This window comes from Lissotriton vulgaris, chromosome 3_1, assembly GCF_964263255.1.
Source record: "Lissotriton vulgaris chromosome 3_1, aLisVul1.2, whole genome shotgun sequence".
Classification (NCBI taxonomy): Eukaryota; Metazoa; Chordata; class Amphibia; order Caudata; family Salamandridae; genus Lissotriton; species Lissotriton vulgaris.
In genome coordinates this window covers 1290989526-1291061614 of record NC_141689.1, presented here as the reverse complement: position 1 = coordinate 1291061614, position 72089 = coordinate 1290989526, and positions in this window count along the sequence as shown.

Here is a 72089-nt window from a genome sequence, read left to right as displayed (position 1 = left end):
AATCCCATAAACGATCCCGCAAAACTAAATCAAAAGCTGCCCTAAGATCAACAAAAGCTACATAAATATGTCCTTTTAACAAAAAGACATATTTCCAACAAATACAACAAAACCTAAAGACCTGATCTATCGTAATAATGTTCCGTCTAAAGCCTGCTTGAAACTTGGTAAGGATCTTATTCTCATCAATCCATGTTTCGTTCCGATTAAAAAGATGTCTAGAAATTTTTTTTTGTAGGATGTCCAAAAGACAAATGGGATGATAGTTGCAGGGATCATGTCGGTCCCCCTTTTTAAAAACTAATATGATTTCTGCTCCCCGCCAACTGTGTGGTAAATTCTCACCGGCAACTATTATATTAAAAAGTTTATTTATATATGCCGCCCAAATACTGGTCTCATGTTTACATAAGTCCCCAGGTATTTTATCTAAACCTGGGGCTTTGCCGTTTTTCACAGCTATTAGTGCTAGCTCAGTTTCCTCAAGACTAAACTCTATAATGTTATTAGATGACTCTAACCATGGGCTATTACCAACAACTGATTTATCACTATCAGGGGCTTTATACAAGTGGGTGAAATGATCAACCCAAGTTTGTTCATTGATAAACACATCATCTGGTGACCTTCCTCCAATATTCTCATTGGCCACTAATTGCCAGAAACTCACATTATCCTTGGCTTTAACAGCTATAAGCATCTTCTCCCAACATTTCTCATCCCAATCAATTCTAGCTATTCGCTGCACTCTCCTGTATTCTTGTCTTAGGGTCCTGATTACATGTGGTGTATTACTCTTTATGGCCTCTAGGAGTTTACTCTTGCAATTACGACATTCTTTATTGTACCATTGTTTAGTACCAGTGGAGCTAATTTTGTGCAACCTTTTTTTATGCGGCATTTTCGTCACTAGTGGTACCAAGGCACTAAAATATTCATTATGCAGGTTGATAAAAACCCCACCCTCTACTGGTTGAAGTAGATGCTTGTCAAAGGTATCCGCAAAAACTGAATAAATATTGGACAATGCCTCCTTATTACTTAATAAACTAGCCCATTTAAGGGATCTCCTGTTGTTACTTATTAAAGGGGAGGTGGTAGTTGGATTATCCATAGTGTTTTGTTCCATCGGGATCCTAGAACTAGGGACTAAACTATAGTCCATTGACAAAAGCAGTGGGTGATGGTCTCTTTCATATCTAGGATCAATTACAAAGGTCTAATAAAAAATGCCAGATATCAAAAGAGGCCAAGATATAATCAATCCGACTTTGATGATTATTTTTAACAAAGGTTGGTGCTTTCGGGGAGTCAGATGGAAAACGACCATTACATGCCCTCAAACCGTGTACTGATGCCAGTCTCATAATCTGGGTAGCTAGAGTCGTACAGCTCACACCCTCTATATATGATAAAGGGGGGATATTATTAGCTCTGTCCTCATCTGAAAAGACATCTCCAAACTCTATAATCGGTTCAAAGTTACAATTGAAATCACCACATACTAGTATACCAGTGGGCACCTCTGTAAGATCAGTAAGGATTTTATCCAATTTATCGAAGATTACTGATTCCTTGGATAACCCACAAGGGCGATTATAAACATTGAACAGTACAATTTAAACTTCATTCAACTTCACTAATAGACCCAGTATATCAGCAGAGTCTATGGTTAGTTGTGTAATTTCTACCTCCAAAGACACACTAATCCAAATCGTAAGCCCCCCCGATGGTCTACCCTTAACTGATGGGATTGCCGCAATGTTATATGTCCTGTATCCCATCCTATGTGGCGTTACAAGGGACCAAGTTTCTTGGAGCAAACAAAGGTCACAAGAGTCTATGTACGTGGACCAATCCGGATCAGAAAGGTTTTTGGTGAGACCAGCTATATTCCATGATATTAAAGTTATTTTTTGTGTTGTGGTTGAACTTATCCCTCCTGATACTGTTTTTTCCCCTACTGGTGGTGCCCTCACAATTGAAACCACACTGTTACAAGCCCCTTCCATAGTCCTACCACAGAAAAAACTGGATCACCAGTCACCTGCCCTGATTTCAAAGACCCTCCAACTTCATTAACATTCCCCCCTTGTTTGAATCTAGATGGTGATAAGGCTTGGACCACTTGCTCTACATCAAGAATAGGCTTCAATATTATGTCATAAACATCATTATGTGTAACAGTTACTAGGAGGTTAGGACAAGTTGCAACTGGGCTCTTCAGCACTGGATGTAATGTTTTTTGCCTTGATGTACAACCACCCACAATTTCCTCTATATGTGTTAAATTGGTATAACCAACTATCCGTTGGTCATTCTGTGGTCTTCAATCGCAATTGTCCAACCCAGAGAAGACATGGTACCTGTTTGCTGTCTCCAAGGGTGTAAAAGGTCTCAGATGTTCCATCCTCCTATTAGAGTTTCTAAAAGACCTAGGAGGTACCTTGTTCCACCCAAGGGGGTCAGCAAGAGGATGATAGTGTGGAGGTTCTAACGAAAACCCAGAGTTAAGGGACAATAGAGGAGCAATCTGGTTGGGTAACTGAACACCAATGTGGTTGGGAGGAAAAACCAAGGATCTGGGATAAAAGTAAGTCAACGGGCGCGCTATAATAGAATTACTACCTCCACCCAGGGGCCAGTTCAAAATATAGGTAACAGCTCGAGGGTCTCGAAAATTAATAACAACTAGATCACCATCTATATCCTTAACCCTACTGCACAGCCAGGGGAGTCTTCTGACATGCACAATATCACCATCGATATCATGTGATAGTGGTCTATATTGGGCTTACCAGTGCATGATCTCATTTTTAAGTTGGAAATACCCCTCCCTCTTATTTGTTGGTAGGCTAGGGACCCCCATCAAAACAACCACATACGGGGCGGCTTCTGGTGGTAATTCTACTTGTGGGATTCTACGAGGTGGTGGCCTAATATCTCTGGTTGAACCCCTTGTCGGTTGCTGGGAAACCCCCATTATAGGTTTTGCAGGTCCTTTCGCCGCTACGCTTACAGGTGTAGAAACTAAACTAGTGGTTTGTTTCGGCGGTGGAGCCATTTGTTGTTTAGAGATGGTTGAACTGGTCGATTGGTCAATACCTTTTGAAACACCAAGGGATATTGTGGGCACCATAACTGATGGTTCCAAAACCCCGCTCCCCACAAGCTTAGGTGGACTCTGATGATTAATAACTGCCGCCTCAATTTCTTCAAGTTTTTTCTCCACCCTCCTCAGTCTTTCAATAAGAGGTAGGATGAAGGACCTGATTAAATGTTCCATATTATCGAGTGAAGCAGCGGTAGAAATATCCATTTGAAGAGTATCAACCAGTATATCTGGTGGAACAATAATATTCCCTGGTTGAGCAACTGTTGGAGAAGGTGGCAAGGTGATCGGGGTTGCCCTGATAGATTGTTCAACAATGGGGTTTTTGGCAATATTATTAGTGACTTTGGTAGATTTTCCAAAATCTGAATGACTGACCTTTGGCTTTAGAGAAACCCCCACCTTCCGTCTTTTTTTTCGCAGGCGGTGGACCATGGCTCTTAGCCTGCACACATTTCCTCTGCCTGCTTGAAACTTGCTTTGGCCGTGTCAGTGGTCGAGTGAGCATGTTAACATCAGGCAATACCGATCTAGGGGGTGAAATATGTGTTGCAGTTTGGACAGTATGATCCAGGGGTGTAGGAGTAGAATCACGCAACAGTAATGGAAAGCTTTCCAAACATAAAAGATCTTCAGTGGAAGAGATACCCCCCGGTGTAATCATAAGTTCTTTGGGTGGGGAGACGACAGGAGCTTTGTTCTTAATACTTTCAATAGAGCAACAACGCTATGCTCTTCGAATTGCCAATGTTTTCTCCTTATCTCGGTCAACAGGAGCCTTTGTGAAGTAATTGTCCAAAGGGCTGTTGACGCAACACCCAACCTTCTCAATCAACAACTTCCCAGGACTTTGAGCCATCACAATACAGAGTATATACACAACAATATATCAAAATAAGTGGGCCCTGCCCGGCCTCACTCGGTCTCTGAGGGCCTCAGAGGGCCCGCCCTTTGCCCGGGCTTAGCCCCGCGCGCGTTCCGCTGCGCGGAATGGGTAGCCTGCTCTTAACACTCCCAGGCAGGTGGGCGTAGCCGCTGCGGGAAGAGGCTGCAGGTGTGTTAGGAACTGCCTTGCAGTCCCGCAGCGGTGTGGGCGTGTCCGTCAGCGCAGCACTGCCGAGGAGCGGGGTGCCGCAAACAGGAACAGCAAGCCAAGCAATCCAGCGATTGGCCTTACAGCCCGATAAAAGTGCCCCGTTAGCTGATGTCGGTGAGTAGCACCCGCAGAGCGGGTGCTACGAACAGTTATAGTTTTTCCTGGCAGGGGGGCGTAGCCGCTGCGGGAAGAGGCTGCAGGTGTGTTAGGAACTGCCTCGCAGTCACGCAGCGGTGTGGGCGGTGAGGGGGTGTCCGTCAGCGCAGCACTGCCGAGGAGCGGGGTGCTGCAAACAGGAACAGCAAGCCAAGCAATCCAGCGTTTGGCCTTACAGCCCGATAAAAGTGCCCCGTTAGCTGATGTTGGTGAGTAGCACCCGCGGAGCGGGTGCTACGAACAGTTATAGTTTTTCCTGGCAGGGGGGCGTAGCTGCTGCGGGAAGAGGCTGCAGGTGTGTTAGGAACTGCCTCGCAGTCCCGCAGCGGTGTGGGCATGTCCGTCAGCGCAGCACTGCCGAGGAGTGGGGTGCCGCAAACAGGAACAGCAAGCCAAGCAATCCAGCGTTTGGCCTTACAGCCCGATAAAAGTGCCCTGTTAGCTGATGTCGGTGAGTAGCCTCAGACTTTATACAATCCCTGACGTGGTCAGGTTGCCTGTAGATTTTATTCTTCACAGGCAGACTGTCACCAGTGTCCACCTCATGGGTGCACCAGTTAGTTTGACTGAGTGTGAGAGAAAACATATGTCTATGGGCCTGCAACACCTGTCTGCAGTCCATCTGTTGCTGGTCAGTGAGGCTGCCTGCCAAGGCTACTCCATCAACTGAGCCATCTTCAGGGTTCTGGGACAACAAGTATGGGAGAGGGTCACTCCCTTCCTCCTGTTCCCCACCTGTGGCCATGAGCAGGCTCACGTCCTCCCTGTCAACAAATGCTTTCAATCTGTTCACATGGAGCACCCTGTGGGGGCTCCTAGGGGTTCCAAGGTCAACCAAATAGGTGACCTCTCCCTTCTTTTCAATGATGGTGTGGGGTCCAGACCATTTGTCCTGGAGAGCTGCTGGGGCCCCTGGCTACAACACCCACACCTTCTGCCCTGGTTGGAACTCAGCCAGAACAGCCTTTTGGTCATGCCAAGCTTTCTGTAATTCTTGACTGGCCTCCAGGTTTTTGGATGCTCTTTCCATGTACTCAGCAATCCTGGAGCGGAGACCAAGTACATAGTCTACAACATCTAGCTTAGGCTTTTTGAGAGGTAACTCCCATCCTTCCTTCACCAGACAAAATGGACCCCTCACAGGGTGGCCAAACAAAAGTTCAAAAGGGCTGTAGCCAACCCCCTTTTGTGGGACCTCTCTGTAAGCAAAGAGCAAGCAGGGTAAAATGATGTCTCATTGTCACCTAAGCTTCTCAGGTAACCCTTTTACCATTCCCTTTAGGGTCTTGTTGAAGCTTTCAACAAGCCCATTGCACTGAGGATGATAGGGTGTGGTAAACTTATAGTTTACTCCACACTCTTTCCACATTGCATTCAAGTATCCAGACATGAAGTTGGTACATCTGTCTGAAAGAACCTCCTTTGGAAAGCCCACTCTTGAGAAAACTGCAAGAAGGGCCCTTGCCACAACAGGAGCTGTTGTGGTCCTCAGGGGAATTGCCTCTGGGTACCTGGTGGGATGATCCACTACCACCAGTATAAATCTGTGCCCAGATGCTGTTTGAGGATCCATGGGACCCACAATATCTATTCCAACTCTTTCAAAGGGTACCCCCACCTCATGTAGTGGTATCAGGGGGGCCTTTGTTGTGCCACCTGACATACCACTGGCTTGGCAAGTGACACAGGAGTGACACAACTCCTTGACATTTTCTGACATGTGAGGCCAGTGAAAGTGAGGGACAAGCCTGCCCCAAGTTTTGTTCTGGCCTAAGTGTCCCACAAGGGGAATATCATGGGCCAAGGTAAGAAGGAAGCCTCTAAATTGCAAAGGTATGACCAACCTCCTGGTGGCACCAGGCTTGGGGTCTCTAGCCTCTGAATAAAGGAGCCCATCATCCCAATACACTCTATGGGTACCTTGAGCATTCCCAGCAGCCTCAGCAGCAGCTTGCTATCTGAGGGGTTCAAGGGAAGGGCAATCTAATTGGGCCTGCCCCAGGTCTGCCCTTGAGGGTCCCCCTGTCCCCAGAAACTCAACCTGATCAGGTTCAAGTTCTTCAGAGACAGTCTCCTCTTGGATCTCAGAATCAGTCTCCTGTGAGAGCTGATCCTCAACCTGGGGCAAGTGGGAAGGCACAGCCTTAACCCTCTTGCTCCCTCTCTAGGATTTTGGTTGGTCTATAGTTACAAGATCCACCACAGGTTCAGGTAGGCACTTCTTTGCCTGAGTTCTGGTTACAGCAAGGACATGTGCTGATATCCCTAGCATTTCTGCATGAGTACTGTACTCCACCTCTGACCAAACTGAGTTCTCTAGATCATTGCCCAACAGACAGTCTACTGGCAGGTCTGCACTCACAACAACTTTCTTGAGGGCAGTTACCCCTCCCCAGGAGAAGTTAACAACAGCCACACTATGTGTAGTAGTGGCATTGCTTGCATTGGTCACTAGGTAGTTCTCACCTAGTACAATTTGTCCAGGGTCCACAAAGTTAGGTGTCACCATAGTGACACTGGCACATGTGTCCCTGTAGGCCTAAGCCAGTTTCTCATTAATTAAAGGCGTCTGTCTATACTTGCCCAAGTTAGTGGGACTCACAGTTGTGGGCATGGCCATGTCCACATCATAGAGCAGAACTGCTTGAGTAGGGATTCTGACTAGGCCAGACTGCCACCGCACCCTAGTCCAACCCCTCAGCAACACCGGCATCCAAGAGAAGGCACTGAAGTGGATCATCTCGTTCCTCGCCGGAAGAACGCAGATTGTCCACCTCCCCCCGTTTCGATCCGAGGCCACCGAAGTCATCTGCGGCATCCCGCAAGGATCGTCACTCAGCCCCACCCTCTTCAACGTCTACATGAGACCTCTCGCTACCATTGCAAGCCAACACAACCTCAACATCATCTCCTACGCCGACGACACCCAGCTGATGCTCTCCCTCACGAGAGACCCCGACACCGCTAAAACCAGCCTCCACGAAGGGATGAAAGACGTCGCCGAGTGGATGAAGAACAGCCGCCTGAAACTGAACTCAGACAAGACAGAAGTCCTCATCCTGGGACCATCACCCTCCGCCTGGGATGACTCCTGGTGGCCCCCAGCCCTGGGCACCGCCCCCAGGCCAACAGACTACGCACGCAACCTGGGCTTCATCCTGGACTTCTCCCTCTCGTTGACCAGACAAGTCAACACCGTCTCCTCGTCATGCTTTCACACCATTCGCATGCTTCGCAAGATCTTCCGATGGATCCCGACCGAAACCAGGAAGACGGTCACCCAGGCCCTCGTCACCAGCCGACTGGACTACGGAAACACCCTTTACGCCGGAACCACAGCCAAGCTACTGAAAAGACTCCAACGCATCCAGAGCGCCTCCGCCTGACTCATCCTGGACATCCCCCGATGCAGCCACATCTCCGGCCACCTGAGGGACCTGCATTGGCTCCCCGTCAACAAGAGGATCACGTTCAGGCTCCTCACCCACGCACACAAGTCTCTCCACGACCTGGGCCCCAAGTACTTCAATGACCGCCTGACCTTCTACACGCCTACCCGCCAGCTACGGTCTACCAGCCTCACCCTCGCCAGCGTACCACGCATCTGAAGAGCCACCGCCGGAGGCAGATCCTTCTCCTACCTGGCAGCCAAGACATGGAACTCCCTCCCCATCCACCTTCGGCTGACCCAGGACCACCTCGCCTTCAGGAGACAACTCAAGTCCTGGCTGTTCGAGCAGTAGCGGACCCTTTCCCCCAAGCGCCTTGAGACCCTTCCGGGTGAGTAGCGCGCTCTACAAGTGTTATGATTGATTGATTGATTGAGTACCCAAGGTCAACCCTACTATACCCTTAGGTTGCGTACCACCTCTGCTGACTGTACTAGGGGGTGCAGGTGCTTTAGGAGCTGCAGTGGCTGGAACTGGATTTTTCTTGGTGCATTCACTCCCCCAGTGGGAAGTGGATTTACAAGTATTACACCAAGGTTTCTTTGGGCCATCATTCTTCTTCTTCTTGTTACCATTCTGGGAATCACTATCCTTATTAGAATTTTGTGGGCCTGAAGAAGACTTCTGGTCTTTTTCTTTATCTCTCTTATCCACACCCTTCTGGTCTGTTTTCTTTTGGTCACCACCATGGTTCTGGGGTCTCTGCTTAATCCTTGTTCTGACCCATTTGTCCGCCTTCTTTCCCAATTCTTGGGGAGAGGTCAGATCAGAGTCAATAAGGTATTAATGCAACAGCTGGTTCTGACAGTTATTAAGGATCTGCTCTCTCATTATAAGATTATACAATCCTGTATAGTCTGAGACTTTACTTCCCTGCAGCCAACCCTCCAGAGCCTTAGTGGCACAATCAACAAAATCAGTCTAGTCCTGAGTCTGAGCTTTTTCTGTATCTCTGAACAACAACCTGTATTGCTCAGTGGTTAGGCCAAACCCTTCAATAAGAGCACTCTTCAGGACAGAGAATTTTATGGCATCCTCAGGTCTCACTGTGAGGAGCCTATCCCTCCCTTTCTCAGAAAAGGAGTACCATACAATTGCAACCCACTGATCTTGAGGAACCTGCTGTACCATGCAGGCTCTCTCCAGAGCAGTCATCCCCTTCCTTGTAGGGGGGCACAATTTTTGTCAGGTTTCTATTATCATAGGACCTGTCTTTCTCTCTAGGAATTATGCTGCCACCAGTGGAATCTAATCCACTCAACTTTTGTTCTCTTGCTAAAGCAAGTTTAGCTTGAGCCAGGGCAATCTCTTCCCTCTCTATCTGGAGTTAGACAGCCCTCATTCTGGCCCTATGCTCTTTTCTCTGGGGGGAGTCATTCCCCTTTGAGATTCCCTTGAGGCACTAGAAATATGAGAATCCCTTGAGGAGGATCTCAGCCTTCTATTACCTGAGGGAACTATGTTATAGGATCTGGGGAGGTGCTCGCCCTCTCCATTCCTATGTAGGTCCAATTTGGTTTGGTTAAGCCTCCCCACTAGTACCTGGTTTGTCCTCTGATCTTGATCTGAATCTTCATTTGTATCTGATTCAGGTTCCTCCTCTATCTCTGGGGAGTTCTCAATCTCAGGGGGTTCGCTCCATCTCCTGCATCTAAGGGAACTGCACTCACCCTATCTAAGTCATCCTTCTCCAGGATGGGTATCAGGATGGGAATGGTAGGGTTGTGACCCTTTCTCAGCCCCCTTGAAGTGCACAAGGCACTCAGGTCCTTATGGCTGAGGGTGTCATAGCTGGAAGGTGCCTTGGTAAGGTCAACCAACACAGGTGAAGAACACGAAGTTCCCTCTGTGCCAGCCATGACTGCTAGTGAGGTGTAAGTGGTGCACTTACCTACACTAAGTGTTTTCTAAGGGTGGCCGGGCGGCTACGCTCCATGCACAGAGTGTGCGTAGTGCCGGCTTCTATGCATTTTGCGTAGCAGGCGTAGAATCCGGCACTACGCACGCTCCGCAGACGGAGCGTAGCTGGCCGCCACCCGCCTCCCTCCCGCCCTCCCTAAATACTTTAAATTTAAAGGTTAAAAGAATTAAAAGGCACTTACCTTGCCCGCCGCTGCCCGCCGCATCCCCGGGGCTCGCTATCTTCATTCTGCCGTCTTGTGTACTAATGCGCATGCACAGGCGGCCGCGCATGCGCATTTCTCACGAAAAAATGCGCATGCGCGGCCGCCCGCGCATGCGCATTAATACACAAGACGGCAGCAATGAAGATAGCGAGCCCCGGGGAAGCGGCGGGCAGCGGCGGGCAAGGTAAGTGCCTTTTAATTCTTTTACACTTTTAATTTAAAGTATTTAGGGAGGGCGGGAGGGAGGCCTGCGGTGCGTAGTGGGGCTACGGGGAGTGCGGAGGTGGGTGTAGTTTCTCGCCCACTTCACGTAGCTCCGCGAAGCCCCACTAAGCCCACTACGCCCAGGGTTAGTGTTTTCCTACTGAACCTTGCTATTGAGTTGTAGGCAGGGTGTGCTAAGCCCTTTGATCTACAACTACTAAGTTCAGTAGAACTTAAATATGCTAAGCTTTGTTTATATGTACCTAAGGTACTTGATGTGATCTTTCGATTTGATAAAAGATTGCAATGGTAAAACAACAGCAAGCTCAAATCTGCACCGCTGCTCACCAATGTGAGAAGTTGGCCTGATATATGATGTCTCCAATTCTGGGGGCACCTTGTATCAGTCCAAACAATCTCTTATGGTGATGGTTGTAAGTCAACCTTATAGACAAGCTATCCTAAGGGTAGCATGGACTAAGAAGCCTTAAAGGCTTAACTCAGGAGGTCATGTTAAGCAAGCTGTTTTACGAATCACAATCCTGTAATATCAAATGAAAGGACACCCCACAAGTTATATATTATAAAAATATATGTATTTATTACTAGAATAATCTTCTGTACTCTTTATGAGTGCAGAGGCACAAGCGTTTAAACAAAAGCACAGTTAAACATATAAAAGTTGCACAATTATGGATGAGGCCGGGGGGCCACGCAAAACATATATTAAAAAGTGGTATAAGAGATACCAATCAAACAGTGGTTAGGCCTAGGGCCTAGGGAATCGCTGGGAGCAGTCGGGACTAGCAATGCTGAAGTCGGGAAAAGCCCGTGGGATTCGGGTGCAGCGCTTAAAGCACACACGTGCACCAATGCAATGTCAATGATGCGTAAAAGTTATAAAGTTACTGTTAAAGTAGACTTCCGCTTAACCTAGAAGGACAAAACTTTAGACACATACACTAGAGGTGTGTACCAGTGTAGGAACACCGGCGTTGCTGAGTTACCTCACCCACAGGAAGCGGGTGCACAGGTGCAAAGTAGTGTCGGGTTTCGTCACGCAGGTCAGTGGTGCCTGAAGATGAAGATGCTGCAGGCGTCGAGAAGAGAAGTGTCCGGTGTGAACCAAGGATGGATCGAAGATAAAGATGATCTGAAAGCAGAGGGGACAGAGTCTGGATCACTCGGCAGTGACCAGGGTGGAACCAGGCAATGTCGGGCGCTTTCAGGTCAATGTCGCGAAGCTTCTCTCCGCTACCAAGTGGACTCTGGGGCACTGAGGATGTCCAGGAGTGGATCACGAGCTGTCCCACGAAGGCTCTCGCTGTTGGCGGTGCCGGCTTCCAGATTGGAGCAAACAACCCTTGGCAAGCGCAACCCACGCAGGATTCGAAGATGGCTTAATACTCGGACCAGGAGGGACAGAGCGGGTGCTCCTTTTTAGGGGAGCAAAAGCAAGTCTGGAGCAACCAGACTCACGAGTTTGATTTCAAGGTTCGTAGGTACTGGGGCCACTAGCCAACGGGCAAGCACCGGACCAACGCGTTGAGCCAAAAGATGCAGAAGGGCCCCACGCAACACTCGGTGAGTATAGAGGAGTGAGCTTCAGTGCAAGTGAGGCTCAGGGCTGGGGCTTCTCAAACCCCAATGCACAGCTTTGAGGGGGCCTCGGATGCTGCACGGTGAGCGCCTCGCGGTCTTTCCAAGATGGCAGGCCCCACGCTTCAGGTCGCCTCCACGGGTCTCAGCTTTGCAGGGACTGAGGATCGGGCTGTTAGAAGGCAGGCACGCTGGGTCTTGTTGAACTCTGTTACTCGAAGTCCAGCGGGAACTGCAACAAAGCAAACTTCGAGGTGCTGGATGGTGCCTGTTTGCAAAGGGTGGTCACTCCTTGACCACAAGGGAGATTCTTCAGTCTTCTACGTCGAGTAGGATGTCGAAGGGTCCAGAGTTTTGTTTCATAAGTTTCAGTCAGGATAATCTGAGTGCATTGGCACTGTTCCCATTCTTATACCAATCTAGTCAATCAATCAATCAGGAGTTTATTAAAGCGCAACTACTCATCTGTAAGGGTCTCAAGGTTCTAGGGGTGGGGGGGTGCAGGTTCCATTCCATCAAGGAGGGGGTCTGTCAAAGAGCCAGGTTTTGAGGTTTCTTGCGAAGATGGGGAGCGATGTTGTCTGTCTGAGGTGGAGTGGTAGGGAGTTCCATGCTTTGGCCGTGAGGAAGGAGAAGGAGCGGCCTCCCGATCTGGTCTTTCTGGTGCGGGGGACCTCGGCGTTGGAGAGCTGGGCTGATCGTAGGGTCCTTTGGGGTGCGTGGAATTTGAGCCGGCTGTTCAGGTATGCTGGTCCGGTGCAGTGGAGGGCCTTGTGTGCGTGGGTGAGCATCTTAAAGGTGATTCTCACCTCAACAGGGAGCCAGTTGAGTGTGCGCAGGTGCTGGGAGATGTGGCAGTGTTTTAGCAGGTTGAGGAACAGTCTTGCAGGGGTGTTCTGGATGTTCTGTAGCTTGCGGATGAGGTATTTGTTTATTCCGGCGTAGAGTGCGTTGCCGTAGTCGAGTCTGCTGGTGACCAGGGCATGAGTGACTGTCTTTTGGTGTTCGAGGGGGATCCATTTGAAGGTCTTACAAAGGAGGCAGAGGGTGTGGAAGCAGGAAGATGAGACAGAGTTGATCTGGAGGTCCATTTTTAGCTTGGAGTCCAGGATGATTCCCAGGTTGCGTGCATGGTCTGTGGGGGTTGGCGGGTTTTCGAGGGCGGTGGGCCACCAGGTGTCGCTCCAGGCATCGGGGTTTGGGCTGGATTACCTGCTAGGTCCCTCCTATGGGTGGGACCCAGGAAGGGGGTGGTTAAACCCCTTTCCCTTTGTCCAGGGTTGCGCTGGGACTGGGGCTGGTGTGCCCCTGAACCGGTTTGACGGGATTATGCAAGTGGAAGCCTTATGTGCCCCAGGCACTGTCTAGTTTTTTTCAGCTATCCCTGCACCAATACACTATCTCCTGTCTGGGGTGGTTTAGCACCTCCCTGTGACAGGAAACCCTTTGTCTAGGCCTCCTCTGCCAAGTTTCGGTCAGCAGCAGGAGGTCAGACTTGTGTCGGTGGCAGCAGCATCCATTTTGTGATGCTGAGGCTCTGGTTAGGATTAACCGCGTTTCAGTAAAGTAACATGTCTTCTCCCTCTAGAAGGGTGGAATGCTATCTCCGTCTACAGGACTGTCGAGGGGATAGTATTCCAAATTGTATGACACCTTACACGACATGTTTTGATAAAGCCAAACCAAAGTTAGCACATAACCGCGATGGATTATAATGCACTTAAGAGTATATGGTATGGCATTTTCCTGGAACAGTTAAGGGAGTTGTTCCCAACAGCTGCAGACAGGCTCAGCTCATGCTCGAGCACCATCTCACGTTAAACCAAGCACTCTGCCTCCAGGATTGATAAGGCCTGCCATAGGAGTGACTTATAGGTTTATATGTGTCCAGATATAGGTTTAGATATAGGTATACTATATCTAAGCAAGAGGTGATTACACCAACTTGCCCCAGCTGAGTGATCAGCCAGTTGTGTCAATTTAAGAACCAGCCAGGGGTGGCAAAAGCTATGCTGCAGCCCCTGGTAGGCCTTGGATGCACCTATGCCCATTGCACCTATGGTACACTGTATAGGGGCTGACAAGGTGTCCAGTACCGATTTGGTTATGTACCTATATTTATTTATTTATTTATTTATTTTTGGTATTTGTAAAGCGCATCATTTACCCTTGGGCGCCTTGGCGCGAGTAAAACCAGTTATTTGTAACGGTTAACATGAGGAAGGAATAATCATTGAGCGAACAGCCAGGTTTTTAAGAGCTTACGGAATTGAAGGAGAGAGGAACTCTCCCTGATGTTTAGGGGTAGCGTGTTCCAAAGCTTTGGGGCGGCCACCAAAAAGCGTCGGTCGCCCCATGTGACGGTTTAGTGCAAGGAATGACCAGTTGATTGAGGGTGGCTGATCGTAGAACTCTATTAGGTTTGTATTGTTGTAGCTGTTCTTTCAAAAAGTGGGGTCCTTGGTTGTTGAGCGCTTTAAACACAATACAGAGAGACTTGAAGTGGATTCTGTTTCGCACGGTGAGCCAGTGGTAATCCTTTATACTGTTGGATATTGATTCGTATTTTGTTTTGCCAGAAAGCAGACGTGCTGCAGCATTTTGAATAGTCTGCAGTTTAGTAATTACTCTGGATTGAGCATTGAGGAAGAGACCATTACAATAGTCCAGAGCAGAAAGGACAAGAGAGGTGACCAGTGTTTTGATGGCTGAGTCAGGAAGAAAAGGACGTATTTTCCTTATCATCTTCAGTTTCAGGTGTGCTGTGGACACAGTTTTGTTGGCATGATCCATGAAATTTAGACCCTCATCGAAGATGATACCGAGGTTTCTGACTTTAGCAGTTGGAGTGGGAGGGGTACCGAAGGCCTCTGGCCACCAGCTTGATGGCCAGGCTGGAAGAAGGGGTCCGAAAATGAGCACCTCGGTTTTTTCTGAGTTTAATTTGAGGCAGTTGGTAGCCATCCATTCTCCTATGTCTACAAGTCCTTTCTTGAATATTTCAGCCACTAGATCTCCGTCCCCCTTGATCGCCAACACTAGTTGGGTATCATCGGCGTAGGAGGTTAGGCTCATCCCGTGTGCTTTGATGGTTTTAGCAAGGTCCGACACATAGATGTTAAAAAGTGTCGGACTCAGGGATGAGCTTTGAGGTACTCCACAAGGAGATGAAAGTTGGGCCGATTGGAAGGGTCCTAAGATGGCAGCCTGCGTTCTTTTGGCTAGGAAGGACGCAATTAAGTCTTTGGCAGTGTGGCAGATGCCAAATCCCTCGTCACGGTCGACCAAGATAGTATGGTCGACCGTGTCGAAAGCTGCTGATAAATCCAGATTTACTAGAATGGCTGCTCCCCCCTGATCCCTGATTACCCTGATGTCATCGGCGACCTTAATCAAGGCTGTCTCTGTCCCATGGTATTTCCTGAATCCAAATTGCGTGTTGTCCAGGAGATGGTGTTTTTCAATGAATTCAGAGATCTGAATGTTCATGGTTTTTTCGATCACCTTCGCCATGAAAGGGAGACTCGCGATGGGCCGGTAGTGTTTTAGCTCGTTTTTATCCAGGGAAGGTTTTTTTAGCAGGGGTTTTAGTAGAGTGTTTTTAAGGGGGTCTGGGTAGTTACCTGAAAGGAGAATGGAGTTGCAGACCTGAGTGAGTAGTGGTATGATAGAGTCCATTACCGGCAGGAGTACTGAGAGTGGGCAGGGGTCCAGGGGTGATCCTGATTTGATGGTAGACAATGTAATTTTTATTTGGTCTGTGGTGACTGGTTGGAAGCTGGGGAACATGTTGACTGGAGATAGGATGGGGGGCTTGACTGTCCTTGAAGGTGAATTAGCAGAGAAAGCCTGGTAAATATCATCAACTTTGGTAAAGAAAAAGGAAGCTAGTGAATCACATAAAAGTTGCGATGGGGGAGGAGTGAGGTCCGGGGAGTTACCTAACAGTGATTTAGTGATTTGAAACAATAATCTGCTAGAATTGTTGGCTTTCTGGATTTGGTCAGTGTAATAGTCTTTTTTGGCTTTAGTGATCATGATTTTGTAGAGCGCCAGAGCTTCCTTGTAAGCTGCTTTGCTAGCTGTGTCATAGTCTTTTCTCCATAGTCTTTCCTTATTGCGGTTGATTTGCTTTTGTGCCCTTAGTTTTTCATTATACCAGGGGGCAGTAGGTTTGGATCTGTTTCTGGATAGTTCTTTGGTAGGGGCTGACTGATTTGTGGCCTGGCCCAGCCAGGTGTGAAATTGCTGAAGTGCTAAGTTAGGCTCTGTGGACAGCGTTGGACGGGTGTGATCCAGTATTAGCTTTAAGTCGTCCTGATTAATATTTTTCCAATCTTTGAAGGGCTGTTTGGGAATGGGAATGGGTTTGTTATTACAAGAAATGTTGGTGGTTATAGTTGCAAAAATTGCATGATGGTCAGTCCAAGGCATGGGTAAGATGTTGGTTATTTGAAAGCCTTCTAAGTTGGAGAATATGGGATCTAGGATGTGGCCAGCTTGGTGGGTAGGGAACGTAACCCATTGTTTTAGCCCTAGAGTTTCCAGATCGGAAATGAATCAGTTAAATGACTTTGATCCAAGTGAAAATGTAGGTCGCCTAGGACCGTAAAGGCACTTTCCGTGGCCACTGATTCCATTATAGTATTAATGCTGGTTAGAAATGCAGTTTTGGATCCCGGGGGGCGGTATATCAGTATTCCTTTGAAATTAAACAAAGGTGAAGGCTTAATAGCAAATTGCATAGCTTCACAAGAAGTTAAAGGAACGGGGGCCGTTCTAACAGGATATGAATCTCTAGCTATTATGGCCAGCCCACCCCCTCTTTGTCTGGGCCTGTCCTGGCAGTATGCTTTATATCCATCCAGTCTGCTATAGCTAGGTCTTGCTGAGATGTGTCATCGGTCCAAGTCTCAGTGACAAACAGAACATCTAGTTTGAAATCTGTTATGAGATCGGAGATCTCCTGCCTGTGCTTTCCGAGTGAGCGCGCATTGATAAGGGCAATGGATATAACAGCTCCTTCATAATTCTTTGTTGGTGTGGTATTAACGTCAGGTAATCGTAATGGTATAGTACAGCTACAATAGGGGCAGGAGATGGCGAGGTGACCATGAATTTCTGAGGGTATTATTTTTAAACAGCAGGTACTGGTGGATGGCCCAAGTGCCAGTAAGTCTTGACTAGTATACTTCTTATTGGTGTCTGACATTTGTTGAGCAGGGGTTATGGCCCTGGGCCCGGTCCCGGCGCGGACGGGCGCAGACGGGCTTGCCTCTGGCGCGCCTCCGTCGCGCCGCCGGCGCGCCAGCTGCGCCCGCCCGCTGCGCGGACGGGATGATCCTCCTGTTTTATACATAGGAGGGGCGGGAAGGGCGGGTGGGTTGATGGACTAGAGCGCACCCCTTACCTCCTCAAGATGGTGGGTGAGGTGGGTCAGGTCACGTGACCGCGGCTGGAAAGGGCAGCGCTATGGTGTGAAGTAAAAGCAGAAATCGCGCCTTGAACAGAGCGTTTCTCACAGTAAGTTGAGCAATTGTTTATATTCCAAACGATTTAAAAACACACAAATAAAAGTCCTCTGCACGGACAATCACGTAAACAGGTAGCGTTTGGTCAAAAGAATAGGAGGAGAATCCCCCGGCTTCCGCCTCAGGGGAGAGCAGTTAACAAATAAGGTTTTGCCTGCAAAATGGATATTCGCCCCTTAAGTAATCTAAGACAGTACATGTCTGTGAATTTATAGAGGGAACAGCAGGCTGTGGGTCTGATTAGCAGGCCCACAGCCACATTTAGTCGAAAACCAGTGAAGCAAAAAGCAAAAATTGGGGTGACCATAGGATAGCAGACCCTACTCTCCTACAGCCGGGTTCCGCAGCAACCACAGCACCGAAACCGCCCTCATCGCCGCCACCGATGACATCAGGACCCTGCTTGACATCAGAAAACAGCGGCCCTCATCCTCCTGGACCTTTCAGCCGCCTTTGATACGGTCTGCCACCGCACACTACGAACACGCCTACATGACACTGGGATCCAAGAGAAGGCCCCTGGACTGGATCACATCCTTCCTCTCTGGCAGAACTCACAGGGTACGCCCCCCCTTCCGCTCTAATGCCTCCAAAATCCTCTGTGGCATACCGCAGGGCACTTCCCTCAGCCCGACGTGGTTCAACATCTAGATGGTACCCCTCGCCCATGTCGCCTGACAGCACAACCTCAACATCATCTCCTACGCTGACGACACCCAGCTGATCCTCTCCCTCACCAAAGGCCCTCAAACCAACCTCCACGAAGGAATAAAGCCCGTCGCTAAATGGATGAGGGACAGCCGACTGAAGCTGAACTCGGAGAAGATGGCGGTCCTCATCATCGGCTCCACCCCTTCAGCCTGGGATGACTCCTGGTGGCCAACAACACTAGGAACAGACCCAACAATCAACAACCACACTCGCAACCTAGGGGTCTTTCTCAACTCCACCCGCTCCATAACTAAGCAGGTCAACGCTGTCTCTTCATTCTGCTTCAACACCCACCGAATGCTCCGCAGGATCTTCAAGTGGATCCCCACCGAGATGAAAAGAACAGTAACCCAGGCCCTCGACACCAGCAGGCTGGACTACAGAAACGCCCTCTACGGAGGAAGGTCGGCCATATAACTGAGACGCATGCAACGCATCCAGAACGCCTCGGCACGCCTGATCCTCGACATCCCCTGCTGCAGCCACATCACACCCCACCTGAGAGACCTGCACAGGCTCCCCATCAACAAGAGGATAACCTTCAAGCTACTTATCCATGCACACAAAGCTCTCAATAACACTGCCCAGCATACCTCAACAGACGACTCAGCTTCTACACCCCCAACCATCAGCTCCGCTCCGCCAGCCTCACCCTCGCCACAGTCCCCCACATCTGAAGAAAGGCCACCGGTGGCAGATCCTTCTCCCACCTCGCAGCCAAGACCTGGAACACCCTCCACACCAACCTTCGGCAGACCCAAGACCTACTGGCCTTCAGAAGACTCCTCAAGACCTGGCTCTTAGATCAGAAGCAGCACCACCCCCAGCACCTTGGGACCCTCACTGGTATGTAGTGTGCTTTACAAGTGTCCTGATTGATTGATTGAGAAGTAGGTGGTGGTAGAATCAGCGAGTGTCATTGTGGGGCCATCACTGTATGCCATGGTGTCTTCATCTCACTGTGAGTCTTCTTGTGCCATTGTGGAGACGCTGAGGTGGGCGATTCCGATAGGCACACTGCTGAGGGTAGGACTGCTTTGCATGTGAATGTCACCCTCTTCTTCCTCATCATCACATCCCACCTTCATTGGACTTGTAGCTGATGTTCCCCAGCTCTCCTCACCTTCACCACCAACACAACCACATTCAGCAATTTTGTAAGGTCCTTTTCTAATCGGATTGCCTGATGTTTTTTCGTATGGGTCATTTGGCCTTCAGTGCCATAATATGAACCAAGCTTACTTTCACTAGCATGGGTGTAGCAAACTGCAATGTGATCCCTGCGTGCTAACTTTTAAAAAGTCCCAACTGGGGTAAAGTACTTTTCACTGTGCCACCGTCAAAGCTTAAAGAAGAACTGGTGGTAGTTGGGCATAAGGTAGGTGGGTGTGTTATCGATTGCCTCTCTGAAGTGCATACTTCTTCTGAGGTAGTGGTTAGTGCAGATCTCAGCTGGGGCTTTGCAAAAATGGGAGCTAGTGATGCTACCTGTGCCACATCTATCAGAGCAAGTTGAATAGTAAGACTTTGTGTCACCTTTCACAATGACGAGCACGTCTTCGTCATGATGCTCATCATCCCCTTCCATAATTGTAAGGCTTTCAGGAACCTTTCTTTTCCCTTGCCTCTCCTGGAGTCTCCCGGACTCTGACGGGGTCCCTTCCACATCACCATCATCATCGAAGTAGTACTTGAAGAATGTGGTGGAGTAGTACCCTTTCTTTTATGTGCTGAAGGTCTGGGGTTCTAAAAGAGGAGGTGCTTGGTCGGCAGGAAGCTTAACCTCTAGTTCAGCTCCAATATCAGGAAGATGTACTATTGCTTGCTGCAGCTGCTGTCCACTTTGATCTGTTCCCTGAAATGACTAGGTACTACTTTGAGAAAGGGACAAATAGAATTCAACTTCACTGCTCATCGGCATTGCCATGATTGCAGTGTCTGTCTCACTGACAGACATAGTTTTGGGCTTAGATTATGGTGGTGCTGTTGATGTGGGATTGCTACTCCCAGTTTACTCTCGGGAGGTCAGTGCAGCAGGCCCACAACGTTGTCTGGAAAAGGTTTTGTCCAACATGCCACTGGTGGAAAGCTGCTTATTCTCACTGACCACTTTCTTGGCAGCAACTTTCTTTGAGGCCATCTCAAAGCTCTCGTTTGGCAGTGGCACTAAGCTGCACAAGCAAAAGAGATAGAGGACTGACATGTGGTGTGTTTATACAGGGCTTTAGTTTGGCAGTACTGCGGGTGATGTCTCTTCTTCTCTTGTGCACCTAAAAGCAAACAAGCAAGATAAGCGTTTAGTGAAACATGGCATTGTTACCATTTGAATTAGTATAGAAAAAGGCAATATTAGTGTTATTAGTTACTTAGGAAATATCCACTTTAGTGTCAAACCCCAACACCATACCATAAAATGTAATTCCCCATCAGGATAACACACAATATACAGCTAGAGCTCTTTCCTTTATGTCCATATATTCTATAGGAGACACATGTGGCACTCAGGGAACTGCATGGTTAAATGTAATAGTAATCTTTTAAAGAATTGATGTTAGTTTGCACCTAAGGCAGGCAATGTGGTCCAGGGAGAAATGGAATAATCATTAAGAAAATGGAAGATGCGGATGTATCTGCAGTGCACTGCAGCCAGGGTGTCAAGAACTAAATGGAATTATACCTAAACAAACTAAATGCTGTGGGGCTGTGTACCTATAGTGGATGGAAGAATGGATGGATGGATCCTCTGAGGTAAAATGAAAAGGAAATTACAATTAAAATACATTTTTTTAAATGTTTTACATTTTTTTAACTATTACAAAATACATTTAAATAGTTGAAATTACGAATTAAAAAACGTAAAATAAAAATACAAATATAAAATAAAATTGTTAAATTGAAAAAAACAATATTTGGCAATGTTTGTATGAGAGGATGATATGAAACATATTATGAGACAAATTGCTGCAATTTTTTTCCACAAAATGCATGTAACATATCAGCACTATGCATTAAAATCATATTCTTAATATACATAGTACAATGATCCTCTATCATATTATTAAACTGATATCACATCCATCATTGCAAGCCTACGGCAATAGCACACTAGCTGGATGCACAAAATGGCTGCGTGCCAGTGCCACAAGGTCAAATAACAGCAGCAAGCATGGGAGGCATGGGGAACAAAGAACACATGCAAATCTATGGCAAAGGCAGACTGGCTGGATGTATAAAATGGCTGCCAGCCACATGAACAAACAACAGCAGCAAGCAAGGATGCATAGGGAACAAAGAACACATGCAAGCCTATGGCAAAGGCACACTAACTGGATATACAAAATAAATGCCATCCAGTGCCACATAGCCAAGTAACAACAGTGAGCAAGGAGGCATGCGGATCAAAGGACACATGCAAGCCTCTGGCAGAGGTACACTGGCTGGATGCACACAATGGCTGACAGCCACATAGTCAAACAACAACAGCCAACAAGGAGGCAGGGGTAACAAAGAACATATGCAAATCCATGGCAAAGGCAGATTGGCTGGATGCACAAAATGGCTGTCAGCAACATGGTCGGCAAGGAGGCATGTGGAACAAGGAGAACAAGTACAGGCCTATGGACACAGACTCCACAAAATGGCCCTCGCCACTTGGCATGGAAAAGTCGGTTGAATCAATTGTGGCCTAACTGAACCACACACACACACACTGGACAGACAAAGGAGGCATACATCCTCTTAAGTAGTCACATATTACCCCACATATACACTTGTTGTAAACAGAAAAAATATATTATGCAAAAATAAAACACCTTTTTGATTTAATCTCATGCCATCTCAGCCCCAAATGATATGTTAAAACACCATATACCACAGAAACATGCACCCATGACTAGCACTGGCCTTGGTCTTCTGGATGACCTCTAGGAAGTCTAGGCTACATAGTAAAATAAATACATATTCAAAATGTAACATCCATCTAGAAAATGTATTAAACTGTGAAACATTGTTGCTTTACAAAAGAAGAAAATTAAATGTAAAAATATAACTAGACCCCTATTGAAAGTGTAGGCCACCCACCACAATAACTTTGAAGAATTTAATTAAACAGCAAATACATACTGGTGCAAAACCTCTATCAAACAAACAACACACTAATGCAAGAGTTTTTGAACTTAGTTGTGAAATCTAAAATACAAAGTCCTTAAATCCAATGGTATATATGCAGCAGACAAGGAGAGTGATCCTTCTACCTCCATATCCAAATGATAAGTGACCAGGAGATGGACATAGCTCTAGGAGGAGACTGCTGGACAGGACCAGGAAGTCGGAGTCTCTGGTGCACTTCCTTCCAGTTGCAAAAAAAGTTTCAAAAAAAGCCTTCTTGCAACAATAAATTAACTCCACTGGTCCGCTGAAGAAGAAACTCCACTCAGAAAACCTCTATAGCTGCTTCCTGAGCATAAAATTTCGTCGAGTGGTGCATTTGCAGCCATAATCAGCACACCATTGGCGGTGTCATGGCTAGAAGCCATGTGATCGGACACAAAGTCTTGCAGTCTGTAGAGGCCCGTGAGCATTTGTGATCGAGTGCCAAAACAAATCATCAGCGCAAGTACTGAAAAAAACTCTGCTTCGTGCTCAGAAGGTGGAATCAGGAAGGCCTCGCTCCTCTGTGAAGCACGCAGTGCCCAAATTCTGCTGCCTCCATGAGCAGAGTTTACCGCCCGGGTCTATTTACAATACAAGTGGTTGTTGGCCATCATGGCTGCATTAGAAATATACTTGAGGCTCCTTTTCCTTTTTAGGTCGAGCCTAGCGGTGCAGCGCACGCGCTGCTCGCTTTACGAAGCATGCAGTATTGAGTATAGTGTGAAAGCTTTGTGGAAGCTCTGCCCACTCTCCACCCATCTTTGGCTTAGATCCTAAATGCTGCCTTCCAATTGGTGTTAGGATTTTTAGTCCCTCTTTATGATGAGCATGTCGTTATTGGTATCCTTCCATGGCTATGGGCCCCTTTACTTTCAATACTATTTTCTTCCTGTGTCTCCTTCCTCCACTTTCCTCCCCAGTCCATGACTTCTCGGCCCCCACACCCCACACTCCCGTTTGTGCCTTTTGCCCACCCGCAGTCCTGCTTCCAATGCAAAAGGTCTCTCGTCCTATTGCATTGCAAATGCTTGTTTCAACATCTCACCCTCGTTTCAGTTTCAAAATGTTGGTATGGATGACCAAGCGTTGGAAAGACTTTCAAGTGAATGAAAACTCATTATGGGATAAAAATCACGAATTGAAGACATTTTGGCATAAAATAAGAAAGAAAACAAACATTTACATTGTATAAATGTATTTAAGGATTTTGATTGTTGTTCCCGCATAATCTCGGTGTTAGTGAGCACAAAATAATACTGTTCCAATACGGACGCCTTTTATAAGGGTAACTTTTGCCTGCCCAATACAGTGTGTGCTGGTGATGCTGTCCAAGCCAAAGTGATAGAGAAAGGACATGTCCCATATGTGTGTGTCTAGCACCATGAGTGAGAAAAGAGAGCTCCCAGGGACTTCGGTTACTGATGGAGATGTCCCCTTGTTCGCGGTGTCCCAGGCTAGAACTAGGCAGGAAGCAGCCAACATGAATGAGGAAGCACAGGGAAATGCCATGTTGGGGCACATCATAAAGGCAGGATGGAGGAGGCAACCCCGGGAGACCACACGCCGGAAGCATCAGAGGGAGTTACCATGCAGGAGGCAGACCAAGAGTGCAGCATTCGGGAAGCGAGCAGCCTGACTCAGGTAGCTCATAAAGATTAGGTGGAGGAAGTTATGCTGGAGACAAATCAAGTTGGCCGTAGGAGAGTAGGGTCTGCTTCCTATATTCACCTCCACTTTTTGCTCTAATCCACTGGTTTTTCGACTCTAGTGTGGCTGTGGGCCTGCTAATCAGACCCACAGCACAGCTGTTCTCTCTCTAAATTCATACCATGTACTTTAGGTACATATCCAATTGGGAATTGGGTCACCTTTTAGAGCCCCTGTACAGTGTACCATAGGTACCCAGGGCATAGGTGCATCCAAGGCCTACCAGGGGGTGAAGCATGAATTATGCCACCCCTGGCTGACCATCCAAATTGACACAACTGGCTGATCACTCAGCTGGTGCAAGGTTGTGTAATCACCCCTTGCTTAGTTATAGTATTCCTATACCTACCATTATATATAGACACATATATACCTATAAGTCACTCCTCTGGCAGGCCTTAACAATCCTGGAGGCAGAGTGTTTGGTTTTATGTGAGATGGGGCTCTAGCATGAGCGGAGCTTGTCTGCAGCTTTTGGAACCATGTCCTTAAAGCTGTTCTATGATATAGCCATACCATATACTCTTAAGTGCATTATAATCTTTGAGGTTAATGCTAACTTTGGTTTGGCTTTATCGAAACATGTTGTGTAAGGGGTCATACGCTTTGGAATACTACCCCCCCCCCCACGCCAGTTCTGGCGGCGGGGTTAGCATTCCACCCTTTTAGAGGGAGAAGACATACAGTTGTAGCTTTACCCGATTAAATTTAAAGAGAGCCTCAGCATCACAAAATGGATGCTACTGTCACAGACAGTAGTCTGACCTCCTGCAGCTGGGGCTCCAGCGAGGGAGGCCTGGATAATAGGTTTCCTGCCTTGGGAGGTGCTAGTACCTCCCCAGACAGGCTATAGTGTATTGGGGCAGGGTGGGTTGAAAGGTATGAAACACTGCCTGAGGCACACAAGGTGCTCCATGCATAGTCCGGTTCAAACCACTTACTGAGGCACTCCAGCCCCAGCTCTGGTGTAAAACTGGACAAAGGGAAAGGGCTGTAACCACCCCCTTCCCTGGTCCCACCCATAGGAGGAACCTAGTAGGCCCCTTTAATTGGTATAAAGCTAGGAGCTGAGTCTAGAGACTTTAGATTACCCTGAACTGAAACTCTGAAACACAAATCTGGACCTTTGACATTCTACTGCAACTAGAAGACTGAAGAAATCTCCCTTGTGGTCAAGGAGAGACCCCCCTGTGCAAACAGGCACCACCTAGCGAATTGCTAGTTTGCTCTGTCGATGCTCCTGAAGGATCCCAATGACCCTGCTTCACAGGATTGGATTTCCAGACTTCGCCGACTCAGACCCACACCTCCAGCAAATCTGAGACCTGTGGCAGACACGAAAGACATGGGACCGGACACATGGCCATTTTTCTCTTTGCTAAACTGTGCAGCTTCTGAGGTGTCCTTGAAGTTGTGCATTTGGACTTGAGAAGCCCTAACTAAAAGTCGTAAGTGCACCAAAGTTCAGCCCTCCACACTCCATGAGTGCCACGTGGGGCCTGCTCTTGCATTTCCTCTCAACACGTCTTCGCGGTTGCTAGCCCGTTGGCTAGTGGCCATCTTGAAGACTCCACTTTGAATCAATGCTGCTTGCCTGGTTGCTCTGGGATTGCTCCTGCTTTCCTGCAAAAGGGAAGCCCCACAGACCTTGCTGGTCTGTACAAGAAGCTAATCTTTACATCCTGTGTGGGTTGCTTTTGCCAAGGTTTTTCGACTCCAATCCGGAAGCCGACACCACCAACACCAAAAACCATCTCTCCAGACGTCCCCTTCCTAACAGAAACATGGATGAACGCTTCCTCCGCCCCAGACATCACCATTGCCATCCCTGAAGATTATAAGATCACACGCAAGGACCGTACCGGCCACACAGGAGGAGGAATCGCTATCGTCCATAAAAAATCAATCCGCATCTCAACCAGCTCTGACGTCAACCTCGCCAACTCTGCACACCTTCACTTCCAGATCCACATCGACCCCAAGACCACACTCAGAGGCACCCTCCTCTACAGACCACCAGGACCCCGCGCAAAATTCAGTGAAGACATCACGGACTTCATCACTCCACACGCGCTCCCCTCCAAAGATTACATCCTTCTGGGAGACCTCAACTTTCACCTTGAAAAGAACAACGACCGCAACACCACCACCCTCTTGGACAACCTCGCCAACCTCGGACTTAAACAACTGGTCACTTCCCCCACCCACATCGCAGGTCACACACTCGACCCCATCTTCACCTCCAGCAATCATGTCTCCTTCAGCCATACTACTGATCTCCTCTGGACTGACCACAGCTTCACCTACAACAAGCCGAAACCCATCAACCACCTCCAACCAACTCTGCAAAGAAACTGGAACAAAATCACCATCGACCAGATCTCCTCATCGCTCCTTCTAAACACCCCAGCCCACTCTTCTAACCCAGACCAAGCCGCCGCCAACTTCACCCTATGGTTATCCAACACCGCCGACACCTTAGCACCACTGAAAAAACGTCAAAGCAAACCTGGCAGCAAGAAGGCCTCATGGTTCAACGATGATCTTAAGAAGTCCAAGAAACTCTGCCGCTCCCTTGAAAAGGCCTGGAAAAAAGACCCAACCACCAGCACCAAGGACGCCTTCAAAAACGCCACCCGCATACACCACCAACTAATCTGAAAGGCCAAGAAAACAGCATTCAAGGATCGACTAGACAACAACGCCCACAACAGCAAGGAACTTTTCAACATCGTCAAGGAATTTACCAATCCCTCGGCCAACTCCAACGACATCACCCCCTCTCAAGCCCTCTGCGACTCCCTAGCCTCATTCTTCCACAACAAAATTGCAGACATCCACAACAGCTTCGACAACCAACCCGGAGACCAACCCACCCAACCATATGATGAACATTCTCCCCCCTTGAACACCCTTAACGACTGGAACCCAATCTCCACTGAGGACACCATCCGCCTGATGAACTCCATCCACTCAGGATCCCCCACAGACCCATGTCCTCACCACATCTTCAACAAAGCAGACTCCGTCATAGCACCGCACCTCCGAGACGTCATCAACTGCTCCTTCAACTCCGCCACCTTCCCGGAAAGCTGGAAACACGCTGAACTCTCCGCCCTTCTGAAAAAACCCACAGCGGACCCCACCGAACTCAAAAATTACCGCCCCATATCACTCCTTCCTTTCCCGGCCAAAGTCATCGAGAAAGCTGTCAACAACCAGCTCGCCGCTTTCCTCGAAGCCAACAAATCCCTCGACTCCTCACAATCTGGCTTCCGAGCAAAACACAGCACTGAGACCGCCCTCATCGCAGCAACAGACGACATTCGAACTCTACTGGACAATGGAGACACAGTCGCCCTCATCCTCCTCGACCTCTCCGCAGCCTTCGACACAGTCTGCCACAGCACCCTTTTACAACGCCTCAGAAACATCGGAATACAAGGAAAAGCACTTGAATGGATCACCTCGTTCCTCACCGGAAGAACCCAGAGAGTCCGCCTTCCACCATTCAAGTCCGAGGCCTCTGAAGTCATCTGTGGCGTACCACAAGGATCCTCACTCAGTCCCACCCTCTTCAACGTATACATGAGCCCCCTCGCGGCCATCGCACGCCAACACAACCTCAACATCATCTCTTACGCGGATGACACTCAACTGATCCTCTCTCTCACCAATGACCCCAACATCGCCAAAACTAACCTACACGAAGGAATGAAAGAAGTTGCCGAATGGATGAAACACAGCCGTCTGAAACTGAATTCAGATAAAACTGAAGTCCTCATCTTAGGTACATCCCCCTCTGCATGGGACGACTCTTGGTGGCCGGAAGCCCTTGGAAAAGCACCCATTCCGACAGACCACGCACGGAACCTAGGCGTTATCCTGGATTCTTCACTTTCAATGAACAGACAAGTCAGCGCCGTATCCTCATCCTGCTTCAACATTCTTCGCATGCTCAAAAAAACATTTCGCTGGATCCCCACCGAAACCAGAAAAACAGTCACCCATGCTCTGGTCACGAGCCGACTGGACTATGGAAACACCCTCTACGCAGGTACCACCGCTAAACTCCAGAAGAAACTCCAACGAATCCAAAACGCCTCAGCCAGGATCATATTAGACATCCCGCGTAACGAACACATCTCTGGTCACCTGAAAGACCTCCACTGGCTACCCGTCAATAAGAGGATCACTTTCCGACTGCTAACCCATGCACACAAATCACTTTACGACATCGGACCAGAATGCCTCAACTCACGACTGTCCTTCTACACCCCCTCCCGCCAACTACGTTCTTCCAGCCAAGCCCTCGCCACTGTACCTCGCATCAACAAGACAACCATGGGAGGCAGATCCTTCTCATACCTGGCTGCTAAAACATGGAACTCACTCCCCACTTACCTTCGCCTTACCCAGAACCACCTAGCATTCAGAAAGCAACTTAAAACGTGGATATTTGACAAGTAATCCTCTTCCCCTCCCTAAGCGCCTTGAGTCCCTCTGGGTATGTAGTGCGCTATATAAATTCTTTGACTTGACTTGACTTGACTTGACTCATGGGACAGTCTGTATCCAGCTCCTTGTTGTCGTCAACACCTCCTGGTTCACGTGGCTGCAGAGACAAGCTTCACAACATCACCTGATTGCATATCGATATCGCCTGGTTCCTTCCCGGTCACTGGCTAGTGACCCAGACTCTGTCCTCTCTGGTTTCAAGTTCTTCACTTCCTCGATCCACCCTTGGATCCACCCGGACATCTTCCTCCTGGTCGCCTACAGCATCTTCTTGCAGCTCTCCATAGGATTCGACGGCGAAACCCGACGCAACTTGACACCTATGCACCCGGCTTCCCTGGGTGAGGTAACTCGAGTACTCAGGTGCTCCCATGGGTAATAACTATCTAAGTGTTCTACTTTAACTGGGTTTTCCCGTAGTCAACCCGGAAGTTCCGAAATCAACTAGTTTCTAAACTTTACGTTCCCATTGAAAGTCTTTGAGAACTCGCATGTGTGTTTAGACACTGCACACGCATCCTGTGGGACTCCTGCTTCCTAACCTTTGGTTACTCTGTATAGCCCCACCGATTTCCAAGGCCCTAGGCCTGTTCACCTGTCCTGAAGTGGTTCTTATACCACTTCTTTAGTATATGGTTGACGAGGCTCCTCGGGCAGCATTGTAATTGTGCAACTTAACGTATGCTTATGCTGTATCTCAAACTGTGACCTCATAAAGAGAGCAGAGGGATTGTGTTAGAAATAAATACATATATATTTTATATATACCTTGTGTGGTGCCCTTTCAAGGGGTTATTATTGGTAAAACAATTGGCTTCACATGCTTTCCGAAGTGTTAGCATAAGAGTGCTCTGTCCATGCTACCACTAGGATAGCTGGTCTATAAGGTTGACTTTACAACCATCACCATAAGGGTTGGTTGGACTGATACAGGGTGCCCACTAGAATAGTGGACATCACATATAAGGCCAACTTCTCACATTGGTGTGCAGCGGTTGGGATAAGAGCTTGCTGATTGTTTTACCATAGTATCTTGAGATATCATTTGAAAGATCATATTAAGGTACCTAGAGGTACATATAATTCAAGTCTTAAAAAACGTAAGTTCTACTGAACTTAATTGTTGTAGAGCAAAGGGCCTAGCACACCCTGACTACAACTTCTAGAGAGGTTTAGTAGGTAACTCTTATTGTAGATAGGTGCACACACCATACCTCACTAGATCATGTCTCTGAGAGCAGAACCAAGTGGATCTCCCCCAGTGGAGGTAGATCCTTTAAGGAAACCTTCCAGATATGATATCCTAACTTTCCATGATCTAAGGCACTTGTGCACTTCTAGAAAGGTACAGCAGGGTTCCAACCCTACCCTCAGACATCTGATTGAGCTCATGGAAGAATATGATGCTCTGAAGGCCTCTAGCACAGGCCTGTCAGGTAATACAGATGAGGGAAAGCCCTCAGCAGAGGATGCATTAACTGTGATCTTATTGATGACAATGAGGTAGAAGAGGAGGACTCTGAGGAGGATACTGATATTCAGGTTTTAGTGGGAACACTTACCCAGGCTAACCTAGGCCTACATGGAGCTGGAGGGGGCATATCCCCACACAGATCCTCAAGCAGGCTTAACACTGAGCCCAGGAGGAGGAGATTCCTATCAGGGAATCTCACCACTCTGGTGCCTTATCAGGATCAGATGCAGTTAGGAGAATGTCTTCCCCTGAGAGAAAAGAGCATCAGGCCAGAATGAGAGAAGTGAGTCTGAGGATTGAGAGGCAAGAACTTGCCATCGCCAAAGAGAGACTTGCTCCTGCAAGAGAGCAAAAGTTAAGTGGGTAAGAACCCACTAGTGGCAGCATTATCCCCAAGGATAAAGATAGGTCCTATGATAATAGAAACCTAAGCAAGACTGTCCCACCCTACAAAGTTGGGGGTGTCATCCACAAGTGGATTACTGCTTTGGAGAGGGCTTGCAAAGTACAGCAGGTACCCCAAAGTCAGTTGGCAGCAATCTTATGGCTCTCCTTTTCAGAAAAAGGCAGAGATAAGCTCTCACAGTTAGAGATGAGGATGCTAACAACTACACAGTCCTGAAGAGTGCTCTGACTGATGGGTTTGGCCTAACCAATGAACAGTATAGGTTGCTGTTCAGGGATACCCAGAAGACACAGACTCAGGACTGGACTGATTTTGTAGATCGTGCCACTAAGGCTCTGGAAGGCTGGTTGCTGGGCAGTAAAGTTAAGGACTATACAGGATTGTATAAATTGATCATGAGAGAGCAAATACTTAATAATTGTCAGAACCAGTTGTTGCATCAGCACCTGTATTACTCTGATCTGACCTCTCCCCAAGAATTGGGAAAGAAGGCAAACAAATGGGTCAGAACCAGGGCGAAGCAGAAAAACCAGAACCAAGGTGGTGAGCAGAAGAAGCCAGACCAAAAGGGTGGGGATCAGAAAGTAAAAGACCAGAAGTCTTCAACAGGTCCCCAAAAAGCTTCTAATGAGGGGGGTTCCAAGAAATCCAAAAAGAAAGATGGCCAAAGAAAACCCTGGTGCAATATCTGTAAAAGTTATACTCACTGGACCAGTGTTGCACCAAAAAGGAGGCAGCTCCAACCACCATTGCCCCTAAGACAACTGTTCCCCCGAGTACAGCTAATAGTGGTGGTTCTCAACTGAAGGGTGCAGTAGGGTTAACCCTGGGAACTGAGATGGACTCTGGCCGAGTAAGAGTGCCAACTCAAGCTGTCCTTGTCTGTGATGTGGACATGGCTATGTCCTCTACTGTGAGCCCCAGTAACCTGGGCAAGTATAGACAGACACCTTTAATCAATGATAACGTGGCTCAGGCCTACAGGGATACATGTGCCAGTGTCACCATGGTGACGCCTAACTTTGTGGACCCTGGACAGATCATACTAGGGGATAATTACCTAGTGACCAATGCTAGCAATGTCACTACCACCCATAGTATGGCAGTTGTTAATTTCTCCTGGGAAGGGGTAACTGGCCTCAAAAGAGTTGTTGTAAGTTCAAACCTACCTGTGGAGTGTTTGTTGGGCAATGATCTAGAATCTTCAGTCGGGGCTGAAGTGGAGTATAGGACTCATGGAGAGATGCTGGGCATATCAGCACATGTCCTTGCTGTGACCAGGTCACAGGCCAAAAAGTGCCAAACTGAACAGGCCCTGGATCCTGAAATTATGGACCAGTTGCCTACCAAGAAAAAGAGCAGTAGGGTTAAGACAGTGCCTTCCCCCTGCCTCAGAGTGAATATCAGCCTTCTGAGGAGGCTGATAGTGAGACACTAGAAGGAACTGTCATAGAAGAGCTTGAGCCTGAACAGGTTGAGTTTCTTGGGACAGGGGGACCTTGCAGGGCAGACCTGAGGCAGGCTCAGCTGGACTGCCCCTCTCTTGAACCCCTCAGACAGCAAGATGCTGCTGAGGCTGCTGGGAATATTACAGGTACCCACAGAATGTATTGGGATAAAGGGCTCCTTTATTCAGAGGCTAGAGACCCCAAGCCTGGTGCTTCTACAAGGTTGGTCATACCTTTGACATTTAGGGGCTTCCTTCTTCCCTTAGCCCATGATATTCCCTTAGCAGAACATCTTGGCCAGAACAAGACTTGGGACAGGCTTGTCCCTCACTTTCACTGGCCACACATGTCAGAAGATACCAAGAGGTTTTGTCGCTCCTGTGTCACCTGCCAAGCCAGTGGCAAATCAGATGGCACCACAAAGGCCCCCCTTATACCACTACCTGTGGTGGGGGTTCCCTTTGAAAGAGTTGGGATTGAAAATGTTGGACCAATGGATCCCTAAACAGCCTCTAGGCACAGATTTATACTGGTGGTAGTGGATCATGCCACCAGGTATCCAGAAGCTATTCCCTTGAGGACCACAACAACTCCTGTTGTGGCAAGAGCCCTCCTTGGAGTTTTCTCCAGAGTGGGGTTCCCCAAAGAGGTTGTCTCAGATAGAGGTGCAAACTTCATATCTGGGTATTTGGCTGCTATGTGGAAGGAGTGTGGTGTAAACTATAAGTTCACCACACCCTACCATCCACAGTGCAAAGGTCTAGTTGAAAGATCCAACAAGACCTAAAGGGCATGATCAAGGGACTCCGTGAAAAGCTTAGGCGAAGATGGGATATCTTGCTGCCCTGCCTTTTGTTCGCTTATAGAGAGGTCCCACAAAAGGGGGTTGGCTACAGCCCTTTTGAACTTTTGTTTGGGCACCCTGTAAAAGGGCCCCTGGGTCTTGTGAAGGAAGGATGGGAGTTACCTCTCAAAAAGCCTAAACATGACATAGTGGACTATGTACTTGGTCTCCGCTCCAGGATGGCCGAATATATGAAAAAGGCTACTAAAAACCTTGAGGCTAGCCAGGAACTTCAAAAAGCCTGGCATGACCAAAAGGCTGTACTGACTCTGTACCAGTCAGGACAGAAAGTGTGGATGTTGGAGCCGGTGGCCCCAGCAGCACTCCAAGACAAATGGTCTGGACCCCACACTAATGTTGAGCAAAAGGGAGAGGTAACCTACTTGGTTGATCTTGGGTCTCCCAGAAGCCCCCACAGGGTGCTTCATGTCAACAGGCTGAAGGCATATGTTGACAGGGCAGACATGGGCTTGCTCATGGCTGCAGATGAGGGACAGGAGGAAGAGAGTGACCCTCTCCCAGATCTGCTTTCTCAGAACCCTGATGATGGTTCAGTTGATGGAGTGGCCTTGGCAGGCAGCCTCACTGGCCAGCAGCAACTGGACTGCAGACAAGCTCCACAGGCCTATAGGCATATGTTTTCCCTGACCCCAAGTCAAACAAACTGGTGCACCCATGAGGTGGACACTGGTGACAGTCTGCCTGTGAAGAGTAAAATCTACAGGCAACCTGACCATGTCAGGGACTGTATCAGGACAGAGGTCCAAAAGAATTTGGAACTGGGAGATATTGAGCCCTCAGAGAGCCTCTGGGCCAGTCCAGTAGTCCTTGTGCCAAAGCCTCACACCCAAGATGGTAAGAGAGAGATGAGGTTTTGTGTGGACTACAGAGGTTTCAATACTGTCACTAGGACAGATGCCCATCCAATATCCAGGGCAGATGAGCTCATTGACAGTTTGGTTTCTGCCAAGTTTTTGAGCACATTTGATGAGACAGCAGGCTACTGGCAAATCAGGCTAGCTGATGATGCAAAAGCCAAAACAGCATTTTCGACCCCAGGAGGTCATTAACAATTTGTGGTGATGCCCTTTGGCTTGAAGAATGCACCTGACACTTTCCAAAGGTTGGTGAAGCAAGTCCTCTCAGGTCTGGATGACTTTTGTGCAGCTTATCTAGATGATATTGCTGTCTTCAGCTCCACCTGGGAAGATCACCTGATCCACCTGAAGAAGGTTTTGGAGGCCCTGCAGAAGGCAGGCTTAACTATCAAGGCTTCCAAGTGCCAGATAAGGCAGAGTAAGGTAGTGTACCTGGGCCACCTTGTAGGTGGAGGTCAGGTTCAACCACTGGAGAGTAAGATCCAGACGATCAAGGACTGGACTCCTCCAACCACCCAGACACAGGTCAGAGCTTTCTTGGGCCTGTCTCGGTATTACAGAAAGTCTGTTAGGAATTATGGATCCATTGTGACACCACTTAATGACTTGGCCTCAAAGAAGATGCCAAAGAAAGTTCAGTGGACAGTCAGCTGTCAAAATGCATTTGATGACCTGAAGCAGGCCATGTGCTCTGCACCTATTCTGAAAAGTCCAGATTACTCCAAGGAATTCATTTTATAAAGCTGGATGGGGCTCTTTTGTTTCATGCCACAAATTACCAGCATTTGGATCACAGAGACCAGTCACTACAGGGAAATTGCAGTCAGTTATCCAAGTGTGTGGTACCATGTGAGATGGTAGTGATTGGGCTAACCATAATGGTGTTATGCTAGTGAACCATCTATGTGCTTATACTTAGCTGTGTTTACAACCCAGACACATAGAGCCTTGTCCTCCGGGACTAGACGCTTCAGAAAAACTCTCACAACTTGAACACACTGAGAACGGTCTACAAATAGTCTAGAGAATTACATTCTTGTGCTGGAACTCTGGGGAATTCTTTTTAATCTTACATTCCCCCATGTCCTCTAAAACAGCCCTGAACCTTTACTAATGATGTTGCGTTAACCTCTGTGGTAGCCGTGATTGGGGCAGGACTCTTGCAACTTCTAGTTTGAAATTTTCATGCAGTTACCATAGGAAAAGGTCTATGCCTAATGATTTCTGATCCAACCTGTAAGATCTCAAGTGACTAAGGAGAGTAATGCCCTACTAGGCCAACTGGCAGTGTGCCTAGTGCTAAGCCAGTGTTTTCTTGGTGGCAACCCTATTCCTCATACCAAGGTTTTCTCCAAACTGCAGGAGCAAACTCATGGGGAATCTTCTGCAGAAAAGCCAAAACACACAAACACTGAAATCTTATTGCTAGTGGAACGGACATGATTTTTGCAACTCCCAATTTCTTCTCTGAGAAAACCATACCGGTTTTGAGGTTATAGATGTGCCTACATACTCGCCCCTAAAGAGTGAGGAACTCACACGTTTCATTTATGTATTGCCTGTTTAGAAAAAGACGTTCATAGTTGTAATTAAACGTGGATTTTCTCCGTTTTTTTGCTCATCTACAGCAATGGATATCAGTTCAAGGGCAGCAGCCTACTTCACTAAAGCAAAAAAACAAGCATTTGCAATGCAACAGGTCTCACATTTAGGCGAGTTTAAGCTATTGGCATTGTAAATGACAATGCCTTTTATTTGTGTTTTAAAAAACAAAAATAATAGGCATTGTCATTTACAATGTCAATAGCGTAAACTCGCATAAATGCTAGACCTATTGCATTGCAAAGGCGTGTTTGTATACCCTTCAATCCTACCATAGGCCAAGGCTTGCACTTTATGATCTTGGTCTCCACTCCTCTACAAAGACTCTGTGTTAAGAATGAGTGAGGGAATGACCTAACAATGCATACAGTTGAGCAAACCTTCAAAGTGTATGTCATCTTGAAACACCATGTTTGTTAATTGAGAAATGTTGACATATGCTTTCCCTAGATCAAGCACAACATCGCCAGAAATTATTTTTTTCAGATTTTTAATCATGCACTGTCAAATGCTTTTTTGGGTTGCATTAACCTACCAATGGCCAAAATTGAAACACCCCAAATTGAAGATTTAGGGCCATATGCATCAAGCAATTTTTGCCTTCGTAAACGGTCGATTCTGCTGTAGCGAACCCTAAAATGGGTTTGCGATTCGCTTTTTGGATGGGGCGTGTTTAGGGCGTCCCTTCCTAATACCGAATCGCATTGGTATGCACGAATATTTTGCGACCGAATTTCGGTCGGAAAACATTCGCATTTTACCACCTATTTCAAATAGGTGGTAACCAATTCACAAAGGGGAAGGGGTCCCTTGACTCCTTCCCCTTTGTGAATGTCTATGAATGCATTTTCTAAGAGTAGGCAGTGGCCCACCGACCACTGCCTGCTCTTACAAAATGCAAGGAAAAGTTTTAATTTTCTCTTTTGTAAAGCATCCCATTTTCTTTTAAAGAAAATGGCTGCTTTACAAAAAAAGATTGCTTTACTTTAAAACAATCACGGATATGGTGGTTTGCTGACCCCAGCAGGCCCCCATCCCTGTGATATTTGCGATTCCTAGGGGGTATCAAATTGCGACCTGCCTTATTAATATTCATGAGGTAGGAAATTTGCGATCCCCTAGGAATCACAAAAAGTGTTAAACACACTTTCATGCATTCCATTTTGCGATTTTCTAATTGCGAATCGCAAGAATTCCCAATTAGGAAATCGCAAAAGGGATTGTTGATGCATCTGGCCCTTGGACTCTCATTACATGTCAGATACTAATGATAATGCCAGATGCTAATGCCTTTTCAACAAGATACAGCCCATTCCTGTTCTCTCTCAGTGATGGCGCACTATGTGTTGCCTAGCACGAACGCATGCTCCCTTACACCCTGGTACAGAAGGGCCTGCAGGCAGGCAGACAGGATTGTTTTTTTGCAGGAAGGGACATCTTCCTGCACAAAAACAATCCTTAAGGTGATTTGCCTCTTTTTAAGTGTGCTGCAGACTGCTAAAAAAATAATTTCTCCTCTTTGGGACTCTATTGGGAAGGCACACAATTTTGACGCATTCTCACGTTTAAGTGTCCTGATCATTTGGGAATGCACCAAAATACATGGCTTAATGCATGGAAAACCCACTCTCCACCAATGTTACTGCCTTCCTAAATAAGAGTAACGGAAGGCAGTGAATTGCGCTGCCTTGTGCTGCTCTATGTTTTGATTGATGATTTAGTGGAGGTCTCTCTGTACTGATGTTGTAGCAAGGAGACACTTCTGTTACACCTGCTGTGATTTATCCAATGTATTTTTAGACTCCAGTTTGTGAAGTAGAGTTTTTACCAGCATGCCCTGAACCAATTTCGGGGACCAGGAATACGTTCATGGTGTCAGATGTACCATGCAAGGATGCAGTGGGTGGGGGCTATGTTTACACTAAGGTATGGCAGCCTAGGCGGGTTTGAGTCTTCACATCAAGTAGGCACTCTGTCTATGTGTGATGCCCTGTGTTACAACTCCAATCCACATAGTGTGATCTACTTCATCCATCCAGCACTGAGGAGCATCCTGTGCAAGATTTTGAGTCAGCCTTATTGCCCAGCTGGTTTGATTTCTTTGCAGTCAATGGGGTGGAATTGAGGTTGTTGTTAGGTCCCCATCTAGTGAAGATATGTTTTAGTTGGACTATGTTATGCTTTTGTCACCACTCCTGGGGTGCACAGCAACGTATATCTAACTTATGTAGGCAAAGAGTGAGATAAGCACATGGCAGTGGAATTTTAAAAAGGTAAATGAGCCTTTAGAGCTCATTCTAGTGACAAAGGTTAAAAAGGACCTGCTGACTCCTGATCAATACACAGTATGCTGCCAACACAGCACTTGTGCAACTTAACTCTTGATGAACACAGGAGCCTTTTACCACTATGAGGCTAGCGCTTTGGATATCCCTCCTGGTCCAACAAGAGTGCAATCTATGAGACAGGCCTTTGTCATGGGGCACATGCATAATCCTTGTTTGCCTATGAGAACAAAAATCAACATTAGAATCCAGACAACAGTACAAATAGGCATTCGCGGAAGAGGTGCATGCCCTTAACCATGCAGAGGACTTTCCTATCCCAACAACCAAGTACTGAGGTCTCATTTTGGGTGTATTTTAAAAGGATGAACAGAGTGTCTAGCCAATTATTGCTCCTGCCTGGTTCATGGGAGCAGAGGCTTGGGCGATTGTAAACACAGAGACTTCACTGCACACATTTAAAACATGTAGAAGCATTTCTGACACTCAGAAGTCAGAGATAGAGTGCTGTGAACCCCCTCCACACACACAACAAGCGAAGTTCAACCCTGTCAAAGGACAGTTGCCTGGTTTTCGATGACAACACATACATTCTGTCAAAACATTTCAGGCCCATTTGACACACAAAAGTGACCAACTCAAAATTACTTGGTGACAGAGTCTGTGAAGGCAAAAGCAACGCCACTAGTTATCATGATGATAGCTGCTAAATGGCTGTGTCCCGGGTCATACCCTACATCAGTTGTTACTTTTTAACCAGGATAAGTTGAAGTGTTCCCACATGACATCGAGTCATAAGCCTTGCTTTCATCCATTAGGCCCAGGGGTACTCACTGGTGCATGGACCAAGTCTTTCTGTGGGGTGTTTTGAATTTAAACATCATTTAGGGCATGGATGGTATTGGATTGTGGTGATTCTTGTGTGTGTTTTGACTTTTTGGGGTCTTGTTGGGGCCTGGCCATGTGGGTGGGGGCCATTTTGAGGCCTACTCCAGGCAGGGCCTGGCCATGTGGCTGGGGATCAAGGGGCCATTTTAAAGCCAGGCAGTGTGCTCAGGCCTGCACCCAGTTTGCCTTGCTTTCATCCATTAGGCCTAGGGGTAGGGAGTTGTTCATGGACCATGCCTTTCTGTGGGGTATCTTCAATTTACACATCATTGAGGGCAAGGATGCCATTGGATTGTGGTGATTTTTGTGTGTTTATCGACTTTTTGGGGTGTTGTTGGGGCCTGGCCATGTGGGTGGGGGCCATTTTGAGGCCTGGTCCAGGCAGGGCCTGGCCATGTGGCTGGGGGTCAAGGGGCCATTTTAAAGCCAGGCAGTGTGCTCAGGCCTGCACCCAGTTTGCCTTGCTTTCATCCATTATCCATTATCATCCAGTGTCTAGCCAATTATTGCTCCTGCCTGGTTCATGGGAGCAGAGGCTTGGGCGATTGTAAACACAGAGACTTCACTGCACACATTTAAAACATGTAGAAGCATTTCTGACACTCAGAAGTCAGAGATAGAGTGCTGTGAACCCCCTCCACACACACAACAAGCGAAGTTCAACCCTGTCAAAGGACAGTTGCCTGGTTTTCGATGACAACACATACATTCTGTCAAAACATTTCAGGCCCATTTGACACACAAAAGTGACCAACTCAAAATTACTTGGTGACAGAGTCTGTGAAGGCAAAAGCAACGCCACTAGTTATCATGATGATAGCTGCTAAATGGCTGTGTCCCGGGTCATACCCTACATCAGTTGTTACTTTTTAACCAGGATAAGTTGAAGTGTTCCCACATGACATCGAGTCATAAGCCTTGCTTTCATCCATTAGGCCCAGGGGTACTCACTGGTGCATGGACCAAGTCTTTCTGTGGGGTGTTTTGAATTTAAACATCATTTAGGGCATGGATGGTATTGGATTGTGGTGATTCTTGTGTGTGTTTTGACTTTTTGGGGTCTTGTTGGGGCCTGGCCATGTGGGTGGGGGCCATTTTGAGGCCTACTCCAGGCAGGGCCTGGCCATGTGGCTGGGGATCAAGGGGCCATTTTAAAGCCAGGCAGTGTGCTCAGGCCTGCACCCAGTTTGCCTTGCTTTCATCCATTAGGCCTAGGGGTAGGGAGTTGTTCATGGACCATGCCTTTCTGTGGGGTATCTTCAATTTACACATCATTGAGGGCAAGGATGCCATTGGATTGTGGTGATTTTTGTGTGTTTATCGACTTTTTGGGGTGTTGTTGGGGCCTGGCCATGTGGGTGGGGGCCATTTTGAGGCCTGGTCCAGGCAGGGCCTGGCCATGTGGCTGGGGGTCAAGGGGCCATTTTAAAGCCAGGCAGTGTGCTCAGGCCTGCACCCAGTTTGCCTTGCTTTCATCCATTAGGCCCAGGGGTAGTCAGTGTTGCATGCACCAAGTATCTCTGTGAGGTCTCTCTTCTATTAATTTAAACATCCATTTTGGATTAGAATTGCAATTTTTATTTTGTGTCTTTCCGTTTTTGGGTGTGTTGTTGTAATAATAATAAATGCAATGCCTAGTTGCAAATATTAATTGAACCACGACATATGCAACTGATGTGTTTTATCTAGGAACCCGATCAATATTGTGACCTTATGCCCCTATACGGCTATAATCAATAAATATCCCTATAATGGCATAATAATCAGAGCCATATTTCAGTAACTCGCCTCTGCAGTCCATGACACAGCAGAAGCAACTTCCTTAGATTCCTAGAGAGCACACCGAGTTCTTTCGACACACCAAACCCCCAGCAACCTGGGAAAGCCCCGCTTTCTTTGTTTTGATTTGCAATAGAACTCCTGCGAGCACTGTAAGAACGACCAGTTCTTAGTGATATCTTTATTGACGTCTTATGTCCAAAACTTACGTCAAACTCAGCACCTTTCAGGTATAAATATGCCAACGTTGCCTTAAGCAAACACACGGTGGTGAATACTGGAGCAGAACAGCTGTCCCCTTGCAGAGAGCCCAGCAGACGCAAGGAGCCCACGGACGCTGCCCCTCCTCTTTGACGCGCTGAGAAAATCCAGCTCCGGCGTTTCCAGCCTACCCTTGCCGGTGACTGGGATATCCGGTCCTGAGAGGGAGATATCAGAGCTCCTACATTCTATTCCAAAGGTACGGTGCTGACTAAACCCTTAGAGAGAATTCTTGGATAACAAACTCTTGGCAAAACCAACTTAACTTAAACTGCTACTTACTTACTCCCTCCCACATATTAGGCTTAGGTCAGGTACACCGGGGTAGGCGTAGTTAGAAGCACCAGTTGAGGTCGTTAGCCAATGTATATATGAATGTATATATTGTATATATTTTATTCATTTTAACTATCTTATGGCTAAGAAACCATATCAATGCTTTTAAAGTATTATTTCATAATACTCCTTTTACTGTACGTACTTTACTTTATATTAAGTATTGCAATTGTGGCAATCCATTTCTCTTGCATGAGAAGGAAGACTGTTCAATAAATCATACCCTTTATTGAAAACGCCCATCTCGCTCTTCTCTGCACTCTGGTGAAACTAAGAACGCACGCCTGACTGAGTGAAATAATTGTCTTTTGTTTTCACACAACTCTAGAGATTGACTCTAATTCTGGGGAGCAAAGTTGTCATGTTTATACGGTTGTCGGAAGCTGAATCCCTTCTTGTCTGAGCAAGGGAAGCTGATCACTTCCTATTCAGTCAAGAAAGTTTCCAGGGACCTCTGAGCTAGCTGGCGCAAACCTAAATTAAGTCTAACATAGTCTGTAGAGACCTAGAAGACCACAGTCCTACGTCTACACTGCTCTTTATGTTATTCCAATGTGCAGGGAAAATAGGAACTACACTACATGGCGCCCAACGTTTGGTAAGGTGATAAAACTAACGCAAGATGTTAGAGTAACTCAGTTGTGCTTTTTCACACAGACCCTGTCTTCCGTACAAAGTCCAATAGACGTCTGGAGTGGTTGAAAGGTTAAAATCCGCCGGAACTAGTAGGAAGAGATTCCTATGTAGAGTTTTTGGTTTAGTCAACGTTGAAGGATACAGCGTTCCAAAATATTGTGCACCTAATCTTTTGTCTCCTTGGAAACCTGCTCTGCAAACTTTCATTAAAACAATGTCAGAAAATGGCGATAACAGGGAAACCGATGAAACCGAGGTAGATGCGAATCAACGGGGTTTCGATGTTACAGGGATTATTGAACCGGGTGCAATTATCATCCCGGCAAATGTAAGAAAAAGTATAACTTTAAAACTTATAGAAAACGGACTGACAGCACGAGGTGGTACAGTCATTTTCGTGATAGAGGCACACGAATATCGGCAGACAGAGGTATTCTATTCATGGATAACTTTCCAGCGACAAACGCTACAGCACACGAGTTCCACTATTACAAAATAGAGGAACCTCCGGAAGAATACGCTCCTTTCGAGGAGATTGAAATTCTATTAAAATACCAAGAGCAACTGTTCTGGTTTAAAGGCGCCCTAAAACATAATGATCACATCACCAGGCTCGGTCCACTAGGTAGACCAGGAGCAACGTGGCCAGTTCTAGCCAGCTGCACACCACATCCAGACATTGATTAAATGACAAGAGAAGAACTTTTAGCACAGCTAAAATTATTAATTAGAATACACAGACAGTTAGTCCAATATGTAATGCGGACTGCAACAGTCCAAACAGCTGTTAATATTCCATAGCTGACCCCTCAACAGGGGAAGACAAATAAAATTACACCACAGAACATACAATCATGTCTTGGAAAAACTCCCGCAAAACGGGAACAAATTCCATTCTGGCTAGCACAGAAAATAACTTAAATAGAGGCAGTATTCCCGAATACTACCCCTATTGAGAAACATAGAATTCTGACTATCTGCCTTCCATTGGGGGTCGAACCACATGTGGAGGACTGTGACACTTGGGGCACAGTCTTTGCTTCCATTTACACAAAAACACATGGTGTTCCGTCCATGGCGGTAATACCAGATGTGCTAAAACAAATTAAGAATGAATACGGTCCAGAACCTGCATTAACTCTTGGTATGAAATTACTGAAAGACCTCAAGCAGGTCTCGGCTATATTATTAGTCAACATAAAAGGAGAAGCAGCATCTGTGGCGATCCGCCAAAAATTGAAAGAAACAGATATAACAGATCAACCAATTGAGCATGCCAGAATCATAGAAAAATCCTATGAAGAACTAGGTAGGGATAGTTTGGGTGGTAAACCGGTAAAACCCCAACTACTTGAAAATCTTGAAAAATTATTTATTAAAAATAATCAAAATACTCCAAAAAAGAGCTGGGATGGAAATAAACAATCCAGTCCAAAAGAAAAAAGATTCCAGTCCAGCGGAAGGTCTCCTCGGTGGAGGGAAAGAACTCCGAACCGAGAACACCAGTCTTCCCAAAGGGAGCCCTCTGAGAAAAGATATAACCTTAGAAATAGGGATAACTTGAAAAAACCTGATAGATATCAAGATATTGATACATGTCTCTCTCGATCTTTTTCGCAGAAATCGGAAAGAAGAGGACGGTCAGAACCAAGGGAAGAGCACACCAAGTCCAAAGACACGGAACCTGCTCAAAGTAAAAAATTACAACTTCCAAGAAAGAAGGTAGCCAGTATTAGAGTAATCGAACATGCCGAGAATTCTGAGGACACAGCTGAAAAACGGAGAGTGTGCACAGACAATGCTAGACAGCGCACCAGAAATCAGCAAAGCTCGCAAGATCCTGATGAATCATCTGGAGACAGTGGACACGAATGAATACATTCAAGTAGAAACTGCAGGCACCAGAGTTAGCGAACCTCATAAGATATACAAAATAACACTGCGTATAGAGGGAGATAAGACTAGGAAAATAAGGGGTCTGTTTTGGGATAACCTCTCAAAGTGCTATGACATCCTGTTAGCCGAGAAAGATTGGCCCCCAGAGTTTGTCAGGGAGTGCCCTCATTGCGAAGAAATGATTATGCCTGCCTTCTCAAATCATATTCCGCTACACACTAAATATATATATATATATGCAAGGAAATGGGCAGTAGCCCAAGCACCTGCACTACATAAGAATCATGTAGGATGGGATGAGGACTCTCCTCTTCACAAAATCTAGTTAAAATGTCAACCAACTGCACAAAGGCAGTACCCAATTAAGCAAGAAGCTAAAAAACAGGTCAGGAAGATTTTAGATGAACTTGAATACCAAGGGGTGATTGAAACATGCACCTCTCAAATGAACAATCCTTTGTTTCCTGTCTCCAAACCAGACGATTCATATTGTCTAGTCTTGGACTACAGACACCTTAACTCATGTTGCAAAACATTTGCGGTACAAAATTCGCACAGTGCGGCACTAATGAATAACATAGTTCGCAAAATATACAAAACAACATTAGACATATCTAATAGGTTCTTTTGTCAAATTATTGCACCAGAAAGCAGGTACTTTACCGCTTTCTCAATAATGGGGTCACAGAAAAATTTCTGTAGGCTCCCACAGGGTTACAAGAACAGCCCAGGACTATTCTCAGCCAGGGTAACGGAGTTACTACAACTGTATTACGATGAGGCATTATCTTATGTCGATGACATCTATCTCACAGACGATGACTTGGATACTCACTTGAAAAGAGTGAACACCATAATACTTGGGTTCGCAGCAGAGGGTTACAAATTCAACTTTAAAAAGTCACGAATTGCCCATCTAACTGTCCTATTTTTAGGATACGAATTATCAAGTGAAGGAAAAAGCCTAGCAGACTTCTTAGAGAAGTGCGCAGTACTCCAAGCACCAAAAACGCTGAAGAACTTACAATCAATTCTAGGCTTCCTGAATTTCGGAAGAACTTACATTCTAAACTATGCAGAGAGGGTTAAACCTCTCTACGAATTAATAAAACCTGATTTTAAACCAATCAACTGCACTCAAAAACACACAGAAATTTTGAGATCACTGCAAACAGACATGTTAGCTAAAACAAAATTAGAAACACGTGACAATACACGCAAACTTGTAATCCGGGTCATCCCAGGAAGATGCGGATTCACGTACCTGACCTCTAATGAGGGAGAAACTGTACAGTGAGAAGTTGGTCTGATATATGATGTTTCCAATTCTGGAATCACCTTGTATCAGTCCAAACAATCCGTTATGGTGTCTGGTTGTAAGTCAACCTTATAGACAAGCTATCCTAGGGGTAGCATGGACTAAGCAGCCTGTAAGGCTAAACTCAAGAGGTTGTGTTAAGCGAGCTGTTTGACCAATCACAATCCTGTAATATCAAATGAAAGGACACCACACAAGTATATATTATAAAAATATATGTGTTTAATACTAAAATAATCCCCAGTACTCTTTATGAGCAAAGAGGCACAAGCGTTAAATCAAACGCACAGTATAACATATGAAAGTTGCACAATTATGGATGAGGGCGGGTAGCCACTCAAACCATATATTAAGAAAGGGGTATAAGAGATACCAATCGAACAGTGGTTAGGCCTAGGGCCTAGGGAATCGCTTGGAGTAGTCGGGACAAGCAATGCTGAAGTCGGGAAAAGCCCGCGGGATTCGGGTGCAGCGCTTAAAGCACACGCATGCACCAATGCAAAGTCAATGGCGCGTAAAAGTTACACAGTTAGAGTTTAAGGATACTTCCGCTTAACCTAGAAGGATAAAACTTTAGACACAGAACCTAGAGGTGTGTACCAGTGTGGGAACACCAGCGTTGCTGAGTTACCTCAATCGCAGGAAGCGGGTGCATAGGGTCGAAGTGGCGTCGGGTTTCGTCACGCAGGTTGTTGGTGCTTGAAGCTGAAGATGCTGCAGGTGATGTGAAGGAGAAGTGTCCGGTGTGATCCAAGGGTGGATCAGAGTTGTAAAGTACCTGAAAGCAGAGGGGACAGAGTCTGGGTAACTCAGCAGTGACCAGGGTGGAACCAGGACGGAACCAGGCAATGTTGGGCGCAATCAGGTGGTTGTTGAGGAGCTTCTCTCCGCTGCCATGTGGGCTCTGGGGCATCTGCGAGGTCCAGGAGCTGGTCACAAGCTGTGTCAAAAAGGCTCTCACCGTCAGCGCTGTCGGCTTCAAGATTGAAGCAAACAAAACTTGGCAAGAGCAATCCATGCAGGACTGGAAGATTGCTTCTCACTCAGACCAGGAGGGTCAGAGCGGGTGCTCCTTTTCAGAGGAGTGGGTGCAAGTCTGGTGCAACCAGAATCACAAGTTGGATTTCAAGTTTCGTCATCACAGGGGCCACAAGCCAGCAGGCAAGTGACCGGGCCAACGCGTTGAGCCAAAAGAAGCAGAAGGGCCACACGCAGCACTCATCGAGTGTAGAGGGGTGAGCTTCGGTGCAAAAGTGGCTCAGGGTTGGGGCTTCTCAAACCGTGTTGTACAGCTTCGAGGGTCACTCGTGGGCTGCACTGTCAGCGTCTCGTGGTCTTTTCAAGATGGCGGGCCCCACGCTTCCGGTGGCCTCCATGGGTCTCAGCTCTGCAGAGACTGTGAATCAGGCTGGTAGAAGACAGTCAAGCTTGATCTTATCGATCTCTGTCGCTCGAGTTCCGGCGGGAACTGCAACAAAGCAGATGTTGAGGTTCTGGATGGTGCCTGTTTGCACAGGGTGGTCACTCCTTGACCACAAGGGAGATTCTTCAGTCTTCTACGTTGAGTAGGATGTCGAAGGGTCCAGAGTTTCATTTCAAATGTTTCATCAGGATCATCTGAGTGCGTTTGCACTGCTCCCATTCTTATACCAATCTAGGGGGCTGGATTACCTGCTAGGTCCCCTTCTATGGGTGGGACTCAGGAAGGAGGTGGATACACCCCTTTCCCTTTGTCCAGGCCACGCTGGGACTGGGGCTGGTGTGCCCCAGAACCGGTTTGGCCGGATTATGCAAGGGGAAGCCTTGTGCTCCCCATGCAGTGTCTAGTTTCTTTCAAACCTCCCTGCTACAATCCACTATCTCCTGTCTGGGGTGGTGTGACACCTCCCTGCGACAGGAAAGCCTTTGTCCAGGCCTCCTCGGCTGAGTTTTGGTCAGCAGCAGGAGGTCAGACTTGTGTCTGTGGCAGAAGCATCCATTTTGTGGATCTGAGGCTCTTTTAAAAATCACCTGCGTTTCAGCAAAGTAACATGTCGTCTCCCTCTAGAGGGGTGAAATGCTACCCCCGTCGCCAGGACTGGCGAGGGGGTAGTATTCCAAATTGTATGACACCTTACACGACATGTTTTGATAAAAGCCAAACCAAAGTTAACATATAACCGCGAGGAGTATAATGCAATTAATAGTATATGGTATGGCAATATCCCGGAACAGCTTAGGGAATTGGTCCCGACAGCTGCAGACAGGCTCAGCTCATGCTAGAGCACCATCTCACATAAAACCAAGCACTCTGCCTCCAGGATTGTTAAGGCCTGCCGAAGGAGTGGCTTATAGGTTGATATGTGTCCAGATAGGTTTTGATATAGGCATACTATATCTAAGCAAGGGGTGATTACACCACCTTGCCCCAGCTGAGTGATCAGCCAGTTGTGTCAATTTTGGATATCCAGCCAGGGGTGGCAAAAGATATGCTGCAGCCCCTGGTAGGCCTTGGATGCACCTATGCCTTGTGCACCTATGGTGCTCTGTACAGGGCTGATAAGGTGACCCAAGCCAATTTAGTTATGCACCTAGGGTACATAGAATCCATTTTACAGAGCCAGCAGATAGCCTGGGGCCCTATTTAGCAGGTAACCAGGCCAACTAAGTCGAAAACCAGCTAAACACAAGGCAAAAAATGTGGGGTAACCATAGTCAGGTAGCCACTTTCCTACACAACCCCCCCCCCCCAAACGACAGGAGATAAGGATTTCCTTGTCCAGGTAATCCTTTATTGCCTAAGTGGCCATATAAGGAAGTACCTGCATTAGCATGGGTACCCCCTGTCTCATGGTCCACTAAGCAGTCCCTCACTCTTGGGGTATTAGAGGGTCTCCACCATAGGGAATCACTACCTTGGGTGTGTTTATGCAAAGTTAAAGGCTGGTTTGGATATGGAGTATTGAAGTGAGGCTCCACTAATTTAGGGCTTAGCTTCCTCCAATTATCTTCCACCATGTGTGCCTTTCTTTCTTCAACTGAGTTGCACTTGGCTCTCAGGGTCAACCTCTGGCTACCTAAAGCTGGAGGCTGGGTCCCAAGTTTCGGTTTACTGGAGGGACAGTTCAGGTTTGGGCCCTTTGGGTCCCAGGTTTGGCTGTGCCCAACAGAATCCATCTGTGGGAGGTCCCTAACTACTTTTAAGGCGGCTCCCTCAGGAGTTTTTAAAGTATTCACCTTACTAGGGCTACTAGTTTTGGTGCCCCTAATCTTTTGATGGGGGTGCTTTATTTGACAGGGGGCCCTCTGGGTCTTACTGTCCTTCTTGTCCTCTGCAGCCCTGGGCTGACTAACGCAAGGTAGAGAGGGGCAGGCTACCTGCTCCAGACTGGGCCCCACCTGAGAAGGGTCCACTGCCATCAGAGGCTCTGTCAGGCCAGGCCTAACAACCTCTGGAGCAGTTCCTTCATCATGGGTAAGATCAGTTCCCTGAGGAGGCTGATCCTGTCCTAATGTCTAGTGAGGGGGAGATTTCTCTTCCTCCTCCATGCTCTCAGTTTGGGTGGAGTGATCCATCATTTCAGGTTTCACAACACACATATCTGTTTGATTCTGGGCTGTGGCCATCACAGCCCCACCAACCTTTTCAGGAGGAGACTCAGTTTGGGTATCTGCTGTTATCATAACAGCTTTGCTATTCTGTTTAGGAAGAGCTTCTGCTAAAGATGGGGCTGAGTCTTGCACAGCCCTACCAACATTTTCAGGAAGGACATCTCGGGTTGGGGCTGTAGCCATTACAGACCCACTAACCTTTCCATTTGCATTTACCATTCTAGAATGGGTTTCCTGTTCAACCTCAGCCCAGGCTGATATTTCCAAATCATTTCCTAGTAGGCAGTCTACAGGCAGGTTTGGTGACACTGCCACTCTCTTTGGGCCAGTGACACCTCCCCAGCTGAGACTTACTACTGCCATGGGATGATTGGTTTGTATTCAATTCAATTCAATAGAGACTTTATTTCGGTTGTATTTCACACAATAAAAGTACACATATATACAATACAATTAAAAAACATTACTCATAGTATTACAATAATTCATAGTCACATAAGAAAGTCTTATTACACGTGGCCCAATATCAGTTAGGTAAACCGGGTAGATAGGTTTGTATTCCATCAATGTTTGTCACCTGGTATGTGGCACCAGGTAAAAGTTGCTTAGAGGGGACTATACAGTCAGCCACCATGGTGATGCTAGCACCTGTGTCTCTAAAGGCTTCAACTTTAAAACCATTGATGATGGGTTCTTGTCTATATTTGCTCAAGGTATATGGGCAATCAGAGAAGTTGGCAAACCCCATGCCAGTCTCATAAACAAGATCATTTGGGGATGGGGACCTAGATAGGCCAGGGTCCACCTGTGCTCCAAAAGTAAACCCACCCAGATTCCTGGTTGTGCTCCCACTTCCTGTGGGATTACTGCTGACAGTAACAGGAGGTGTTAGAGCTGGCTTTGGAGGTATATTCTCTTTATTGCCATTCTTTGGACAACAGCTGTCTGATTTCCAATGGCCAGTCTGTTTACAGACATAAGAGTATGGCTTTTTCTGGGTAGATGAAGTGTCTTGGGACCCACCCCCATCCTTGGAGTTTTGGGGCCCTGGGGAAGTCTTTTCTTTACTTTTATCCCCACCCTTATCTTGAGGCTTGGTAGACTCCTTCTTCTGGTTATTGTCCTGATTCTTAGGCCTAATCCTGGTTCTGACCCATGTATCTGCCCTCTTTCCCAATTCTTGGGTAGAGGTCAAATCTGAGTCCAACAGGTGCTGGTGTAAGAGCTGGTTATGACAATTACTTAGGATCTGCTCCCTCATAATCAAATTATACAATCCTGTGAAGTCCTGTACTTTACTGCCATGTAGCCAACCCTCCAGAGCCTTAGTAGCACAATCTACAAAATCAGTCCAGTCCTGTGTCTGTGTCTCTGAACTTCAACCTGTACTGTTCAGTGGTTAAGCCAAACCCATATATTAGAGCACTCTTCAGGACTTTGTAGTTTTTAGCATCCTCATGTCTGACAGTGAGGAGCTTTTCTCTCCCTTCCTCTGAAAAGGAGTACCATAAGATTGCTGCCCACTGTTTCTCAGGAACCTGCTGTACCATGCAGGCTCTCTCAAGAGCAGTTATCCACTTGTGGATGTCATCTCCTTCTGTGTAGGGGGGCACAATCTTTGTCAGGTTTCTTGTATTATAGGACCCGTCTTTCTCTCTAGGAATATTGTTGCTGCCACCAGTGGCATCTAACCCACACATTTCTGTTCCCTTGCTAAAGCAAGTTTAGCTTGGGCCAGGGCTAACTCTTCCCTCTCTATCTGGAGTTCTACAGCTCTCATCCTGGCCTTATGATCTCTTCTTTGGGGGGAAGTCATTCTCCTTTGAGAGTTTCTGGAGACACTAGAAATGTGAGAATCCACTGAGGGAGATCTCACCCTTCTATTGCCTGGAACAGTTCTGCTTTGTACTCTGGGGAGGTGCTGGCCCTCTCCATTTCCTAGTAGGTCCAAGTTGGTTTGGCTAAGCCTCCCCACATGTACCTGGATATCCCTTTGATCTGAATCTTCATCATTATTTGGTTCAGGGTCCACTACATTCTCTGGGGTGCTATTCTCATTCTCTTGGGGTTTCACTCTGTCTCCTGATCTTAAGGGAGCTATGCTAGCTTGCTCAAGGTCATCCTTCTCCAGGATGGCTATCAGGATAGGAATGGTAGGGTTGTGACCCTTTTCAGCTCCCTTACAGTACACAAGGTACTCAGGTCTCTATGGCTGAGGGTGTCATATCTGGAAGTTGCCTTGGTCTGGTCAACTGTCACAGGCTGAGAGCCAGAGGCTAAACCTGTGTCAGACATGACTCCTAGTGAGGTGCAAGTGGTGCACTTACCTACACTAATGGGCAGATTTATGTTAACTGGCGCATCCCGAGGGATGCGCCAGTTAACATGTGCCACAGTGCGCCACAGCTACGCCACCCATGGTGCGCCGCATCTATGATGCGGCGCACCATGGGGAAAAAACGGCACAGATGCGTCACGCATCTGTGCCGTAAAAGTGACGCATTGCTGGAGTTGCGTCGCAAGCGCGACGCAGCTCCAGCAATGCTCTGGGGGGTCCTATTCTTTCAATGCTGCCTCAAGCCTTACGCCTGCTTCAAGCAGGCGCAGGGTTTTGACGCAGCATTGCCCTGAAAGTGACTGAGTGAAATCTCATAGATTTCACTCAGCCACTTTCAGGAGGCGTTCCTGTGCAGGAACGCCCCCCCCTGCGCAGGAACGCCTCCTCATGGCGCAGTGCTGTACAACGTGACGCATCTCCTAGATGCGTCACATTGTAAATAGGGCGCAGGGATGCGCCACGTTTCCGCGCCGTTGCGTCACGCAACGGCGGCGTAAACGTGGCGCAAGCCCTTCATAAATCTGCCCCTAAGTGTTTTCCTACTGTACCTTGCTAGTGAATTGTAGTCAGGGTGTGCTAATCCCTTTAATCTACAACTACTAAGTTCAGTAGAACTTAAATATGCTAAGCTTTTGTTTATATGTACCTAAGGTACTTGATGTGATCTTTCAATTTGATAAAAAGATTGCAATGGTAAAACAACAGCAAGCTCAAATCCACACCGCTGCACACCAATGTGAGAAGTTGGCCTAATATTTGATGTTTCCAATTCTGGAACCACCTTGTATCAGTCCAAACAATCCCTTATGGTGTCTGGTTGTAAGTCAACCTTATAGACAAGCTATCCTAGGGGTAGCATGGACTAAGCAGCCTGAAAGGCTAAACTCAAGAGGTCGTGTTAAGCGAGCTGTTTTACCAATCACAATCCTGTAATATCAAATGAAAGGACACCACACAAGTATATATTATAAAAATATATGTGTTTATTACTAAAATAATACCCAGTACTCTTTATGAGCAAAGAGGCACAAGAGTTAAATCAAAAGCACAGTATAACATATGAAAGTTGCACAATTATGGATGAGGGTGGGTGGCCACTTAAACCATATATTAAGAAAGTGGTATAAGAGATACCAATCAAACAGTGGTTAGGCCTGGGGCCTAGGGAATCGCTGGGAGCAGTCGGGACAAGCAATGCTGAAGTCGGGAAAAGCCCGCGGGATTCGAGTGCAGCGCTTAAAGCACATGCATGCACCAGTGCATAGTCAATTTTGCATAAAAGTTACACAGTTAGAGTTTAAGAATACTTTCGCTTAACCTAGAAGGATAAAACTGTATACACAGACCCTAGAGCTGAGTACCAGTGTGGGAACACCGGCGTTGCTGAGTTACCTCACCCACAGGAAGCGGGTGCATGGGGCAAAGTGGCGTCGGGTTTCGTCACGCAGGTTGTTGGTGCTTGAAGCTGAAGATCCTGCAGGGGATGTGAAGGAGAAGTGTCTGGTGTGATCCAAGGGTGGATCAGAGTCGTAAAGTACCTGAAAGAAGAGGGGACAGAGTCTGGGTCACTCAGCAGTGACCAGGGTAGAACCAGGACGGAACCAGGCAATGTCGGGCGCAATCAGGTGGTTGTCGAGGAGCTTCTCTCCGCTACCACGTGGGCTCTGGGGCATCTGCAATGTCCAGGAGCGGGTCACGAGCTGTCTCATAAAGGTTCTCACCGTTGGCACTGTCGGCTTCAAGATTAGAGCAAACAACACTTGGCAAGAGCAATCCACGCAGGACTGGAAGATTGCTTCTCACTCAGACCAGGAGGGTCAGAGCGGGTGCTCCTTTTCAGAGGAGCGGGTTCAAGTCTGGAGCAACCAGAATCACAAGTCGAATTTCAAGTTTCAATGGCACAGGGGCCACAAGCCAGCGGGCAAGTGACAGAGGCAACGCATTGAGCCAAAAGAAGAAGAAGAGCTGCACGCAGCACTCGTCGAGTGTAGAGGGGTGAGCTTCGGTGCAAAAGTGGCTCAGGGCTGGATCTTCCCAAACTCCGTTGTACATCTTCGAGGGTCACTTGTGGGCTGCGCGGTCAGCGTCTTGTCGTCTTTTCAAGATGGCGGGCCCCACGCGTCCGGTCGCGTCCACGGGTCTAGGCTCTGCAGGGACTGTGGATCGGGCTGGTAAAAGGCAGGCAAGCTTGATCTTGTCAATCTCTGTCACTCAAGTTCCGGCGGGCACTGCAACAAAGCAGATGTCGAGGTGCTGGATGGTGCCTGTTTGCACAGGGTGGTCACTCCTTGACCACAAGGGAGATTATTCAGTCTTCTACGTCGAGTAGGATGTCGAAGGGTCCAGAGTTTCATTTCAAATGTTTCATCAGGATCATCTGAGTGCGTTGGCACTGCTCCCATTCTTATACCAATCTAGGGGGCTGGATTACCTGCTAGGTCCCCTCCTATGGGTGGGACCCAGGAAGGGGGTGGATACACCCCTTTCCCTTTGTCCAGGCCACGCTGGGACTGGGGCTGGTGTGCCCCTGAACTGGTTTGGCCGGATTATGCAAGGGGAAGACTTGTGATCCCCAGGCAGTGTCTGGTTTCTTTCAAACCTCCCTGCTACAATCCACTATCTCCTGTCTGGGGTGGTGCGACACCTCCCTACGACAGGAAAGACTTTGTCCAGGCCTCCTCGGCTGAGTTTCGGTCAGCAGCAGGAGGTCAGACTTGTGTATGTGGCAGAAGCATCCATTTTGTGGATCTGAGGCTCGTTCAAAAATCAACCGCGTTTCAGTAAAGTAACATGTCGTCTCCCTCTAGAGGGGTGGAATTCTACCCCGTCACCAGGACTGGCAAGGGGGTAGTATTCCAAATCGTATGACACCTTACACAACATGTTTTGATAAAGCCAAACCAAAGTTAACATATAACCGCGAGGAGTATAATGCACTTAATAGTATATGGTATGGCAATATCCCGGAACAGCTTAGGGAATTGGTCCCGACAGCTGCAGACAGGCTCAGCTCATGCTAGAGCACCATCTCACATAAAACCAAGCACTCTGCCTCCAGGATTGTTAAGGTCTGCCATAGGAGTGGTTTATAGGTTTATATGTGTCCAGATAGGTTTAGACATAGGCATACTATATCTAAGCAAGGGGTGATGACACCACCTTGCCCCAGCTGAGTGATCAGCCAGTTGTGTCAATTTTGGATAGCCAGCCAGGGGTGGCAAAAGATATGCTGCAGCCCCTGGTAGGCCATGGATGCAGCTATGCCCTGGGCACCTATAGTGCTCTGTACAGGGGCTGATAAGGTGACCCAAGCCAATTTAGTTATGCACCTAGGGTACATGGAATCCATTTTACAGAGAGAGCAGATAGCCTGGGGCCCTGATTAGCAGGGAACCAGGCCAAATAAGTCAAAAACCAGCTAAACACAAGGCAAAATATCTGGGGTAACCGTAGTCAGGTAGCCACTTTCCTACAGGTACCAATAGCTTACAAATCACATTTGTACACACAAACAGAAAAACATTCAGTCTCACAGAAAATACTGTAAAGGCAGTTCAAAGTACTGTAGCAAGAGAACGAGCCCTAGCCCAAGGCAAAAGAATAACTGTTTTCAAAGCAGAATCAGCCTTCGAGGCGCTATTCAGCCCAGTTAATCTAAAAACAGTGGCACTAGATCCGAAATGGATACAGTGGGAAAATTCTCTTGCTGCAGAAGACGTGGCATACTATTTTGTCCCGAACATGAAAAAACTGAATGATTTAAAATATGAAAAAGAATATCCTCTGCCAATCGAAATTCTGCGCCTCCAACAGTACTCTTGTATAATATATACAGACTGATTTGTACAGCATTACAATGTAGATGATAAATCCTACAATGCAGCCTGCGCAATTGTTAAAGGTCGCTGGCTCTGCGGTAAATTCAGACCGAATTTAACAAAAACTGAATCACTGAGAAAATGTTCGGCTCAGCGAGCTGAAATCAGATCTTTAAAGATGGCGCTTGAAAATGCCGAAGGTGAATTCCCGACACTAATCGTGTGCGATTCGCATTTCTGCGTCAAATCTTACAAAAATAATTTGCAGAACTGGGTTCAAAATGATTACAAAGATGACACAGGTGCCACAATCAAGCATAAAATGCTTTGGAAACAAGTAGTTCTTTTACAGAAGGAACTACAAAAGACTCACGTGATACACACTCTGAGTCATGAACGTGATGGCGTTCACGTTGCAGGGAATTCATTGGCTAATACAGCCACAGCAGAAGCAACTAAACCGGCTTCCGTAGCCACAAAAAAGCGTTCAGAAAAACACATAGACGGGGAAACCATGCTGGTGGTAAAAACTTCTTCAAAAGGCATCTGTGCAGCACTACCTGTGAACTATCCACTCAATTATACATACGTAATTGATGCAAACTCCGTTCCTTTTGCTCGAATCCCTGGAGTGGGGAATAGGGTAATTCCAAACATGAACCAGAGAATCTTATTAATAGCAGACGCACACATGGGTAAAGGTCCAAGGCACAAACAGATGAAGGAATCTCTGACAGAATTACAATCAGAATACTGGTGGCCAGGAATGAGCTTGCAAAATTATAAATTTGCAAAGAGCTGTCCAGACTGCAACAGAGACCGCAGTAACGAGTCAACCAGAGTAATGCCATGGCCATGAAATCCAGGGTCCTATTAATTTCTTTTTTTAAGACTATATTCACTTAAAAATGTGGCCCCAGTGCTCGGCTGACGCCAGAACTGTTATAAAAGATTTGCGAGTCTTTATCGGCACATACGCAACTGCCATGCTTCATTCTGACCAGGGTCCTGCTTTTAGCTCTCGAGCTTATAAGGAGGCCATGACCAGCATGGGCATTGGGTTGCGGTTCTCTTGTCCCTTCCATCCTGAGGGAAACGGGGTTGTGGAAAGAAAAACCGAGACATAAAGCAATCTATAACGGCAAAGGTATTAGGTTCGGGTGATGGGTGGGTCCAGCATTTAACAAGTGTCCAACGTAGTCTTAATAACTTGCCAAGAAATTCTCTAAAAGGTTTCAGCCCGTAGGAACTATTGTTCAGAATTAGAATGTATGTTCAGGACTTAGATAGTCATGCTTCAGTGGTAGAAAATAAGAAAAAATGCTTTGACATCAAAGATCGTTTGGCTGTTTTACAGGACTTAAATGAAACAAGAAAAGCCCTGAGCAACATAAAGTTAAAGCAACAGCCAACAACCACTGAAGACACACCACCTGTCCCAGCAAGACCTGTCTGGATTCCAAAGATTGGGGATCTGGTCAGAGAGAAAAAAGCGGTGAAGAAGGAATTTGGGCCTTCTTACAGAAAAGCAGTACCTGTCTTAGCAATCAACGGAACAAGATCATTTGTACTACCGCCCCTTGCCGGTAAAAAGGAAAACCGAGTTGTATCCGTCGACCTGGTAAAACCACAATCATGTGGCCAATAATAAGTAGTAGGCCCAGTGGACTCCCAAGAAATAACAGAATACCCAAATTTGCTAGTATCCAAGAGGTTCAAACTGAATGACTAATCACATTTGATAAACCTGCAGTGAACAAAAAAGGTCTAGGTAACAACAATGTCATGGAACTTGTGCCTCTTGAAACACAAATTGAAACAGTTTGTCATGAAACATCAGTCTACAATGATGTAGCATCAGAATGTGCTAATGAAAGGCAAAGTGAAAAAAGAATTCCAACAATTGACAGAACGGCATCTGGCTACTTCATCAATTTCGATAACTTTTCTGAAGATCAAAGCGACCCTGAAGTGACGCCAGCAACAAAGACTTTTAAAGACAAAGCAACAGAACTCTTTCATCAACTCAAAGAAACCTATCTTATTTCTCCATGGTTAGAATTTTGGATTGTGTTAGGGGTATTTTTCCTCCTGCTTTGGCTCATCATGGTACTTTGTTTGGGAAAATTAATTGAAGGAAAATACAGTACAATGGACACAGCAAGTCAAAACATCAACTTATTTCTGAAGCAACACAAGTCATCTCACATAGAGAAAAGAGAACTATCATCAGTGAATGTCACAGCCATTCCAATACCCGGCGGGGTAGTTTGTGACAAAACAGATTAAGAAATATATGGACCGGTCGAACTCTTGAAATTTCCTCATCAGTTTAAGGTTTCATTAAGTGACTTCGTAAAACCAAGTACATTCTCGGATGATTGGGACTTTGAAAGCATAAATAATATGATGTTGGATTTAGTTTTGTCAGCAAAATTTACAGAACATGATTATTTGCAAGGTTCATCGAATTATGAACAGATGTATTGTTTTACCCATTATGCGGACCACTATTTGCATAAATCTGCTCAACCTAGAAATATTTTTAAATATAACCAATGGGAACATTGTGCTACTCCACCTAAAAGCAGTTCAAAAACATTCTATGAGAAATTCCAATACTTCTCAGGGTTTAACACAAGTGATGAAGAAACATTTTATTATAAACTGTTAGATAAAACCGGGACAAAAACCATGCTTACAAATACTAAATTGATATAATCAGATGCATTTTATGAAAAAATGATTACATTTGGTTTTGATTTCTGGAAAAACAACATTGAAATAAAAACCATCTGGGGTACAAAAGATTGGCAGGTACAAGGCCTAGAAGCAATATTTCGAGCCTGCATGATCCCAGAACAAATAATGTTCTTGAATGACACAATTCAACAAACGACCTGTCTTGGCCTAGCCAGGATTAAAGACCTATTCCAAAGCCAATACCTGATTATACAACCACAGATATTGAGGTAGACGTATCCCAAGTTTTACATGAAAACAGAACACATCCTGATTGGAAAAGTGGTTAATCTGGCCTACAGACACAAATAACTGTCAAGACAGATTCCTGAACAAAATACAGGGGTAAAAAATGACCAGACCAAACCCTAGATACTCCCAGAGACAACATCCAGGGATAGTAACAACATACAGTGTAGGGAAACTATGCCTTTTAATGGCTATAAACATCCACACTGGCAGAAATTAAGCAACACTTATCTTTACTTAAAGATGGTGCTGATTTGCGCAATTTCATAATGGGACCATGCAAACAGCGTCAAAAACGTTTCATAGCGGCCAGTATATACGCTGCTTACAACGAGGCATGGAAAGTGACTCAAATTGAGACAGCAGAGAAAATACGAGAAATTGATCGTATTAATTTGGAAAAATCACTTTCTGTTGTGGACAATCCAGAATATATTCACTGGACAGTATTGTATCATCTGCTATCGATATAATAGACCAGGACTTGCTAATGTTACAACATGGCCAGTCCCAATTACGTTCTATTGTACAGCCAGGCTGGACGTTGCAAAACCTGCGTTCAGGCTATGTGCCATGGTGTTTAATCAACACAACGTCATTGTTTTCTATCTTTAACCTTACTGATAAACAAATCAGTTTGGCACAGAAAGGAGCAGACTATACAATCCTGAGCATTGAAAAACTTGAGAGATTACCATTGACAATGTCAGAAAGACCTGTAATTGAATGGATAATAGACGGAATAATCACAATTCCGATAACAACTTTCCAATTTAAAAATCGCCAAGAGTATATACCAGCAGGCCAGTATGAAAGGTTGGGTAAAGGATACATTAAGTCATCATGGAAATTACATTATACACACACAGTTGTTGCGCTCGAGCACACGCTAGTTGGTGCCGAGACACTTTTAAAAACTGTAAATATTTTAAATCTGTTGTTTTAAACTCGGACTTGCCTTACTTGAAGCGAGATAGCTTCGCCAGGCAGCATCTTCGGGACAGGCGCTGTTAATCGCCTCACCGAACGGACCCGCCATCTTGGGTAGGGAAGGTCGACGGTCCAGTTGACCGCCCCTCCCACCCTCCTCCCTCCCCCCCTACCATGTATAAAAATAACGGACTTGCACGTCCGCGCAGCGGGCGGGCGCAGCGGGCGCGCCGGCGGCGCGCCGAAGGCGCGCCAAAGGCACGCCCGTCTGGGCCCGTCCGGGCCAGGCTGGGCACAGGGCCACCCACTATGCCCGTTTTGCACGAGCATCGTATTAGACATTCAAGGGACTACCTCCTTCAATTCTGCGAGGTAAATTCTCCCCCTACCCCAATCCCATTAATTACTTTCCATAACGATGCTCCTGTGATCTCCCCCAACCAGACAACCAATAGCTTCAGTCTGGCCCTACTGAACTGTAGATCGGCTGTCAAACACGCGTTAGAGATAAAAACACTTATTCAGGACCTACAACTAGATACTCTTTTCCTCACGGAAACCTGGCTAACGCCCCATTCAGATGCCGATATTGTGAGCATGCTACCCAAGGATTACCTCATACACCATCAAAACAGAATAAAAGGCATAGGAGGCGGATTAGCGATTATTTACAAGAATTCCATTACTTGTAGGTTACAAGAAGGAGGGATTGAGGACTGTGAAAGTGCTTACTTCTCACTCCAACTAACTCCCAATAAATCCATGTCTGGTCTTTTGATTTACCGCCCGCCGGGGGCCACAGGTAACTTCATCAGATCATTACTGGACACCACCACTTCCTCTTGCACCGTGACCCCTAATTTTATCCTGCTCGGCGATTTAAACCTACATTGCGAGGACAGTACTAATAATACTGCGAGGGACCTTATCTCAGAACTGAAAGTACTTGACCTCCACCTGCTCAACTCCGAGGCAACCCACACCAAGGGTCACCTCCTTGATCCTATATTTGCCAATCTAACAAAAATTGAAACTCGCCCTGCACTCCCCCTCCCCTGGTCTGATCACTTTCTCATCCCTTTTATATGGCAAACCAGTAAACCCATTTGCCACTTGCAAACGCCTAGAGAACGCGACAGACCTTGGTCTAAAATACCTCTTGAAGAATGGACACAGGAGTTGACACGATCTACCCCCTACGCAGATCCTGATCCTGTGGTAGCCAACGATAACTTCACCAACTGGATTACTTCCACCTTGGATATAGTTGCCCCGAAGATAGATCTAAAGAAAAGAAGTACCACTTTTAAAACACCATGGTTCTCACAGGAACTCAGGAACCTTAAGAAAACCTGTAAAATCCATGAGCGTAAATGGAGGAAAACATGGGATCCTATTACCAAGGATGAATATAAAGCAGCGATGAGGACCTATAAAGCGGCGCGGAAAGCAGCCCAAGCCTCCTTCTTTGATAAAAAAATTAAAGCTGCCTCTAACTCTTCTCGTGAGACTTACAAAATAGTTAAGGAGCTCCTCACTATACCCAACACCCTCTCAAACCAACAACCCACAACTGACAGATGCAACCAAGTAGCCTGTTTCTTTCAAAATAAAATCATCAAGATCCTACAGTCACTTCCTCCTTTTCACGATGACAATCCTCTGACTGCCCCATCAGTCACTGTCAGCGGCCCTACTTTAGACAATTTCAGTTTACTTTCCGAGGACGATTTTGTAAAAACCCTTTCAGACTTGAAAAGCGGTTCCCCTAATGATCCTGCACCTATCCACATTCTCAAACCAGTTGGTCCCACCATTTCGTACCTGGCCACCAATCTTATTAATGCTTCGTTTAATCAGGGAGTGGTTCCCCCTAATTGGAAACATGCCATAGTGAAAGCCCTGCATAAAAAACCGGGTATGGACCCCACAGATTTGACTAACCTCCGCCCAATTTCACTCCTTCCTGGTTTAAGTAAGATAGCTGAGAAGGTAGTTAACAAGCAATTGTCTGCCTTCCTTGAAACCAACAACCTCCTTCGACCCACTCAGACAGGCTTCCGCCCAGGCCAAGGGACGGAAACAGCCCTTTTGAAGGTTGTTGAAGAGGCAAGATGCATCTTGGATTCGGGAGGATCAGTGCTACTGATCCTCCTGGATCTAAGCGCTGCATTCGATACGGTGGACCACAAAACCCTCATTAAGCACCTTTCCGGTGTAGGTGTAAGGGGCACAGCCCTTTGCTGGTTCTCGTCGTTCTTAAAAGACAGAACATTTCAGGTCTGTGATGGAAATGTGCGATCCGACATTTTCCCTCTCCAGTGTGGGGTCCCCCAGGGCTCCTCATTGAGCCCTACACTTTTCAATATATACATGGCCCCCCTGGATGACGTGGTCTCCCCTTTTGGGATAAAAGCCGTCACATACGCTGACGACACCCAAATGATCGTATCATTCTCCCTGGAAGAGGACAAGGTAAAAAATCTCCATGACTGTTTAGAGGGTATTCATGCATGGATGTCCGCCTCAAGGCTTAAGCTCAATGGTTCAAAAACTGAGCTCATGCTGTTGGGAAATAAAATATCTTCTCTTCCATCTGCTATGTGGCCAGCATGCTTAGGTCCCCTCCCTCAACCCAAGACTGAATTAAAAAGTCTAGGTTTCTGGCTTGAACAGGACCTTTCCCTCAAAACGCAAGCGGAAAAAACAGCCGGTACCTGTGTGGGGTTACTGCGTTCCATCAGAAAGATCCTCCCTTTACTTCCAGGACCCTCTCAGAAACTGCTTGTTCAAGGTCTAGTCTTATCAAGACTAGATTATTGCAATGCTCTCTTTCTTGCAGCCCCGGAATCCACGATCAACATTCTGCAAAGAACACAGAATGCCGCAGCCAGGATTCTCACTGGGACCTCTCGCAGGGTCTCAGCTAAACCCGCCCTCAAGGCACTACATTGGCTGCCGATCCGCGAAAGGGTCAAGTTTAAGGCCCTTTGCACGGCCCATAAAGCTTTGCAAAATCAAGGGCCTCCAATGCTAAAAAACATGATCTTTCCATACAGACCCAATAGGCCCCTTCGCTCAGCTCAAGGCCATCTGGCCACGGTCCATAAAATCAAAAAAGCCCGGACTGGAGGACGCCGTTTTTCGGTCACTGCGGCCACCTCCTGGAATGCTCTGCCATTTCACCTCCGCTCTGAGGCCAATCTGCTGAAATTTCGCAAGCTCCTAAAAACCCACCTCTTCCCGCAATAATCTTCTTCCCTTTCCCCGTCTTTCTCCCTCAGTAGTTCTGCAATATCAGCGCTGGGACGCTCACGGGCAGCCATGCGCTATATAAGTCCCAAATTTCATTTCATTTCACATGTTATAGTGACAATAACAAAAATGTATTTCTTAGTGGTAATGAGTGTAAACAATCACTAAGCGGTATACTTTTGTGCCAAGGTATTAACTTGCATGGGGCCTGTGAGGGGACTTCAAATAACCTTTCATGCCACCAGCATGGCAAACCTGCAACACACATAGAGCCATTCTTTAGACAACCTTCTAACGGGAGTTACGTTCTAATAACGGACCACAGCTGTTGTGGCTTGGTGCCAGGGAAAGCATATCTCTTAAGCGTCAGTCCCATGGTCACTTGCTGTATGCAAGGATTGTATCCAAATGGCCCTGGAGACTCAGAGGCTCCGATTTGGCCTCCGTTGAATATCTCTTCGATACAAATTGATACTTTAAGCAGAATGAAGTTTGTGCTTTTACAGACAACAGTGCCCATCACGTCATCAAAAGAGACGTATGATCTCCAAGTTGCAAGGACAACTGCAGAGATACATACACTTTATCAACAAATTGCCCTGTGCATTTCGTAGAAATGTTAAGCCAAATCCTAAATATGTCGGATGCCGGTGGTATCTCGTATGTATTTAAGACAATTTTTTCGGGACTGTTAACACCCTTCGAAGCAGTCCTGGGCTTCTTTCCCAATTTTGTCCATTCGGTCTTTGGCGGCCTACCACTACTTTTGGGACTCGTAGCAGGGATTTTATTTTTGACCCTTTTGTTCCGATCTGGCAAGCCAAAACTCAGACATGACTCCAGCAAGGATGGAAGAAACGATCCTAGCAATACGCTACCGGGACCGCATAACTAAAGTCCTTGGACTAGCCCGGCTAGGAGATCTGAATATGACCTGGTTTCTTTCATTCAGACCTATATGGCAGACCTGCATCTTACCTGTGCTTCGATGTATGCTATGCGGAGAGGAGTGCATGTTAGACACCTGTCTTGCACTACAATCAGCAGTACCAATGGATATTGATACTTTGCTAAGTCCAGTAACGGCTCATGCATCGTGTTGTCCCCAGCGGTTACCAATCCTGATGACGGCATTCATTGAGACTCCTGCGCTACGATTAGGTGGTGGCAGTGAAGCAAGAAATGAAAGCAACATCACCCAGGTACGACCCTCTGTGAGCATTGCTGATCCTGAAATCGATGATAGCAATCATTCTCACGTCTGTCAGGTTACAGCATTATCAAACTTGGTCGAACTGTCACCAGAATATGTAGACCAATTTTTTGCGAGTCTGTCTGAAATGTTGTTCTCCCCTGAACAGAAACAATAACTTTTTGGAAAACAATCCGGCACACAGCGTTCCCATGAACTCTAAATTCGGCCTTCGGCTTTGATAAACAAGAGCTACTGAAAATTGTTTGGAACTATTTTTTCCCCCGCTCATCATGAAATAATTTTTTCTAAAATTCCAAAATATTTACCTTTTTTCTGGCACACATACTTTGCTTAAAGTAGAACTATTCATAAAGAACAGAGCTTCTATTTTTAGTAGATCTAGAGACAAAATATTACCTCAGCCTCTAGCACATTTTACAGCAATTGTATTTATATGTGATGAAATAGTCTTGCCCTTCTTTTCTGTATTAAGAGACATTTCATGTGTAATTTTTTGCAAATCGTTCAGTTGATATACATAAGCAATTTTTCTGAATAACCATACTGCTTAAAACGTACAGTACCTATTATCATTTTCATGTATTTCGTATACATCATTTCAAATGCAAAATGTGTTTTGGGGTGGGTTGAATACACATGCATCTTTATTGCTTAAGTTTTTAGTAATTGATGGAGTGGGTGATGTGTTTTATCTAGGAACCCGATCAATATTGTGACCTTATGCCCCAATACGGCTATAATCAATAAATATCCCTATAATGGCATACTATTCAGAGCCATATTTCAGTAACTCGCCTCTGCAGTCCATGACACAGCAGAAGCTACTTCCTTAGATTCCTAGAGAGCACACCGAGTTCTTTCGACACACCAAACCCCCAGCAACCTGGGAAAGCCCTGCTTGCTTTGTTTTGATTTGTAATAGAACTCCTGCGAGCACTGTAAGAACAACCAGTTCTTAGTGACATCTTTATTGACGTCTTATGTCCAAAACTTACGTCAAACTCGGCACCTTTCAGGTATAAATATACCAACGTTGCCATAACCCCTTAAGTGCTGCGTCGGGGCGTTGGCCGACGGCAGCACTACCTCCCCAGTGCTGCGCACGACCATTGGACGTCCATTCAGCACTAGTTCCAATGGACAGCGCAGCACTGGGGAGGGATGTTTATGAGCATCTATGAGGTTAAGCAAACACACAGTGGTGAATACTGGAGCAGAACAGCTGTCCCCTTGCAGAGAGCCCAGCAGATGCGAGGAGCCCACGGACGCTGCCCCTCCTCTTTGACGCGCTGAGAAAGACGCTGTTTTTTCTCCTGCCGAGAAAATCCAGCTCCGGCGTTTCCAGCCTACCCTTGCGGGTGACTGGGATATCGGGTCCTGAGAGGGAGATACCAGACCTCCTACATTCTATTCCAAAGGTACGGTGCTGACTAAACCCTTAGAGAGAATTCTTGGATAACAAACTCTTGGCAAAACCAACTTAACCTAAACTGCTACTTACTTACTCCCTCCCACGTATTAGGCTTAGGTCAGGTACACCGGGGTAGACGTAGTGAGAAGCACCAGCTGAGGTCATTAGCCAATGTATATCTGAAAGTATATATTGTATATATTTTATTCATTTTAACTATCTTATGGCTAAGAAACCATATCAATGCTTTTACAGTATTGTTTCATAATACTCCTTTAACTGTACGTACTTTACTTTATATTAAATATTGCAATTGTGGCAATCCATTTCTCTTGCATGAGAAGGAAGACTGTTCAATAAATCATACCCTTTATTGAAAACACCCGTCTCTCTCTTCTCTGCACTCTGGTGAAACTAGGAACGCACGTCTGACTAAGTGAAATAATTGTCTATTGTTTTCACACTACTCTAGAGATTGACTCTTATTCTGGGGAGCAAAGTTGTCATGTTTATGCGGTTGTCAGAAGCGGAATCCCTTCTTGTCTGAGCCAGGGAAGCTGATCACTTCCTATTCAGTCAAGAAAGTTCCAGTGACCTCTGAACTAGCTGGCGCAAACCTAAATTAAGTCTAACATAGTCAGTAGAGACCTAGAAGACCACAGTCCTACGTCTACACTGCTGTTTATGTTATTCCAATGCGCAGGGCCTATAGGGAAAATAGGAACTACACTACACAACATTTATTTAACTGATGTTCCTCTGGCTTCCTTTGCTTTTAGGTGCACAAGAGAACCACATCAGTCATCGTCCTTCATCAGTGCCAGGAAGAAGTCCTGCAGCTGTGTGTGCAGCACAACGTCACGTGACGTCACCTGTGGCCACAGACAACTCTGCAACTCCTGCAACTGCGGCCTGCTGTTCTGACATCTGAAGAAGATGGGCCCAAAGAAAGTTGGCCGTAGCACCTCTACAAAAAAAGTTGCCAGTCCCACTGCCAGTAAGAAGGAGCAGAATAAGCAAGTGGCCCCACCTACCAAGGAGACTGGTGTGCCCACAGACACCTTTTTTTGGAAAAAATAAACTACGCCTGCAGCAGCAGCGGTTTCCGCCGGGGACTAAGCTGGGAGCAGCACCTCCGCTTCGTTGGGCTCAGTGCCACCACGCCAAGTTAGGTCCAAGCCCATGAGTGCTGCAAAGGCAGCCACTGTAATTGCTCAATCACCATGGACCAGTGATGTTGGCTCATCGCAAGAAAGTAGCTTCCAATCAATGCATGGTGTAACTCATCTGACGAGTGTTCAACAACCACAGTCGCAACGACAACCACATGTGCAACTAGTACAAGCGCAAGTACATGCGCAAGGAGAGGCGCAAGGAGAGGCACAAGGAGAGGCGCAAGGATAGGCACAAGGAGAGGCACAAGCGCATGGAGAGGCGCAACTAGAGGCGCATGGAGCGGCACAATTGCCCACAATGCTTGTTCCTCCAGAAGTAGGGGCACATCAGGAAATTGAGATTCAACTGGAGGTATCATCCGAGGAAGCCACTCCTCCTGATGATGATCCATTATCTTCCAGATCCCCAGCAAGAAAAAGGTCAAGGAGGGCTCCTACTACAAGTTCCTTTTCAAGCACCCTTTATTCTGATGATCTTGATGTTGATTGGAACCCAGCAATGCAGTCTGAGAGTGAGGCACGCCATGAGCCGACAAAGGTAGCTAAGCATAAAAGGAAGGTTCCCGCAAGGCTTCCACTTACGGCTGATGACAACGAACAGTAAGTGGTGTATTCTGATGCTGATGAACAGTCTGACAACGACCCAGTCATCACAGTCATCACTCCACCCCCAGTGGGCATGCAGCAGACAGAAATTTTGACCCTATCCCAAATTGCTGCTGAGCGGGATGTGGGCGGCAGGGCACTGATACCACCACCAACGCAGTTAACTACTACACCAACACAACCTACAGCTTCCATATTTTCTCGTCAGAAGGGCCGGCAGGGACCTCCATTCAGCTCGACCTCCATTACCTCAAGTAGTGGTGCTGTAAGTGCACAACAGAGTCAAATTCAGCCACGCCCATCCACCACTTCATCTGGCATTGAAAGTAGCACCTCCACCACCAGCAGACAAGTCCAGTCCCCAGTTTGGGATTTCTTTAGTGTTAGCAAAAAGGCAGAAAACATGGTCGTTTGTTCGATTTGTAAAAGTGTATTTGGTCATGGTAAGCTTGGTACCAAGTATGGTACCGGAGGCCAGAGAGGTCATCTCCAAAAACATCACACTATCATTTGGGAGGCGCACCTAAGGAAGATCCGGGAATACAAAAGTACAACAAATCCAAATGTATCCATTCATATTGCATCTGATGATGACAAGGGGCTGATCTTGCAGGGGGGGAGTGAAGAACCGACAGACATTTTTTTCTGGTACACCCAGTACTCCTGGCAGCAGCACTACAGTGGTAGCGCCCACACCATCTACCCCAGCAACATGTATGAGCCACACTAAGAGTCTGGGAGAGACACCAATGCGAAAAAGTACATCAATGAGCCTAACTGGTTTGAAGAAATCTGCATCATCATCATCATCAACATCATCATAACGTAAAATGGTCCACACCACCATAAAAGCATCTTTTGGTCGGAGGCGCCATTTGAACGAAACCACCCCACGTCTGTATAACGCAAAGCTGGCTAAAAAAATGCTAGCACTTGACCTTCTTCCTTTTTCTTTAGTGGAAAGGGTTCCTAGCCGGTCCTATTTTGCAAGAGTTGCGGTTCCAGCACTACATCAAGATGTGCTGGAGGTGATTGGGGCAGCTTTGCAGAAGAGTGCTAGTCACACTATCCACCTGACAACAGACATGTGGACCAGTTGCCAGGCCCTTGATTACGTGTGCATCACTGCACACTGAGTCTCTTTAACAGGGGTTACAGACAAGTTACGTGCAGGTGTTGACCCCGACACAGTTTTTCAAGCTACTCTAAAACATGCAACAGTAGCCATGTTTGCCATGGAGAAATCTCATACTGCAGTACACATTTTGGATGAGTTTCAGAGTAATGTCTACGTTTGGCTGCATCCAAGAAAGTGCATGATTGGTTATGTTTCCAAGGATAATGGCAGCAATATAGTTAAGGCCATGCATGAGGGTGGCTATTTCATAGTGCAGTGTTTGTTGCACAGCATTAACATTGTTGTGCAAGATTTCTTGAAAAAAGAAAACACAGTCAGCAAGTTACTGACCACCTGCTGAAGAATCTGCACATATTTCAGCCATTCTTTTAAGGCCCGGAAGCAGTTGATGAACATGCAACGTGAAGATAGACTGCCAGTCAGAGGACTCATTCAGGAGGTGGTAACACGTTGGAACTCAACCTTCTACATGCTTGAGCATCTGTCTGAGCAGTTGGTCATAATCAATCAGTATGTCTTTGCACTGGGTTCTACTATGAAAGACATGTGGCTAGAGTTGGAGGAATGGAAGCTAGTTAAAAGCCTGACAGACATGCTTCGTCCTTTTGAGGTCTTCACGAGTAAAGTCAGCAGGGAGGACTGTACTTTGGGCAAAGCTATCCCATTGTTGCACAAGCTAGAGCACCAACGGAAGGCGCTGTCTTCAACTTCCGAGATGATGCTGAAAAGCAAGACGCATATCAGTTGGCGGAGAGGTTATTAAGCCGCCTAGTTGACAATGAATGGCTTAAAAAAATACATACAGAACAACAATAAATTTTTACCACTATTCTGGATACACGGTGCAAAAAGACCGTGGCTAGCAAAGCATTCATTCCTTTTAATGAAGCAAATGTTTCAAAGTACAAACATTGGCTAGCTCTGCCAGCCACTCGGTTCGAAAAAGAGCGGCAGAAAATCGAAGGAACCGACACAAGTACTACTGAATCAGCAGGCCATCCGGCGTCAAGGTCCACTTCTGAATCTGTGGCAGAAGGGAGTCACTTTCCCTCACAGCAGTTAACAACACCAGCAACCTTATCATCATCCTCACCTGCACCAGGCCCAGCCATAATATTGTCGTAAGCGGATTGGCTAACTCATCAAGGGTTTGCTCATTCCAGTGATGCAAAGGCCACAGATGGTACGCAAAGTCAAGCAACCCTGGAGAACCTTGAGTCGATGGTGCAGGTCTATCTGGATGACCCAACAGAGGTCTTTGTTAATCAGAACCCATTGCTGTATTGGTATGGGACAAGGCTTCTAAGGCCACCCTCTGTGGTGACTGATCACCAACCTTACTCTAAATTATTTGTCTTGCCCACTCACAAGAATGTCTTCTGAACGTGTTTTCAGTGCTGCTGGTGCCATTGTAACTTCAAAAAGGACCTGCCTCTTGACCAAAAATGTGGAGAGGTTAACAATGATCAAGATGAAGCAGCACTTCATACCACCAGATTACAAAATACGTGAATGCACGCAGAAAGAAGAGGACACCGACTTAGGTGATGGAAGTTCTTCTCTGTTAGCTGACCTTCTCCCGTCTCAATTCACAGAGTTTGAGGAAGAGCTCTACTTCCCTGACACCGAGGCCTGAAAATGACTTCCTTTTTTTCGTCCTTATTCACTTTTATTCCTGTCCTTTTTTACCTTGTTTAATTCAAATTGTACTTCAAATGCAGGAGCCACTACTTTGCATTTTCCAATATGCAAAATGTCCTTGGACTCACTGTTTGCCAATATACCATGATGATTGATGATGAGTGTTGATGATCAAAGTTAAATATTATATATTTTTTCTTTACAGTCACTCACTGGGATGCCTGGATCATCAGTGTCGGTTTACGGAAGAACTATGGCCAATTCGTGAGTTGCAAACAGGAAAACCAGTCTAGAACAACTACTACAGCAGAACTACATGTCTGTCAAGTCGTGGTATGGAGTGGTCGATGCAGTGTAGTGTTGTTATGCCAGACAGAGTCCAGACAGCAGTTCATGTAAAATTGGGACTATGTGGCTTGCTGCATACAATTAGATATGCTTTTTCTGTCTGTGTCAAGCTGTGTCTGTCTGTGTCAAAGAGCCTAGGTATGCTACATCAGGTTTCTTCACTCAGTGGTGCCTGCCTTGACCGTCTGCATGGCCCTCCCGCAAGCATGGGCCAAAAATCCGATCTGCTTGCGAAATTTGCGGATTTTCTGAAAATTGACAAATTTGCAAGCGGGCGGATATTTTTTTTTTAGGCCAGCTCAGTGTAGGGTTGAGGGCTAGGTTTGAGGGAATGTGGGTGTTTTTTAGGGTTTAGGGCTGTTTTGGGGGTTCAGTGCGGTTTACTAGGGATTTTGGGTTGAATTTGGTAGGGTTCCCAGAGTCTAGGGCTCAGGGCCCAATGCAGGCTCGTTCATAATGATGTTGCCAAGGTATTAGGGTCGCTTGGCATTTTTTGCTCCAGAATTGGCCGAATTTTGGTGTTTTGATGACGCGCGGGTGAAAAGTCGTACACCTTTCAGTAGATCGATTTTGTTCTCCCTTGCTGGGATTCTTGGGAATCACTGGAAAAGGTGTCCTGGTAAGTTTCAAGAGGATCGAATTAGTGGAAGTGCTGAAAACAGCAATTTTTTGTAAAGGCGCAATTTGCCATGTTATCCAAAGGGCGGTTTTGGGACGCAAGGAGAACGTGTGGTTGGGGAGTTCCAGTTGAGCTAGGGGAACGGGGATTCTGTGAGTGGTAGGGAGGGGGAATTGGTGGTTGTGCAGGAAATTTGGGAGGAATCGATTCATGGGAAGGGTGTGTTTAGTCAAAGTCGAGGAAGGGAAACTCCTACCATAGGCACCAATGTTAATTTTTGATTATTGCGTGTTTTTAGGGTGCGATTGGAGTGTGTTTTAGGTGGTTCTTAGTGGATTTGCCTAGCTGGGTTGAGAGTTGGGAATGGCTAGTTTTGATTGCAAGTGGTTTGAAGTAAATCCATGGTGGAAAAGGGGTGTTTTAGGCCTAGTTTCAGAGTGCATTTGGGCACGATTTTAAGGCCTGTGCGAGGTCACGGTAATGCACGTTTTTGGGAGGTTAATGAGGGGTGTTCTAGATTTTGGGAGTGGGTTTAGGCGTCTGGGAGCACTGCTGGGAAGGTCTAATTTTGTGTCCAAACAGCAGTTTGGTCGTAGGTTGAGTGGAAAGGGGAATTAGGCCCTGTTTCTGAGGTGCATTTTTGCTATTGGCTTACATTGGCGGCCTGCAAGGTAACAGTATTGCATGTTTTTGGGGGGCTATTTGGGAGTGTGCTTGATATTTGGGAGTGGGTTAAGGGGATTGGGAGCACTGCTGGGAAGGTCTAATTTCATGTCAAAAGAGCAGTTTGGTCGTAGGTTGAGGGGAAAGGGGAATTAGGCCCTGTTTATGAGGGGTATTTTTGCCATTGGCTCACATTGGCGGCATGCAAGGTAGCAGTATTGAATGTTTTTAGGGGGCTATTTGGGGGTGTTTTAGATTTTTGGGTGCGGGTTTAGGGGTCTGGGAGCACTGCTGGGAAGGTCTAATTTTGAATGCAAGTGGTTTGAAGAAAATCCATGTTAGAAATGGGGTGTTTAGGGCCTAGTTTTAGAGTGCGTTTGGGCACGATTTTAAGGCCTGTGCGAGGTCACGGTAATGCACGTTATTGGGAGGGTAATGTGGGGTGTTCTAGATTTTTGGGAGTGGGTTTAGGGGTCTGGGAGCACTGCTGGGAAGGTCTAATTTTGTGTGCAAACAGCAGTTTGGTCGTAGGTTGAGGGGAAAGGGGAATTAGGCCCTGTTTCTGAGGTGCATTTTTGCCATTGGCTTACATTGGCGGCCTGCAAGGTAGCAGTATTGCATGTTTTTGGGGGGCTATTTGGGGGTGTTCTAGATTTTCGGGAGTGGGTTTAGTGGTTTGGGAGCACTGCTGGGAAGGTCTAATATTGTGTCAAAAGAGCAGTTTGGTCGTAGGTTGAGGGGAAAGGGGAATTAGGCCCTGTTTCTGAGGTGCATTTTTGCCATTGGCTTACAATAGCGGTCTGCAAAGTAGCAGTATTGCATGTTTTTGTGGGGCTATTTGGGGGTGTTGTAGATGTTTGGGAGTGGGTTTAGGGGTCTGGGAGCACTGCTGGGAAGGTCTAAACTTGTGTCAAAAGATCAGTTTGGTCATAGGTTGAGGGTAAAGGGGAATTAGGCCCTGTTTCTGAGGTGCAGTTTTGCCATTTTCTTACATTGGCGGCCTGCAAGGTAGCAGTATTGCATGTTTTGGGGGGGCTATTTGGGGGTGTTCTAGATTTTTGGGTGTGGGTTTAGGGGCCTGCGAGCACTGCTGGGAAGGTGTAATTTTTATTGCAAGTGGTTTGAAGAAAATCCGTGGTGAGAAAGTGGTGTTTTGGCCCTAGTTTCAGAGTGAGTTTTGGCACGATTTTAAGGCCTATGCGAGGTCAAGATAATGCAAGTTATTGGGAGGGTAATTGGGGTGTTCTAGATTTTTGGGAGTGGGTTTAGGGGTCTGGGAGCACTGCTGGGAAGGTTTAATTTTGTGTCCAAACAGGAGTTTGTTTGTAGGTTGAGGGGAAATGGGAATTAGACCCTGTTTCTGAGGTGCATTTTTGGCATTGGCTTACAATGGCGGCCTGCAACGTAGCAGTATTGCATGTTTTTGAGGGGCTATTTGGGGGTGTTCTAGATTTTTGGGCGTGGGTATAGGGGTCTGGGAGCACTGCTGGGAAGGTCTAATTTTGTGTCGAAACAGGAGTTTGGTCGTAGGTTGAGGGGAAAGGGGAATTAGGCCCTGTTTCTGAGGTGCATTTTTGACATTGGCTTACATTGGCGGCCTGCAATTTAGCAGTATTGCATGTTTTCTAGGGGGCTATTTGGGGGTGTTCTAGATTTTTGGGAGTGGGTTTAGGGGTTTGGGATCACTGCCGGGAACATCTAATTTTGATTGCAATTGGTTTGAATAAAAATCCATGGTGGAAAAGAGGTGTTTAGGGCCTAGTTTCAGAGTGCGTTTGGGCACGATTTTAAGGCCTGTGCGAGGTCATGGTAATGCACGTTATTGGGAGGGTAATGTTGGGTGTTCTAGATTTTTGGGAGTGGGTTTAGGGGTCTTGGAGCACTGCTGGGAATGTCTAATTTTGTGTCCAAACAGGCGTTTGGTGGTAGGTTGAGGG